This window comes from Dipodomys spectabilis, unplaced genomic scaffold, assembly GCF_019054845.1.
Source record: "Dipodomys spectabilis isolate Male_0828 unplaced genomic scaffold, ASM1905484v1 ptg000096l, whole genome shotgun sequence".
NCBI lineage: Eukaryota > Metazoa > Chordata > Mammalia > Rodentia > Heteromyidae > Dipodomys > Dipodomys spectabilis.
In genome coordinates this window covers 2778920-2850386 of record NW_024870773.1, presented here as the reverse complement: position 1 = coordinate 2850386, position 71467 = coordinate 2778920, and the positions used below count along the sequence as shown (strand labels likewise).

Here is a 71467-nt window from a genome sequence, read left to right as displayed (position 1 = left end):
CTAACCCTAACCCCTAACACTAACCCTAAAGCCCTAACCCTAACCCCAATACCCAAATCTAACCCAAAACTCTAACCCTAACCCTAAACACTAACCAAACCCAAACCACCAAACCCTAAACATGAAACCCTAATGCTAACCCTAACCTTAACCCTCTCACTCTAACACCCTAACACTCTAACCCTAAACCCTAACCCCAACACAAACCCCAACCCTAACCCAAGCAATAAACCCTAACCCCCAACCCCAATCCCTAACCCTCTAACCCTTACCCCAACTCTAACACAACCCCAACCCTTAACCCTTAAGCCTAATCCCTAACTAACTTCTAACCCTAGCCCTAACCCTAAAGCCTAACCCTAAACCCTAGCCCTACACCCTAAACCCTAACCCTAATCCTATCCCTAACCCCTAACCCCAACCCTCTAACCCTAACCCTAAACCCTTAATCCTCTAACCCTCTAACCAAAACACCTAACCCTAACCCAACCCCAACCCCTAACCTTCTAACTCCAACCCCCCAATCCTAACCCTAACCTCTTACCCTAACTAACCTCTAACTCTACTTAACCCTAAACCCTAACCCTAACCCCTAACCCCAATCCCTAACCCTAAACCCTAACCACAGCCCAACTCTAACCCTCTAACCACGACCCTAACCCTAAAACCTAAACCCTAAACCCTTAACCCTAACCTAACCCTAACCTCCTAACCCTAGCCCCTAGCCATATACTTACTATCTAACCCTAACCTTAACCCATAACCCTAAACCCTAACCCTAAAACCCTAACCCCAACCCCAACTCTAACTCTAATCCCAGCTTTAACCCTAGCCCTGACCCCTAACCCCTTAACCCTAAAACCCTAACCCTAACCCCAACCCTAACCCTAAACCCAAACCCTAACCCCAAACCCCTAAACCCTAACCCTAACCCTCTAACTCTAACCCCATAACCCTATCCCCTAAACCTAAACTTAACCATAACCCAACCCTCATCCTCACCCTAGAGCCTACCACTACCCATATCCCTACCCCTAAACCCTAGCCCTAAACCCTAACCCCAGCCCTAGCCCTAGACCTAGTCTTAACCCCTAACCCTAAACCTAAAACCCTAAACCCAAACCATAAACATAACCCCAAACACCAAATACCTAACCCTAACCCATTCCAACCCTCTACCTCTAACTCTAACCCCCTAATGCTAAACCCTAACTCTAAACCCTAACTCTAACTCTAGCCCCAAGCCTAACCCTAACCCTAACCCCTAACCCCCAACCCCAACCCCTAACCATAACTCTAACCCTCTAACTCTAACCATCTAACCCTAACCCTAACCTCTAACCCTAACCCCAACCCCTAACCCTAACCTAACCCTAACCCCAACCCCAACCCTTTACACTTTACCCTTTACCCTTAACCTTAACCCTAACTCTAACCCCTAAGCCTAGCCCTAGCCCTAACCCTAACCCCTAACCCTAAACCCTAACCCTAGACCCTAAACCCTAACCCTAATCCTAACCCCCAACCCTAATCCTAACCATAACATGTTCTCTAACACTAACCTTAACCCTAACTGTAACACATTCCCAAACCTTAACTAGTTCCCGCACCCTGACCAAAACAGATTCCCTATCCCTACCATTAACCCTAACACGTTCCCTAACCCTAACACAATCCATCACTCTAACCTTAACATAGTCCCTAGCCCTACCAGGTTCCCTAACACATATCCTAACTCCTAACCCTAACACGTACCTTAACACATGCCCACTCTAACATGTAGCCTAACCTTAACACATACCATAATCCTAACCCCTACATTCCATGTACCCTAACATATATCCTAACACATAAGATGTACTCAAACATGTACCTTAACAGTACTCTTACCCTAATCCCCTAACTCTAACATAGGCCCACAAGATATACCCTGGCATATACTCTAAACACTAACATCCTATCAAGTACCCTAAGTACTATAAACCATTCAGATATCCTTACATACACCCAAATGTGCATTAACACTGTTCCCTTAATATATATCCTAATATATGTCCTAAGTCTAATATAGCCTGCTGTGTACCATAAACCTGACTCTTACCATAACGTATACTCTAAACACATGTAAGGTAACAGTTACTCTTACATGTACTTTGAACCATACAGGTACTCTTACATGGACCCTGCCATGTACCACAAGCATACGCTAATGTATGTCCTAACCTTAAGATAAACCTTAGCAGATACCCCCAAAGTTAGGCATAGCGGGGCCCACACCATCAAGCAGGGTAGGGCAAGGACTCTGAGCAAACCAACCCCACAACTGCTGAGACCCTAGGAGTGGCCTAACATACACTGTAAACCATACAGGCTTGGAATCATGAACACTAACATGTGCCTCAAACATGCCCTAACTCTAACCCCAATTATAACCCTAAGAAATACCCTAACATGTGCTAATCCTTACACATATCTTAACCCTAACATGTATCCAAACCCTAACATGTACCTGAACATGTACTGTAAACCACACAAGTATCCCTACATGTACCTTAACATGTATTCCAAATGTACTCTAACATGTGCCCTAACACATAACTTAACCCTAACACATACTCTAACTCTAACACTAACATATATAGTAACAATTACCCTAACTCTCAGCCATACAGGCACCCTTACATACATCCAAACATCTACCTCTTTTGGGTATTAACACAAACCCTAACCTGTGCCCTTAATATATACCCTAACACATACCTTAACCCTAACACATGCCCTAAGTCTAACGCAAACCTGTAGTGTACCTTACTCTTATCAAAATACACACCATAACATATACTCTAAACACTAACATGTATGGTAACAATTACTCTTACATGCACTTTGAACCATACAGGTATTCTTACATGTACACTAGCATGTACTGCAAGCATACCATAATGTATGCCCCAACCCTAACATAAACCTTAGCAGATACCCTAACATATACTCTAATCATAGCACATATTCTAATCACTATCACATACTCTAAACATTACCTACACCCTAACAAGTACCCTACACTTATCCCAACATACATCCTAACATGTTGCCTAACCCAAACCATAAATATAACCCTAACATGTACCCTAAATCTAACACATGCCCTAACAAGTACTCTAACATGTATTTCAAATCATACATGTACTATATGTACCATAACATGTGCACCACAAATGTTTCCTAACATGTACTCAAAACCCTCATATCCTAACAAGTACCCTAGCACATACTCAAAACCATATAAGTACCTTTACATTCACTGTAACATGTACCCCAAAGTAAACTAATATACATCCTAATATGTGTCTTAACTTTAACACATCTTAACCCTAACAGATTCTCCAATAGTATTTTAACTCTAACATACTAAACATGCTCCAGACACTAACACACATGGTAACAAGTACTTTAACATGTACTCTATAACCCATACAGGTAACCCTTACATGCACCTTGAATGTGCCCCAACATACTCAAACCAAAACCCTAACCCTGACCCTAACATATACTCTAACATGTACCCTAACCACTAATACATGTTCTAACAAGCATCCTAACGTGTACTCTCATAAATACAAATGCTCATACATGTACTCTCACATGTACCTCCAACGTACCCTAATATGTTCCTTAACCCTAAGATATACCCTAATATACACCCTAATAGACCCTAACAAATATTCTAATCTACACAGGTACCCTTACATGTGTCCTACCAGGTACCTCCAGTGTACCATAACACATATCCTAACATGTGCCCTAATCCTAACAGTAACCATAACCTACTCCAATTGAGTACCCTAACTAACACATACTGTAACATATACCCCAACACATAGCCTAACATGTACCTTAACCCTAACATGTACCTTAACATGCATCCTAACATACCCTAACCAGTACTGTAAGCCACACAAGTATCCTTACATGCACCCTAACATATACCCCTAATGTTCCCTAACATGTAGCCTAACATGTGCCCTAACCCTAACATGTACCTTCACCCTAACAAATCGCTATGAAATATGTGTTAGGACCAGTTTAGCCAAAGTAACTCCATTTTGTACAGGCAGCCATTTGGTTTGTAAAGTATAAGTATGAGCTGACCTTGCCCGCACCTGTTGTTCGTGCAGTAACGGCAAGCTGACCCTCTCTGTAAGGGAACCAAAAAAAGAAAGAAAAACAATTTCCAAAAACGGCCAGTTCCCAGAAACAAAGCCCGAAAAACAAGGTCAGGACAGACCAGGTGGAGGCGTCTAATCAGTAAAAAGTACATATGTAAGCCTTCTGTTTTAACCAATAAGTAAAATTAGCTACATGTTTACAGTTAGTTTGTGGTTTGCGGTTTTGCCCTATAAAAAACTAGCCTGTGAGACTAAGTGGGGGTCGCTCTCTCCATAGAGATGGCCCTGGTCGGTCAGTTCGATTCCCCATACCTGGCGTGAAATAAAAGCTTTGCTTAACTTCCGCTTTGTATCAGCCTCATTCCTTTGATCAAGGACCTTATCAGTATGCAAACTCTAACACATACCATAATATGTACCCAAATGCACATTCTAACATGTGCCCTAACCTTATCCTAAAATATCCCCTATCAAAATAATACCCTAAATCTAACACATACCCTAACATGGACCCAAGCACATACCCTAATAAGTGCCATTACGTTAACATGTATTTTAAACCTAACAGATTTCCCAATATACTGTAACACACTAAACAAGCTCTGGACACTAACCCATATGGTAACAAGTACCCAAACACCTACTCTATAAACCGTACATGTACCCTGAATGTACCCTAAGAAACTATAACCTTACATGCACCCTAAACACAGCACATATCCTAATAAATACTCTAGCCACTAATACATTGTCTAAATCACACAGGTAACCTTACATGTAAGGTTAGGACTAGGGCCCTAGCACTGGCCCTAGTCCTAACACGTACCTTAACCCTAACATGTACCCTAAAATGTTCCCTAACATATACCCCATCATACACCCTAATTCTGGCCCATACTCACATCCTAATATTTACCCTGATGGAAATCCATACGCCAAATGTACCCTAACTCTAATACCTTATGTATCTTAAAATGTACCTTAATCTTAAAATGTATAGTAAACATTAACATGTATCCTAACAAATACCCTAACACGTACTTTAAGTGATCCTTACATGCACCCTAACATGTACCCAAAATGTACCCTAACATATTCTCTAATATGTGCCCTAACTCTAACACATACCTTAACCCTAACAATCCTGAACACCTACCATAATTGTACCATGTACCCTAATGTATACTCTAAACACTAATATGTACAGAATCAAGTACCCTCACATGTATTTTAAACCATATAAGTTTATGTGCACCCTAACATGCACCCCAAACCTACCCCAAATGCATGCTCTAACATGTACCCCAATGTACCTTAAACCCAAACACTATTTTAACATGTTCCCTAACATGTACCCTACCATACACCCTAACTCTACCCATACTCACAACTTAACACGTGCCCTAGCCCACACTCATACCCTAACACATACCCTAAGCCACTCAGCAATCTTACGCCTCACCCCAAACCAGCTGCTAAACCGAATCCATATGTAACTGCATGAGTAACACTTTCTACAATCCTAAGCCCCTCCCCAAACCTACATTAACCCTTTACTAACAGGCTCCCTAATCCTCATTTCCCTGTTCTTGCCCTTCCATTCTCGTGCTCTGTCCCCCCAGTCCTGCCCCTGGACTGCTCACTTCCTTACTCTTGTCCCACCACTCTCCTCCGTCGTCCCTCCCACAAGCCCCACCCCTGGACCACTCACTTCCTTGCTTTTGCCCACTCCTCCTGTGCTCTGCTCTTCCACAAGCCCCACCCCTGGGCCCCTCACTTCCTTGCTCTGCTCCTCCACAAAACCAGAGGGTGCAGTGAGCACTGATTCCTGCCAGAGAGGCTCTAGGCTTGTGCACCGTCATCCTCAGCACCTGGGGCGCAGTGAGGGCTGATCCCCACAGAGGGCGCTCTAGGCAGGTTAGCAACTTGCTCCTCGGGACCTGGAGTGCAGTGAGGGCTGATTCCCACAGAGGGCGCACTAGGCAGGTGCACTGTCCTCAGCAGGACTCAGGGTACAATGGGCTGTTTCCTACCAGAGGGTGCTCTAGGCATGCTCACCATCCTCCTCTCTGCAGGTCTAGGTGTGCGCACGCACAATCCTTCTCAGGTGGGGGGGGGGGGAGCTGAGGGGTTGCAGTGACCACTGATTCCCACCAGATGGTGCTCTTGGTATGCACACCAGCCTCCTCTTCTCAGGACCAGGGGGGGTGCAGTAGCCACTGATTCCCACCAGATGATGCTATTGATATGCACACCAGCCTCCTCTTCTCAGGACGAGGGGGAGGGGTGCAGTAGCCACTGATTCCCACCAGATGGTGCTCTTGGTATGCACACCAGCCTCCTCTTCTCAGGACCAGGGGGTGCAGTGACCACTGATTCCCACCAGATAGGATTCTAGGTGTGCACACCAGCCTCCTCTTCTCAGGTCCAGGGGTACAGTAACCACTGATTCCCATCACGTGGTGCTCTAGGTGTGTGCACTGTACTCCTCAGAACCTTGGGCCCTCCCTCAAGCTCCATTCCCGGATCACTCACTTCTGCTCCCTTGCCACACCGCTCCTGTGCTCTGCCCCTCCACAAGCGCACTCCTGGGCCGCTCACTTTCCTGTTCTTGCCCATCCCTCTTGTGATCTGCTCCTCCCACAACACCAGAGGGTAAAATGAGCACTGATTCCCACCAGAGGGTGTTCTAGGCTTGTGCACCGTCATCCTCAGAAGCTGGGGGGGGGGGAGGGGGGCAGTGAGGGCTGCTTTCCTGCCAGAGTGCAAAGTGAGCACCATGCTCCTCTCCTCGGGACCCAGCGTGCAGTGAGCGCCGCTTCCCGCCAGAGGGCGCTCTAGGCACGCATGCGCCGTTCCTCAGGACCAGAGGGTGCAGTGACCACTGATGCCCGCCAGAGGGTGCTCTCGGTGTGCGCACTGTCCTCAGGATCCGGGTCCTCCCACAAGCCCCGCCCCTGGGCCCTCACTTCCACTCTTGCTCCATTCCTCTTGTGCTCTGACCCCCCCCCAGGCCCCGCCCTTCTTGAGCATCAGCACCCCTTGACCTCTCACCTCCTGCCCCGGCCCCTCCCACAAGCCCACACTCCTTCCAGCCGCCTTTCCCCGAGGCTGTCCCTCCCTGGCTCCAGGCCGCTGTCCTCCGGCTCTGCCCCTTCCCAGCTGGAGAGCCAGGGCTGCGACCCGCGGGGCAAGCCCGACAGCGGGGCCATGGCCACGACGGCTTCCGGCGGCGGCTGCCTCCGCGCCTGGCCCTGGGCTCGCAGCCCGGGCACGGTCGGACCCCTGCCCACTCGGGTCCTCGTGCCCCGGGCCGCTGACCCCTCCGGGCGGCGAGCGCCTGGCGGGAGATCCGGTCGGGCGGCAGCTGCCCGGTCCGAGGTCCGGAACCCCGCGGCCGCGAAGGCCGAGCTCAGACTCGGGCCCGGCGTGGCCAGTGCATGGCCTTCGGGCCAGGGACAGTCAGGTGGGCGCCTGGTGCTCCCGTACCCGAAACTGGGGGGCAGAAGATAACCCCGGCCGTCTGGACGGAGGCGGAGGCACAGCTTGAGCCGAAGGCGAAGCAGGAGTGGCAATGGCGGGCGTGGAGGCCCCGGCCCACCACGCACAGGGCGGTGGCTAAGGGCTCTCTCCTTGGCGGGCTGTGTCTCCTCACACTTGTCTCTCCTGCCTCCCTCTTCCGACTAGGCTGAAGAGGAGCTGGGAACGCAGAGCTCAGGTTCCCGCTCAAACTGAGAACATGCAAGCAGGGCCGGCTCAGAGAGGGTGAGGCTTGGAGTAGGAGGCAGGGGCGAGGGACGGCTCATGAAGGGGGCTGGAGCAGGCAAGCAAACAGGGTATCCATGTGTGAGCAAGAGACCTCCAGGTGGGCACAGCCAGCTCGAAGTCTGGAGAGAATACACAGTAGTGGGGTGAGGAAGGGGGATGGGTAGGCATGCCAGGATGAGGGCTGCCACTCTGGGCCTTGTCCTTCCACAGACCAATCCTAGGCCCCTAGGTCCATGAGAAAGACCAGGAGCCACAGGCCAAGCAGGGCCTGATAGCCTTCAAGGCCAAGAAGACCCATACACTCCAGTCTCATTCTTGGGGCTGCATGAAATAAAGGCATAATGTTAGTACAACCTCTGCTATGTGGAGATTGGGAGTGTGAGTCAGACACCCTCCGAGTCCCTGGGTCTGGTAATGCCTTAGCCCAATTCTGTCTCAAGGTCTAGAGACCACACTGAAGGGACTCAGGAAATGCTCCCCCTCCTCCTGGTCTCTGGCATCTCCAGGATTTGACATACTGTTCTGACCACAGGCAAAGGGATGGAAGTCCTTTTCCAAAAGGCTCAGTCTGAACCTCAGCCCATGAGGATTTATTTCCTTCATGTAGACCTGCATGGCACCAACTCTCTCTCACACAACCAGGATCCAAAGCCAGCATTCCATGATGTAGTTCCCTCATCTCACATATATATGGTCATTTGAGGATTCATGTAGTCATGTACTGTGCCAGGAACATACTATGCTAGAAATGCCTGTGCAGTGAGTCTGTCAGCTAGGGTTTGTATGGTGTGCATGTGAGGCATATCTCAGACCCACTGAGATGCACACACCCAACAATGCCAGTGACAGCAATTAGTTTCTTCTCTTGACATGTCATGTAGGCCAGTGACAGCATGGAGCAAGGAGAGAGGTCCACAAAGCCTCCTAGAATGTCTCTACAGAAGTATGGAAGAATGTGGCAAGATGGAAATCCATCAATTGAGGGCTTTCAGCAGCAAACCTAAAACTCTACTTCAGTTCTCTATGAGAACATACCTATGGTTTCTGATAATAGACTATAAAAGTTAAAATACATTGAACTAAGTTTTAGCACCCTAGTTCTACTAGACAAACATATGCTACCTCACAGGGCAGGTAAGAATGAGAGAGGCTAATTATTAGTTACTTCTACTCATAATCAAAAGGTGAAAGGCACTGTAAACTATGTTAAGTCTGCACTGAGATTTCACCTTAGAACTAAGAAAATACAGAGTGGTAAGAAGAGTTTGTGGTATTAGGAAGGTGATATTTCCTTTTGTTCCTGTGGAAGCAGGTGACGGGTATGTTCAAATAATTTTGTCAGCTAGCAGTGAACTGAAATACATTATATTATAGATTGACAAAAGCATATTCCATTGTAATTATGTAATTTTAATTACATAAAATATAAACCAGTTATATATAACATATGCTTATATACAAACCATGCTATATTCTACATATTAAATATGTTTATATTACACATGCATACAACACACTTTATATACACTAAATACATGCCATAAGGTATAAAAAATTTTTGAGCACAGTTCAAGCCCAGTACTATTTAAAAAATCCTTTAATAAGGACACAAAAGGCCTCAACAAAGTATTAGAAAAGCAAATGTAAAAATTCTTATATCCCATATCAAAAGGGATTGAACCTATAAAAGCCATGTTTTCATATTTGAAAGATAATACATATTAGAAAAAGCAAGATCATCCCAAGAGATACAGAAAATCATTTAAGAAAGCTCAATACCAGTTCATGCTCTTTCATGCACTTGAAGGGAACTGTGATCTCTGAAGGCTTTAGTGAACTGTTTACATTCATAGGATCTTCTCCAGTATGTGTATGTCTTCATGGCAAATTGTGACCTATGAAGGACTTCACATATAGTTTACATTCATAGAACTTTTCTTCAGTAGGAGTTCTTTTCTGTCATTGAAAGGACTGGTAAGGACTGAAGGCTTTACCACATTGTTTACAAGTATAGAATTTATTCCAGGCATATATTTTCTTCTGTATTCAAAAAGACTTGGAAGAGCTAAGAACTTTACCACATAGTTTGCTCACATTTTTTCTTCAATGAGTTCCTTTATGTAATTCAAGGGACTAGAACTAAGAGCTTTGCCATATTATGTATATACATAGGGATTTCCTTCACTATATGTTCCTGTACTCAAAGGTAATACATTTCTGAAGGCTTTCCCATACTGTTTACAGTGATATTTGGTTTTCCTCCAGTATGAGTTCTTTCATGTGCTTGAAGGTAGTTGAGATACCGGAAGGCTTTTCCACACTGTTTACATTTGTAGGGTTTTTCTCCAGTGTGAATTCTTTCATGTACTTGAAGGGAGCTATGGTATCTGAAGGCTTTACCACAGTATTTACATTCATAAGGTTTTTCTCCAGTATGAGTTCTTTCATGTCTTCGAACAGATAGGTGATATTTGAAGACTTTAAAACACTGTTTACATTGGTAGGGTTTTTCTCCAGTATGAGTGTTTTCATGTACTCGAAGGTAGCCAAGACACATGAAGGCTTTGCCACACTGTTTACATTCATAGGGTTTTTCTCCAGTATGAGTTCTTTCGTGTACTTGAAGGTAGTTGAGATACCGGAAAGCTTTTCCACACTGTTTGCATTCATAGGGTTTTTCTCCAGTATGAACCCTTTCATGTACTTGAAGGGAGCTGTGGTCTCTGAAGGCTTTACCACACTCTTTGCATTCATATGGTTTTTCACCAGTATGAGTTCTTTCATGTCTTCGAAGGGAAAGGTGGTATTTGAAGACTTTAAAACATTGCTCACATTGGTAGGGTTTTTCTACAGTATGTGTTTTTTCATGTCTTCGGAAACAACTATGATCACTGAAGGCTTTGCCACATTGTTTACATGCATATGGTTTTTCTCCAGTATGACGTCTTTGATGTACGCGAAAGTGACCGAGATATCTGAAGTTTTTTCCACACTGTTTACATTCATAAGGTTTTTCTCCAGTATGAATCCTTTCATGCACTTGAAGGGAGCTGTGGTCTCTGAAGGCTTTATGGCATTGTTTACATTCATGGGGTCTATCCCTAGTATGAATTTTTTCATGTCTTTGGAGGGACTTGGAAGAACTAAGAATTTTACCACAATGTTTACATTCACATGGTTTTTCTCTGGTATGAGTTCTTTCATGTAATTTAAGAGAACTGGAACTACTGAGCATTTTACCACATTGTTTACATTCATAGGGTTTTCCTTCACTGTGCATTCGTTCATGTATTTGAAGGTAACTAAGATGTTTAATGGCCTTTCCACATTGTTTACATTCATAGAATTTTTCTCCAGTATGACGTCTTTGATGTGCTCGAAAGTGACCAATATATCTGAAGTTTTTTCCACACTGTTTACATTCATAGGGTTTTTCTCCACTGTGACTTCTTTCATGTACATGAAGGGAACTGTGATCTTTGAAGGCTTTTCGACACTGCTTACATTTATAGGGATTTTCCTCATTATGGGTTCTTTTATGTACTCGAAGGTAGCTGAGATGTCTGAAGGCTTTTCCACATTGTTTACATTCGTAAGATTTTTCTACAGTGTAAATTCTTCCATGTATTTGAAAAGAACTACAACAAACAAAGGTGTCTGCACTTTGCTTGCAGTCATAGGGATTTTCTATATTGTGAAGCTTCACACTGTGAGTCTGTTGATGTACTCTAAATGATTTGAGAAAATCAAAGGCTTTGAAACATACTTTACACTCATATGGTCCATTTACACTGTGAGATGCCAAGTGTCCTTGTACACTTGTAAGAGAAATGAAGGTTTTCCCACCTTGTTCACACTTATACAGCTTCTGTCCATATTCTTCATGCACATATGGTTTATATCCAGAGTGAGAGATGGTGTGGCTATTAAAGAATGAATGACATATGAAAACCTTCTCATACACATTGCATATTTTTATTCTAGTCCAAATTTTCTTGCTCACATTAATATTGGAATCTGGGTGCAGGTATCTGTACGGATTACCTTCTTTACTTTCACTGAGTCTACCATGTAATTTAAGTGAAAATAACACAAAATTAGGAATAGGTACTTTATTAATGAAAATTTATTAGTAGGTCTTGAACTTACACTACTTGACAAAAGCTGTGTATTTTCTGCCATGGATGAATAATTTGAAAACAAATGATTACTCTGCAACCCAGAGCTACTATTAAAACAACATTCATGTGTGTGTTTTGTTAGTGTTGTCTCCAAAATGAAATACTTTACAAACACTGAATAGCTCTGTGACATCAAAATACATATTTTGGGTGAAATTTCTCTAATGGTAATTAAAAAGTTGTGTGGGAGGTTTTTTTTTTGCATGTTTTTAAATTTTCATGACATGCAAGGTTCACTCAAGAGATGCTGCTTCCTCTTATACATGCAAATTACCTTAGACTTCTCCCAGGGTTTGTATGCTGATCTTTCATGTTCTGCTCTCTCCATCTGTTCCCTAAAATGCAGATCCAGAAAAAATTATGAACTATTAAGAAATTATAGAAAAAATATCTTCTAGGTTAAGCATACCTTGTAACCATCATGCCTGAATTATTCCTTAAATTCTTCCCTTTCCACATTCCAAATCATGGAACAATTTGTTCTCTATTTGCTCTCTAATTGACCAAGTGAAGGAATGTCATTCATACCTATAGAAGCGAGGTTGCTGAAGGTTTCCAGCATTACATCTCTGTAGAGATTCTTCTGAGAAGGATCCAGCAAAGCCCACTCCTCTTGGGTAAAGTTCACAGCTACATCCTCAAAGGTCACAGACTCCTAGAACATTCCATATATGTGGACAGGAAAATGGGTGAATCTGACAACTCTGTGATTCTACAAAGTGTTCTTATGTTTCTGTTGTCACCACACATGTATTCTATGACTTAGTCATGATCTACAATCTCTCCTACAGAGTTCTAATGCTATAATTAAGCTATTCCAGAAGGAAAATAGCAGAATAAGAATTCTCTCACACCAGGTGCTGGTGGCTCATGCCTGTAATCCTAGCTACTAAGGATGCTGAGATCTGAGAATCACAGTTTAAAACCCCTCTTATCTCCAATAAACCACTCAGAAAACCGGAAGTAGTACTATGGTTCAAGTGGTAGTAGTGCTCACCTTGAACTGAAGAGCTCAGGGACAGCACCCAGGCCCAGAGTTCAAGCCCCACAACCCACAAAAATAAATAAATAAATAAAAGAATTATCTCACTAGTGAGCCAAGGAAGTAAGAAGTGCTGATGGGACACCACTAAATTCTCTGTGTAGAGTGGATCTCCAGAATGATCATAACAAATTTCTGCCACTTGATATGCAGAATTCATACTAGCAGTCTTGAAACTGCTTGTCCTTAGAAACTCCAGGTGACCAACTTAAGGTTTTGAGCAATCTCACAAATAAAAAAAAACAAACACCCTTCCTTAAATTTATGCAAATAGTATGGCTTCTTCTGTTTTGTTTGTTTGTTTGTTTTTGGGTGCTGGGCCTGAGGCTTGAACTCAGAGCCTGAGCACTGTTGTAACTTTTTTCACTCAAGCCTAGCACTCTACCACTTGAGCCACAGCTCTACTTCCAGATTTTCTTGGTATTTAATTGGAGATAAGAGTCTCATGGACCTTCCTGCCCAGGCTGGCTTTAAACAGTGATCCTCAGATCTCTGTCTCCTGAGAAAGTAGAATTACAGGTGTGAGCCACTGGTACCTGGCTTCTTTTTTTTCTCTTTTGGTAGTACTAGAGATTGAACACAGGGACTCACATTCATTTGGCTTCATTAATTGGCTAGTGCTGTACCACTTAACATATGCCTCCAACCCTGCTTTTCCTGGTTATTCTGGAGACAGAATCTCACAGACATTTCTGTCCAGGCTAGCTTTGAACACTGCAATACTCCAGCTCTTAGCCTTCTGAGTACTAGGGTTAGATATGAGCAAACACCACGTGGTTCAGTATGGCATTTTCTAAACTGTTCTTCTGAAAGTCTATAGTAATTTAGCTAGAGGATCAATCTGCCTCCACCTTATTCCTAACCTTACTATAAAAAAAAAAATCAACATTACTTGACATGAATTTCCATGGAAGACATTATTTCATGCATGGGGTCACACTTATTTTTTTGTGAAATTGAGCCCACCCTATGGGAACACATTTAGAGGCCCATGAACAACTGACTGCAGGCCAGATTTAATCAATTAGTGACTATGATACATGCTCAATGTTTAATTACCCTAACAGAAAAAGATGTAAATTCCCACTGAGTATTATAAGCAGATCAGAGCAAAGTGGCTCATACTTGTTACTCCCAACTACTCAGAAGGTAAAGATCTAAAGAACTCCAGTTCAAGGACAACCCAGGCAAAAGGTTAGCAAGACCCCATCACAATAAGCTAGGCATGGTTTCACACACCAGTGATCCCAGCTACATGAAAAGCTGTGGAAAAAAACAGTCAAAGTCTGAGGACAGCCCCTGGCAAAAACATGAGACCCTGTCTGAAAAATAAAGTAGTAAAGGACTAGAAGCATGGCTCAAGTGGTAGAATGCCTACCTAGTGAGTATGAGGCCCTGAGTTCAAATCCAAGTACCACCATCACAGAAAGAAAGAAAGAAAGAAAGAAAGAAAGAAAGAAAGAAAGAAAGAAAGAAAGAAAGAAAGAAAGAAAGAAAGAAAGAAAGGAAGGAAGGAAGGAAGGAAGGAAGGAAGGAAGGAAGGAAATAAGTCACATGTCCTTAGAAAAACTAAATGTAGTCAGGTACAGTGGCAAGCTACTTAAAAGAGACTAAGGCGGAAGATTCATTTGAGCCCATGAGCACAGAGCCACCTCCCTGTGTAGAGCCCCAATCTCAAAACAAAATAGCAACAAAGAAAATTTCAGTATTGGGGCTAGGAAGATGGCTTAGTGGTAGAGCACTTGCCTTGCATGCATGAGGCCCTGGGTTTGATTCCTCAACACCACATAAGCAAAAAGAAAAAAGCCGGAAGTGACGCTGTGGCTCAAGTGGTAGAGGCTAGCCTTGAGCTGAAAAGCCGAGGGACAGCACCCAGGCCGAGTTCAGGCTCCACAACCAGACCCCCCCCCCCCAAAAAAAAAAAAAAGAAAACAAAAAATTCAGTATCACCAATATGTTACCTCTTTTGAACTGTATCCTCAAAAAAATTCCATGAATTCTCTGGTGGCTCATACCTGTAATCCTAGCCACTCAAGAGGCTGAGATTTGAGGACCCTGGTTTGAAGCCAGCCTAGGAAGGATAGTCTATAAGACTTATCTCCAATAAACTACCAAAAAGCTGAAAGCAGAGATGTGGCTGAAGTGGTAGAACACTAGCCTTGAGCAGAGAAGCTAAAGGACAGTACCCAGGCCCTGAGTTCAAGACAGGCACACAGGTGCGTGCACGTGCGCGCGCACGCGCACACACACACACACATTCCACAAATCTGCAAAACAGGCTTTTTATTAGTCAATAAGAATCACTTTTCCAGGCCTACTAGGAATAACAACTGTGTAACAAGTGAACTCTATTAGACAATAAAGCACAGAGTAATACAGCGTGACTTCATTTGAATTCAAGGATTTTCAAATTATAGTATACAGAACAATCTAGTATTAATGGAGAAATAAACACACAAAAGGAAAGGAAAATGGGGGGTGGGGAAGGAAAGAGGGAAAAAATGAGGGAGGGGGTAACAAGTTCATACATCACCTTGACAATGAAATTAATGATTTTCATTTATATGAGAAAAAGTAATAAAGAATGGAACTGGCAAATTCAAATATTAAGAGAATTAAAACAAAAAAAAGAATGGAAGAAAAGGAAAAAATGTGCAAAAGATCTACAATATAAAAGAATTTGACTAGAGAGTCAAATGAATAAACTAATCAGATGGAGTGCTAGATACTTGTAATCCCAGCATGTGGAAACAGGAAGAATAAAAAATTTAAAGGCAGCCTGAACAAAGTTAGTGAGACCTTGTCTAAAAATTAAATTTAAAGATGAATGACATTTGGTATCAGTAGCTCACGCCTGAAATCCTAGCTACTCAGGAGGCTGAGGTCAGAGAAGCCCATTTCAAAGCCAGCTGGGGCAGAAAAATCCATGAGACTATCTCCAATAAACCAACAAAAAGCTGGACATGTAGCTGTGTCTCAAGTGGCAGCACAAAAGAAAAAGAAACAGAAAGAAAGCTTATTTATTTCTTGGTGCTAGTCCTGGGGCTTGAACTCAAGGCCTATGCACTGTCCCTGAGCTTTCTTGCTCAAGACTAAGGTTCTGCCACTTAAGCCACAGCTCCACTTGCAGCTTTTTAGTCATTTAACTAGAGATGAGAGTGTCACAGAAATTTCCTGTCTGGGCTAGCTTGAACCACAGTTCTCATATCTCAGCTTCCTGAGTAGCTAAGATTACAGGCATGCACCACTTACACCCAAGTAGCACATTTTTGTTGTTGTTGTTGTTGGTCGTGGGGCCTGAGCACTGTCCTTCAGCCCTTCATCTCAAGGCTAGCGCTCTACCATTGGAACCACAGCACCACGTCCTGGTTTCTGGTGGCTTATTGGAGATAAGAGTTTCACAGCTTTTCCTGCCTGGGCCGGCTTTGAATCACAATCCTCAGATCTCAGCTTCCTGAGTAGCTAGGATTACAGGCATGAGCCACCGGAGCCCGGCTTCGCACATTTTAATGGAAGATCTACATGAAAACAGATCCATCTCGTTAATGTAGACAGAGCCTAGCATTTGTCAAGTGAATGATTTTTGACAGTGATTAGATAGGCAAAAATTAGGCCTAATTGACTTCCTAAATGGCAATGGCCATAGCAAACAAAAACCATTATGGATAAATAAATGAGTCCTGTAATAGACTTATACTCCCCTACTATTTCCCATAATTTGAACTTTAAAAGTCACCAACAGAGGCTAAGTGTGCAATCTCAGCACTTGAGAGGCAGAGGCAGAATGATTTACCAGATGGAGCCTGGCTTGGGCTAGATAGCAGGAGCCACCCTCAAACGAGAAATGCTCACAGGACTCATATTCATTTGATTTCCACAGAAGGAAAAGAAAAAACAAATTGTGACAGTTCTGGAGCTCGTGGGCACTGTCCTTGAGCTTCTTTTGTGTTCTACCACATGAGCCATAGCACCACTCTGGCTTTTGGGTTTTTTTTTTTTTTTTTTTTTAGTAGTTTATTAGAGATATGAGTCTCAGGGACTTTCTGCCCTGTTGTCTTGGAACTTTGATCTTCAGTTTTCAGCCTTCTTAAGTAGCTAGGATTACTGGTGTGAGCCACCGGTGCCCTGCCAGATTGAAATTCTGGTATCATCCCATGTGATAAAAATTGTACCTCCTGGGCCACAAACAAGTTCCAAAAGTGATTGTACTCAAATGAGTTAAAAATGTAGGTCCCAACAAAACCTAGCATGCAAGCATTATCAATATTAATGCTTAGAGTATGCATACTTTTAAAGGTTTAGAAGCATATAAGAAAGATAAAGATGTTCAGCAAGGTTAAAGGAACCAATATACAAAAATAAAGTATACTTCTTTACAATTACAATAAAATACTTGAAATACAAATTTTGTTTTTGGTGTTGGTCCTAAAGCTTGAAATCAAGGCCTAGGTACTCTCCCTGAGCATTTTTGCTCAAGGCTAGCACTCTACCACTTGAGCCATAATGCCATTTCTGGTTTTCTGGTGGTTTATCAGAGATAAGGGTCTCACAGACTTTCCTATCTGGGCTGGAAACTCAGCCTCCTAAGTAGCTAAGATTCGGGCATAAGCCACCAGCACCCCACTTAAAATACAATTTTTAAATGTTCAGCCGGGCACTGTTGACTCACACTTGTAATCCTAGATACTCAGGGGCTGAGATATGAAGATCGCAGTTCAAAGCCAGCCAGAAGAGGAGAGTCTATAAGACAATCTTGTCTCCAAGAAACCACCAGAAAACGAGAAGTGGTATTGTAGCTCAAGTGGTAGAGTGCTAGCCTTGAGCTGAAGAGCTGAGGGACAGCACTCAGGCCCAGAGTTCAAGCCCCACAACCAACAAAAAAAAAAAGTCCATATATCTCAGTATCACAAACTGTACATTTAAAGAAGCATCAAAATAAATAAACAGAGCTGGGTGCTGGTGGCTCACACCTGTAATCCTAGCTATTCAGGAGGCTGAGATCTGAGGGTTGTAATTCAAAGTCAGTCCAGGCAGAAAAGACGGTGAGAATCTTATTTTGGATAAACCACTCAGCAAAATCTAGAAATGGTACTGTGGCTCAAGTGGTAAAGTACTAGCCTTGAGCATTATGAAGGACAGTACCCAAGCCCTGAGTTCCAACCCCAGAACCCGCACAAAACAAACAAACAAACAAAAAAAAAACCCACAGGAATAAATCTGACAAAAAAAATACAAAAGTTATACTCTGAAAATAATGTAAAGCAAATAAATAGGTTTTTTTATTGTGAAAATACTGTACAGAGGGGTTACAATTACATGGGCAAGGTAATGAGTACATTTCTTATCAAACATTGTAGCCTCCTCCTTTGTTTCCCCTTCCCATCCCCCCCAATAAATAGTTTTTTTTAAAAAAACTAAAACCATGCTGAGGGCATGTCTCAACTGGTAGAGCAACTGCCTAGCAAGTGTGAGGCCCTGAGTTCAAATCCTAGTACTACCTTTTTTTCCCCAAAATGGTGAATGAAGAGAATTCAGAATGCTCCAATGCAAAAGAAATGACAAATATGTGACTTAATAGATACGCCAATTTCCCAAATCTAACAATTACACATTTCATACATGTATTAAGATAGCATCACCAAGCCAGGTGCTGGGGGCTCACACCTGTAATCCTAGCTACTCAGGAGGCTGAGATCTGAGGATCATGGTTCAAAGCCAGCCCTGGCACAAAAGTTCATGAGAATCTTATCTCAATTAACCACCAGAAAACTGGAAGTAGAATTGTGGCTCAAGTGGTAGAGCGCTCGCCTTGAGCTGAAGAGTGCGGGGACAGCTCTCAGGCCCAGAGTTCAAGCCTTACAACCAACAACAGCAACAACAAAAACACCTCCACCAGGAGTAACAGTACATACTCATGAGACTAGGTCAAAGGGATCCAGATTTCCAGGCCTGCCTGAATAAATAATAAGACCTTATGTCAAAAACAAAAAAGAAAAGCAAAACAAATAAAAAGAAATATTCTGTATTCAATAAATATGTTCAATTACTTTATATCATTTAGCATCTACATTTTAAAAAATAAATACAATTAATGACTCTTTTATATCTTCTACTATTTAAAACTGTATTAGAATTCCTGTCAATATATTATCAAGTGATAAAGACTTAACATGAAGAAAACTAAAGCAAAAAGTATAGGGCTTGAGTGGGGATAACCTACGGTGCCCTGATATTGCACTAAAGGCTTAGTTGGGGTGATCTTTTCTTGTTTACTTTTCATTTCCATCATTAAGAGTAACTGAGCTGGTAGCACAAAGAAGAAATAGCAGAGGCGGGAGCAGTAGCCATGCAGTCACCTGCAGGGCTGGAGCTGGTGTCAGAGGCAGCCCCGGCCCTGGCAGCAGTAACAGCTGGGCTAGTGACAGACTAGTAACAACAACAGCTGCAGCAGAGACAGAGCCAGGGCAAAAGCCAGGGGCAGCAGAGACTGCAGAGACAAGGGTGGGGGGTGAAAGTAGAGAGAAAAAGAGAAGGAATGGAGATCTGGAGAGAATCAGAAGGATGTTTAAAAAATTAAACTAAAATAAAAAATAGAAAGAAGAGAAGCTGTAGGCCCTGGTCACTGGATGAGCTGAACCAATTGTAGGCCAAGGCACCCAAGGCAGTACAGCAACGTAACACTTGAGGGTGCAACTCTCAAGGCTGGCTGTTGGCTTAGGATAAGAAAAACTGCCAAGGGCCTGGGATAGCTTGCAAAGTTTCTTCTCCCAACCCACAATTTGTTCCCAGGTAGAACAAAAATGATTGATAATCTAGATGACTGATAATCTAGGGACTACCACCCCCCAAACACAACACTATAATGTGTTGATTGTATTCAATAAAAGGAAGTTACCAGAAAATTCTGAAAAAAAAAAGTCTTTCCTTGATATGTCCTTGACTGCTTACCCAAGAAAGAAATCTCTGATTTTTCTCTGTCTGTCCCCGGCCCAGGGGCCTGGGCACTGGGCACTGTACCTGAGCTTTGCTCAAGAGACAGTGCTTTACCACTTTAACCATGGATCCACTTCCAACTTTAGGGGGGTAGTGGGGACAATAAAAATATTTTTTAAGTATAGGGCTCTTCAAACCTCATTACAGGAAGGAGGGAGAGGGAGGAAGGGAGGGAGGAAGGAAATGTCTTTTTTAAAAAAGGTAAAATTCATCCAAAAAGTTAAGGAATTCAGCTGGGCTATGGTAGCTCATGTCTATAATCCTAGTGATTCAAGATGCTCATATCTGATGGATCACAATTTGAAGCCAGCCCAGGCAGAAAAGCCCACAAGACTCCATCTCCAAAATAACCAGCAACAAAGCCAAGCTTGCTGAGCACTGGTGGCTAAAGTCTGTAACCCTAGCTGCTCAAGAGACTGAGATCTGAGGATAGAAGCAAGTCTGGACAGAAAAGACAGATGGAACTCTCATCTCCAATTAAGTAGCAAAAAGCCAGACGTAGAGCTATGGCTCAAGTGGTAGAGAGCTAGCCTTGGGCAAAAAAGCCAAGTGGGAGTGAGCGCCCCTCCCAAGACCGGTAAAAAATAAAAATCACCTTCTGTGCCTTTGCCCCTTCACGCTGCCCACACCCCAAGCGTCCAGGGTGCGTGCCGTGCGGCCGTCTCTGGAGAGGGGGTGATTGCCTTAGCTTTCAGCTGCAGCCTGGCGCGGTAGTTCCCAGGGTGGACTTCACGCCACTTCTTAGCTCGGCCCCTCAAGGGGTCCGCTCCCCAGATGTCAGTGCGGAGCCTAGCGCTCCCCAAAGGCAGCACGGGGCAGAGGAACTTGGGGTGCACACCCTAAGTGTGGCCTGCGCAGGGCCGGAAGGCCGCAGACGGGGAGCTTTCGGGGCCGTCAGGGCCAGCGCCCCCACCCCCGGGCCGTCAGAGCCAGCGCCCCCACCCCCGCGGGAACCCCGCCCCCGGGACATCAGAGCCAGAGCCCCATCCCCCTCCCCAGGCCTTGGGAGCCAGCGCCTCATCCTCTTCCCCGAGCCGTCAGAGCCGGCGCCCCGGACCCCCAGAACCTCCCCCCCCCCGGGCCGTCAGCAACCCATCCCCTCCCCCCGGGCCGTGGGAGCCAGCGCCCCCCTCTTCATCTCCCGGGCGTCAGAGCCAGCGCCTCGAACCCCCAGGAACCCCCGCCCCGGGCCATCGGAGCCGGACCCCCGGGCCGTGGGAGCCAGCGCCCCATCTCCCCCGGGCCGTCAGGGCCGGCGCCCCGGACCCCCCGGGCCGGACAGGGGAGAGTAGGGCCTGCTGCACCGCGGCGAGGCCTGGGCCGACCCAGGCCGGAGATGGAGAGTTCCACCCACCCCATCCTCTCCACACGGGCACCCCACACTCACCATCCCGGATTCCAGGGTCCCCCGAGTTCTCCTCACACACCTGCTGTCAGGGCGGGTCACGGTGCAACAAAGGCTGACCGCTAGGAGCCTCCCTCCCCCGGCCGCTCCCGGCCGCTCCCGCCCGCCCGAGCTCCCCGGGACCAGGAAGGAAGCGCTGCAGAGACGAGCTCCCGCCCCCTCCTTCGCGGCCGCTTATTGGCTAGAGGTGCACCCCATCTCCTGAGTGACAGGACCAGCCATGTCTCCGCCCCCACCGCCTGCTTCCGCTGATTGGCTAGCGGTGCGCGCGGTCTCCTGAGTGACGGAACCAGCCATCCTTTGGTGCGGGGAGGGGGGGCGGAGCCTCAAATCGGACCTTTCCGGCTCCTTTTTAGAGTTTACATTCAATGAACTGGGAGCCAACTTAGGAAGATGAGAATGTTTAACAAATGCCGTTAAAAATAACGTAACAAATACCACGGGCCTTTAGAGCGGGCTGGACTCAGAAATTAAAACTAAGAAGTAAACAAAATGCAAATAAATTACCCTCCTTTGTTTCATTTTAAACGCTGGTACTGGGGCTGGAGCTAAGCATCTGTCTGGCTCCTGCTTGGCAGGACTAGGAAGATGTGTCTCAGTAGTAGAATCTTTGCCTAGCCTGCATTAATTAAAACAAGTTTCCAAGTCACTCATTTGCTCACTGAATAAAGATGTTTTCTGTCTGATTAATAAATCATGTCAGTTGCAGATGCCAAAGAAATATGCTCAGAAAAGGTAAGCTTATTGAAGAAGGACTTCTTGCTAGGTAAAAATGATATTGGCATGAAACTGTCAGTTGGGGAAATAAGCCAGACTGTCCACTAGAGGGCAGAACTGTCCCATGTAACAAACATTCATATAGCTGGCTAGTCCCTGCTCTGGGAGGCTTAATCTCTAAGAAAACCCCTTTAAGGTCGGTCTTACTATGATTTTTGTCCTTTATTCTAAAACTGCAAAGGCTGATCTCAGAAGCGTCAGAAGCTTTCACAAGACCCAGATGGGAGTCGGCACCAGCCTTTTGAATCCAGGGTGGTCATTTTGTTTAAGCGACATAATAAGCTTGCCCTGTGCCAGGCATGGCCTGAGCACCTTGAAATTCCTTCACTCTAAATGTTGCTATTTCCATCCCCAGGAAACTCTCTGAAAAAAGCAAGTCTCTGAGCTGGTTTCATTGGAAGTAGTTTTCTAGCCAGGCACAATTGTACCAGCCTGAAATCTCAGAAGTAAATCTCAGCCTGTAAACTCAGAAGTCTGAGGCAGGAGGATGTGAGTTCAAGGCCAACCTGTGCTACATAATGTCAGAAAATCAAAAGCTGGAGTAGATCACCTTCTTAGTATATGCAAGGCCCTGGGCTCAGTTCTAAACAATAGAAAAATAAAAGTAACAAGACATACTTTGGAGACAAACTTGCTGTCATCTATAACTCCAGAAGAGGTCCATTCACAAGTCTCTATTATTCCCTGTTTCCAGGGCTCTGTTCTCAATGCAGACTGACCATACCCTTCCAAGAATCATCTGGCCACACAAAAGGAGAGAGAAAGTTAACACAAAATGGCAAAGCTTGCCCATAGATGTTTATATAGACTTGGAAGACAAGAAGTAGGATCAGTGACTGTCTGGAGGGCTTGGGACACGTTCTTAGGGATTCTGAAGGGCACAGGCATGAGGAGGCTCACTTTGGATGGTAGAAGAAGACCACCTTTCCAGACCACCAGGGAGGCAGAATAGTGCAGTATCTTGCTCACTGTGACATTCTGGTCCAAGAAAGCCCTCCTCCTTGTTCTGACTCTGGGTCCCTCCCAACTCCTTTCAAGTCTGACTAGATTGTGGAAAATCAACTCATATTTACACTTGCAACGTTTGTTGCTTTCTTGACCGGTTCTTGCATCCTTCTTTCCTTCTTTTCTATTTCTTTCCTTCCTATTTATTGTCTCTTTCTGCCTTCATAATGTAATCTTCATGAGAACATGGATTATGTTTCCTGTTTGTTGTTGCTCATCAATGGATTCCCAAGGATCCAGAACTGGGCCTAACAGTCATGAGTCAATGCATATGAACACCTATGACTAATTTTCTGATACTAAAGCTGAAACAGGACTTTACCCACAGGGTAAGTCTCTCCACCCTCAGGCCTCCCATAGCTTCTGAGGACATTGTCATGGCAAAACTGCTGTCTTGAGAGTGGGCAGTTTTTCTCTGTAGCAGTAAGAGATTCTTCCGAATCTTTCCACTGCGTCTTTCCTGTAAGAAGAACTGCAGATCATTGTGACCTAGCAGCCTGTGATCTGAGAAATACTTCTCCATGAAGGGAACTACGTCCTAGGCCATTTGGGCTGCAAAGCTTCCCTTTAGCCTCCTTAGGACAGGGTTCTAGTTATCTTCCTTCCAATTCAGATTGTAAAGTAGCCAGAGACAACACTCAGAATCTCAGACTCACTAATCCTGATGAATTAGCTATGCTGAGCCTGGCTGTGTGCACTGCTACCCAAAGTTATTTACAAAACACTTGGAGAAGCCAGGCGCCAGTGGCTCATGCCTATAAGCCTATCTACTCAGGAGGCTGAGATCTGGGGAACATGGTTCAAAGCCAGCCCAGGCAGGAAAGTATATGAGACTCTTATCTTCAATAAACCAGAAAACCAGAAGTAGCATTGTAGCTCAAGTGGTAGAGTGCTCACCTTGAGCTGAAGAGCTGAGGGGCAATGCCCAGGCCCAGAGTTCAAGCCCCATGACTGACAAAACAAACAAACAAACACTTGGAGATCCCAAGGTTGTTATTAACTTTGCATAATTGTCCAAATAGCTCGTTTTCTCTGGTTCTCTGGTCACCAGAACAGGCTAATGCTGGTCTTGCATATCAGCTGGATTGTCAGTTTAGCAGAGATGTCCAAAGACTTCAGCTTACCTTTTTAATTTTTCAACAGAAAGCTCAAAGGGATGTGTTAGAGGACTGAGCTGCTGCACTTTTAACAGGCTATGGGGAGACAGGGCAGGCTGTGGCTCTGAAACCAGGCTGCCACTTCAGCAGCTTCACTTCCCCTCTTCCTCCTGAGCAGCCATCGGGCTCGTTTTCTCTTCCATCCCTTCTTCCTCTCCTCCAAGCTCCTGAATGTTTGCAGCACATCTCAAAGCCACCTTCTAACTCTTGGAGTATATATTCAAGCCACCTTCTTTTTTTTTTGGTCAGTCGTGGGGCTGAACTCTGGGCCTGGGTGCTGTCCCTCAGCTCTTCAGCTCAAGGCTAGCGCTCTACCACTTGAGCCACAGCGCCACTTCTGGCTTTTTCTGCTTATGAGGAATCAAACCCAGGTCCTCATGCATGCAAGGCAAGCACTCTACCACTAAGTCACCTTCCCAGCCCCTCAAGCCAACTTCTACATCTTGATAGTTGGTTCCCCTTTAGCCCAACAGGAAATTTCAGGGTCACTCAGTTTTCTCAACCAAACTTTGCAAAAGCCTCAGAGGCAAGTACAAGATGTCACGTGTGCTCTGTAGTCCACAACACCTAAGTAACTACAAGCGAATTTGAAGGCTACAGCAATCTCTCACCTGTTCACATGAGTCCAGCAATGTTGAGTGACGTCTGTAACAAGGTATGAGTGAAGGAGACAACTATGGCAAAGCAGCCGTGATCAGGCTGAGTTTGTAGGCTCTCCCTTGAAATCTGCCAGCTGGAGTCCCACTCTGCCCCGCTGTGATTGGCTCAGATCTGCCCGTGAGTGTGCAAGCACATGATTACAGTAATATAGGCCATCTGTGCAGCTTGAGAATGAGGCTTCTGGAACCAGACATGAAGATATCCATGACAATCTTCTCTCTCTTCCTACCTCTCCTAACATGCACAAAACAAGATTGGTTTCAATTATGAGCCTGAACACACAAAATAAATTCTTAGTTCTGTTTGACTGTGTCCTTTCCCCCAAACAATATACTTAAGATGCTCACTGACAATCTAAGAGCTACATTTATTTTATTTTCTGTGACTTTTTGTTCAGACTGATTTTTTTAAATATCAATTTTTTCTTAAAGATAATTGTAAGAGGGAATATCACATAGTATTTAAGTGAGAAGGCATACTATGCTTCTTGCTTTTATCTTACAATTTAGGAGTGTTGCCCAAATTGTAGAACATGGGACTTAAATTGGTTACCTGTAAACATTGGGTTGTAAAAGGAAGTAAACTGAGTTAAGATTTAGTCTGTAACTTTAAAAGTTTACTTATTAGAGCTGTTTAGGTTCCCAGTAAAACTGAACAGAAAGTATAGAGATTTTGCATAAACCTCTCTCTACCCCTGTCATACCACATTGTTTGCTTGTGCCTCGCAATGTTTACCTCAACAACTACAAATTTTCATTGATTCCTTTCACCACTCAGAACCCAAAGCTCACACAAAGTGTCATTCTTGTGGTTAAACTTTGACAAATGCACAGTACTGTGGCGACACCATTGTGCTACCCTAGTTTTACTGGTCTCACAATCCTCTATCACCCACCTGCTTAGTCCTCCTTCCCCACGTCCTAGCGATCATTATTCTAGAATGTTACACAATTGTAATCACAATTTCTTTGACCATTCCAAATTGTTTCTTTCATTTAGTCATATAAATTTAAGGTCCTCCATGGCTTTTGGTAACTCCATAGCTTATTTTCCCTTAGCATTGAGATTATGTATCATTGTCTCTTGAATAGCGTATCCTTATGGGTTAATAATCCACGTCTTAATCCATGATCAGGATGTGCCATTTACTACCGAAGAGCATCTTTAGTTGTTTCCAAGTTTTTGCAGTATTAATAGAAATATTCGTATATTGGGGGCTGGGAAGGTGGCTCAGTGGTAGAGTGCTTGCCTTGCATGCATGAGGCCCTGGGTTCGATTCCTCAGCACTACATAAACAGAGAAAGCCAGAAGTGGTGCTGTGGCTCAAGTAGTAGAGCATTAACCTGAGCTGAAGAGCTGAGGGACAATGCCCAGACCCAGAGTTCAAACCCTATGACTAACAATAAAAGTAAAAGAAATATTTATATACAGGTGTTTGTGTGGATATACATTTTGTAGGTTATACTTTTTATTCTTGTTGTCACTATCCAAAATAGCCAAAATAGCTGTTAAAATCTGATCCAAGCAGCAGAGCTATAAATCCAGTTTCTGCTGTGTCTCCTCCCAAGGCAACAGTCCAAACTTTACTAAAGTAAATAGGAAGATTGAAGGAGCTGGCGGAAGTGTTTCACCCTATCATCCAGAATTTATTGCTCTTGACAATGATTAGACTGAGCATCCAATAAGTATGGACTAAATGTAATCACAAACTCCATTTGATTACACGAGACCTTCAGACTGCTGTGGTTGCTTTAAACCATAAATAGTTTCGATGTAATTATGACGAAACAGCAAGTAAATGGCCTGCACAGCACTCTCATAAAGGGTGGAAGAACTGGACGTCCACGGTGCCCGAGATACTTTCAACTCAGATCTCAGATGCAAGTAAGCATTGAAGCCCACAGTGACACCCACTGTGTGTTTCAATGACACATGCACATTGTTAAAATAGTCTTCCTGCCTTGATTGTTGGTAGAGGGTAAATACTGAAAACTTTAGAAAAGCTTTCATTTTTCTGTTAGCCACGTTACGTTTTTGCTCACCATGTCAGCATGGAGCCTAGATAAGCCTCAAAGTCTGGATCCTCCTGCCTTGGATTCCTGAGTGCTGGAATTACAGGTGCCCAGTGTGATCCATGTGTTATTCTTACTGCTCCCACACTTTTCCCCTTCCCCAACCCCCCCCCCCATCAAAAGCTGTCATGGAAGTCGCTGCCCTAGCACCCAAGAAAGCATGTACATGGGGACAGGCCTTTGGTTTCCTGAGTCATTGTTGTTCCCCTGACTTCAGGTTTGTGTATTTTCACTGTCTAGTCATTCTGAAATCACCAGTTTGATATGGTTCTGTTTTCTGAAGACTCCGAAAATAGTTTTTATGATGTGTATGCATGAGTCCTGATTTAATCATGTCAGAACGAAACAATTAGCCACTAGGTATTTGCATTACTATTTATGTAGCACAAAGGCTGTTGTTCAAGTTTTCCCAGGGGTGTTCCTTTAAAATATCAAGTTTTCATACTATCTCCTTAAATATAATTTGTAGAAGTCAGCTTTACACCCACCTTTCCAGGGATCCCAGTAGCATCTGTTCAGTAGATACTCCTGAACCCTGTGTAGTCTCACTTAGTTTTCATTAAAAGGGTCTGGCCTTCAGCTGTAATAGGTGCTTAAAAGCTACTCTTTCTGAAAAGCAGTGACTACTTACTTGGACACACGAATAACTAAGAGCAGTAGAAAATCTTAGCATCCCTGACAGCATTTCATCTGTATCTCTACTCTAAGTCATTCTCTCTGCAGTCCCTTTGCAACCACCCTGGAGTCCAGGAAGGACAGAACTGTTGGACAACATCTTTATGACAAAGCACCAAAACTAATGAGTAATAGAGCCACCACAGGAGGGACCTTCCTCCAGACAACTTGTTCGTTCCCCTCAAGTGAAGAGCTCCTCAGGCACAGGAACTGACATAATGATCAAGAAGTAGGTAGCAGCTGGGCGCCAGTGGCTCACACCTATCATCCTAGCCATTCAGGAGGCTGAGATCTGACGAGCACGGTTCAAAGCCAGCCCGGGCAGGAAAGTATGTGAGACTCTTATCTCCAATTAACCACCAGAAAACTGGAAGTGGTGCTGTGGCTCAAGTAGTAGAGTGCTAGCCTTGAGCTGAAGAGCTGAGGGACAGCGCCCAGGCCAAGAGTTCAAGCCCCACTACCGACAAAAAAAAAAAAAAAAGCTGGAGAGTTTAATGCTGTCACTCCCTTATCCATATAACCGATAGCTCCTATCTGTATCCTTAAAGATGGCCAAGGACTGGCTGAGTTGCTTTCATCTCACTACAGCTGCTCATGCACTACAATAAAACCATTCTTTGCCCTTTACCATGTATCTTTATTTGTTCACATATGAAACTCCTGCGATTTGGGGGGTCTGGGCTCTAAAACCCTGGTTTCAAGGTTTTTGAAATAGGGGATATTCAATAAGGTAAATCATTATTCTATGTAATGATAAATTCATGGGTTAATATATAATAATAAATTTATGGGCTAATACTATATGACTTGAAAAAGAGAAAGAATAACTGTTTGGGGCAGATGTGGTGGGGCACACCTGAAATCCCAGCTAGTTTGAGGCAGAGGTTGGGAAGACCATGGCTTGAGGCCAAGCCACACACATCCCCAAAAATTTATCAAGACTGCAGACCCTAAGAAAATACAAGTGACTAAAGGTATGGTTAATAACAATTTGAGTTTCAAAACCTAGCAGGAACATGGGAAGCAGAGCAGTGAATAGCATCCAGACTGCCCTGTCACCACAAAAGCTGACTGTCTTCCGTGGTAGACTGACCAGATAGTGAGATCCCTCCTCTGGTCTGTGTGAGACACAGTGTCAGATAGGGTCCTCACAGTGGGAGACCCTCCTCTGCGATGGGAGACTGTCCTCTGAGGTCCACCTGTTGACAGTGAGTTTCCAGGAAGCATTCTGCCTTTTGTCCTCAGGCTTCAGTTGCCGATCAGTGTGGTAAATAAAGACGGTAAGGCACACTCAAGGATGAAGACGTTGACTCTTGGTTAGATGCTGACAACGCTTCATTACTTAAAGTTAACCTTTAATTTTAAGCTAATTGACAACTGAGAAGCTTCATAAAGCTTATTTTTGAGGGTACTATTAAGTAATACTAAGATACATTTTAAAAATTATTTTTTAATATACATGAATTATATAGAGTGGGCTTCATCTGACATTTTCATACATGAGTATAACATAATTTGATCCAATTCATTTGCCGTCACTCCCTCTTGTGAGAAAGAATTTACCCTGTAGGCAAGCTCCTTTCTCCCTTAATGATTGGTAATGAATGAAATTACAGCATTAGAACTGTAGGAGTATGGAGCTGAAAGGAACATACTTTTCTACCAAAGTTCAAAGATTTGTCCTCAGTGGTTCATGATCTGCAAATTGAGTTAGGTGAGATCAAAACTCTAGATTGTACCTGAATCCGGTCTCACAATTCACAATTTGTTGCTTTTCCCATTACTCCACACCCATTTTGAACTGTTGGAGACAGGCTGTATTTCCCCCCTATGTATTTACTGTTTCACCAGGGACCTGAAGGCCGTAGTCAGCAGCTAGAGCTCAGTTCTAGAAGTAAGTAGCCTGTGCCACATGGAGACTCAAAGACCTTTGCTTCTGATCTGTTATGATTTGAATAGTGTTCTGCATGTTGTTTTGCTCAGTAATTGTATTGTTATAATTATTTTAGACTTTAGTTCCACAACATATACAGAGACAACAGGTGGAATATAACTTGGAATAAAAACAAAGATTAGGGGCTGGGAAGGTGGCTCAGTGGTAGAGTGCTTGACTTGCATGCATGAGGCCCTGGGTTCGATTCCTTAGCACCACTTAAGCAGAAAAAGCCGGAAGTGGCACTGTGGCTCATGTTGTAGGGTGCTAGCCCTGAGCTGAAGAGCTGAGGGACAGTGTCTAGGCCTAGAGTTAAGGCCCTATAACTGACAAAAATAAAACAAAAAACAAAACCAAAGATTAGCGTTAAAATTTAAGAATAGACAATAGTCAGTGAAAAACATTTCCAACTAAACTAATGGTGGTTTCTTTTAGGGTTGAAATTTGGATTGTTTTCCCTATTTACTTTTGGCACTCCTGCCTAGCCCTGTAAGGAGCTGAAATCACAGGTTTATATCATTGTGTGTCTCTCTGTTCCTTCCATTTTTAATGTCTTCTGCATCTGAGGAAGATCAGTCCTTTAACTGTGAAGATCAAAATATTTTCTCCTCGTTTGTTGGTTATGCTTTAACTTCATTTATGGTGTTTTCGGTGTTTTAATTTCGTAGCCAAGTTTTTACTAATTATTTAATTTAATGTATGCAAATTTATTGTTCTTATTCATTATTTATTGTTGCTATTTTGTTGTACTTGGATTTTGAGTCATAGTTAGAAAAAAAATTATACTAGTCTAGGACACATACTCCAAGTATCTGAACCAAGATTATTTTCTTTGATATTTGTCACCTACATCCAGGTTAAAAAGGAATTTATGAATGTTTTGTTTAGTATTTGTGTGGTTTCTTAGATTCCTGATCTATTGTGAATTTAACTCTGGGCCTGGGCACTGTCCCTGAGCTCTTCAGCTCAAGGCAAACGCTCTACCACTTGAGCCACAGTGCCACTTCCAGCCTTTTCTGCTTATGTAGTGCTGAGGAATTGAACCCAGGGCCTCATGCATACAAGCCAAGCACTCTACCACTGAGCTACCTTCCCACCCTGGGAATTTATTCTTATATATGTTTATTCTTATATATATTTTCATTTTGTTGTCTTAAAAAGCACATTTGCTGAAGTGACTGGAGACCACAACCCTCCTACATGCAGCTCCATTTTCACAGGACTGGAAGGTTCTAATCTAAGGGGATCCTAGTTTGAAAGATTGTACACTGTGCTTTACTATTTCGCAGAATGAGTCTCCCATGTAGTTTTTTAGTGTGTTTTTGACTATTGATGTTGAGTTTTCTGTATGAAGTATAGCATAACTTTGTCTAGTTTCAAAACAAGTTTTACAAACTTTGTCCTAAAAAAAACCCTTTTTAATTGAGAGGATGATTTGGGAAAAACTGCATCTCTCTGCGGTCAAGTCATCTTACCTGGGGACAAATGGTATCTTCTTACGTGTTCAAGTCCGTATTAATGCTTTTCAGAAGTTTAAAAAGAAGATTTTCTTAGAAAGCTTTTACTTGTTTCTTGGATTAACTCACTCTTGTTTTTTAATATCTTCTTTGTTGTTATTATAAATAGGGTTTCGCTATTCTTATCAGCTAATATGTCTGTGTCTATATTGTGAGAACAAATACTTACCATCTTATAGCTGTTCAATGAATTTTATTGTTTGAGTTAGTGTTATCATTGATTGCCTGGAATTTTATAAGTGCAAAAGCATATATGCAAATACAAATGGTTTACCTTCTTTCAGCTCTTATCTATGCAATTTATCATTTCATCTTCTTGCCTAATTTCATTGCTTAATGAAATGTGAGCTTGGATAATGGTCGACTGGAGCTTGTTTCTAATCCTGGAAGAGATGCTCTAATACCTTTCTATTATGGTAGTCGGGATGCTGGCTTTAGGACCTTAGGACTGAGATACATATGTATTTATTTTTAGCTAGCTAATATGATTAGTTAATTCATCCTATTATTTGTTTTTATTAACCATATTAAATATTATAAAATGTCTTACAACATCTATGGGGAAAATTGCATGATTTTTCTCTTTTATCTACTATCATGGTACATTATATTAATGAGTTTTCTAATATTAAATCAACTTCAATTTGTAGGAACAATTCCACTCATGTTGTATTACTTTTTAACATAATGTCTAATTCTGTTTACTAATATAGCTATGAGCCTCATAATAACAATGAGTCAAGAAGGTGGTGTCTATACGATGGTTGTACCCTAAGATTACATTACAGTCTAGGTGTATGGTAAGTGATACCGATAGGTTTGTGTAAGTTAACTGCAATGTTGGGCATATAGAAGATGATGGTTTTATAGATTGCAATGTTGTCTAGATGCCTATAAAGCAATTCCATCTAGCTTGTATGAGTGATTGTGTTAATAAGACAGTGATAACATTGCCTGACAATGCATTCTGCAGAATGCAGCTGTTGGTAGGTGCTTTTCATTTTGAAATTTTGCCACAAAATGCACAAATAATATTGGTTTGTAATGTTAGTTTTTACTGTGCTGTCTGTAGTGAGTCCTGGCAATTATATTGTCCTTGTTTCAAAAAAGGATTTGGATAGTTTCCTGCCTGTGGTGTGAAACAGCTTGGGTATGGCCTTATCTGTGAAGTTTTTAATTTTTTTTTTTTGGGGGGGGAGGGTCCGGTCGTGAGGCCTGAACTCTGGGCCTGGGCGCTGACCCTCAGCTCTTCAGCTCAAGGTTAGTGCTCTACTGCTTGAGCCACAGCGCCACTTCCAGCTTTTTTCTTTTTTTTTTTTTGTTGGTTGTGGGGCCTGAACTCTGGGCCTGGGCACTGTCCTTTGGCTCTTCAGCTCAAGGCTAGTGCTCTACTGCTTGAGCCACAGCGCCACTTCCGGCTTTTTCTGTTTATGTGGTGCTGAGGAATCAAACCCAGGGCCTCATGCATGCAAGGCAAGCACTCTACCACTGAGCCACCTTCCCAGCCCATCTGTGAAGTTTTGTAGAGGGCCTGCTGCATCACAAGGAGTTGTGCCTTGATGACTCTTTCCATGCACTCTATAGGTATCAGTCTGTTTAAGCTTTGTACATCTCAGAACCTCAGTTGGGACTAACATGGTTTGAAGACGGAAAAGTCTGTAAGGTTCCATCTCCAAATAACCAGAAAAAAAAAAAGATGAGCTGGAGGTATGGTTCAAGAAGTAGAGCCAGTAAGCAAGCCGAGTGAGCTTGAGGTCCCTAAGTTCAAGCCTGATCCTGGCCAAAAAAAAATAGTAAATAGATAAAAAAGTAAAAAGAGATAGATTCCACAAGACCAATTCTTAAGGATTGTTTCTCTGGTTAAGTTAGAAATTCCAGTGAGTATCTGGGGTAAAAAAAGAAATGTTACCCTGAGTGTCCCACCGTGTGTTTAGGGCTCAACTGTGACTTTGTCTTCTAAATGCAGCAAGTACAAGACCTTCAAATAATTGAAGGATCTAAGAGAATACTTTTTTCCTGAGGCAGAAACAAAATATTTTGATACTTTTGGGAAGGGAATTTGACTACAGTTTCATTACTGATCAGAGCCAAGAACTCCCAACAGTGCGCGGTCCCTTCTATTCTGCCTCCCTTCTAGAAAGCTTGACGTACATAGGCCATGTTAGATAGAGCTAGCTCCCATAAGTCTTTCTAGTGGCTCAGCCTGGTCAGTGTTCAGGTTCCGTGAATACGTGGACAAAAAACAAAAAAAAAACGAGTTCTTGGCTCTGGCTGTGTGCTTACCCAGGACTGCCCACATTTGTGTTTCTACTGCTATCTCTAAGTCCAGCCTAGTACCAGGAACCTGTGAGGCAGTGGACGGGAAGATACACAGAGCTGTTCACATAGTCACGCAGCGCTACTTGGCAGCTCTGTTCTAAAGCCTCGGAGTTCATGCAGACTCCACCTCACCATTAGCAGACCTATGTCAAGGCATCTTTCTTTATTTCCTGTGTGGCTTCTCTTTCCTAGTTCAAGAGGCCATGTGGTCAGACACCACCAGCAGTTCTTGCCCTTGATGTGCATCTTGACAGATACTCCTTCCTAGACATACCACACTTACTTATTCCCTTACTCATTCCATGTATTTGCCCAAATGTGGCCAGTGTGACGCCTTCCTTGCCCCAACTCGGTGTTTTCCTTCTCCATGACATTCATCATTAAAGTAGGTTATGATTTACTTGGGTCAAGTGTTGCTGAAACCCCGGCCCACAAAGGAATGACTGTGTCCGTGTGCTTGCAGAAGTATCCATACTGCTGCAGTGGTGCCTGACAGATGCTTGCTGGGAGGGGGAATTAGCACAGTGTCTCCTGCATAATGGACAAATCCCACTGCCTGAAAGGACAGGTAAATCCATGGGACTTGGAAAAGTTCTCCACTAGCTTTATTAAGGTGTGATTGACAGGATGGGAGGGAAAAACTGGGAGAGAATGAGGGAAGAGTGGACCTTGTCCATAAATGAATGTAGTCTTTACCTGACTTAACATAACTGTAAAGCTTTCTGTACACCACTTTTATACTAACAAGTAAAAAGGTTTTCTTTAAAGAAAGAAAAAGATGTGATTGACAAATTGAAACCTTTATGTATTTGCATGTGTGTGCATACAAAATAACTACCACACCTATGCAAAACTAACATACATAACTGCCTCCCCCTTGGAAAAAAATGTATTACAAATGTATTATAGCAGCCATGCTATAGAGTAGATGGCTGGAACTCACTCCTGCCAGCCAAGGCATGGTATCCTAGAAACTGTGTCTAGCAAGTGCTGACTGGAAGGTTTCCTCCCAGAGTGAGACAAATGCACATTCACCACATCATTCTCCGCCCTCCCTTTGAGACATTATACACACTTATTAGCCCGAGGCACTCACTGGTCTAGGCCAAAGCATTTCATACAATGCTGGTTCCAAGGTTCGGTTTCCTCTCACTCAAAGCTGGCTCTCACATAGTATGCATCTCATAATACATTCATGACTCCAGTTGCTACTTGGTTCTAGTCTGTGTCCGTGCTGTGAAAGGCTTAAGAAAGTATTGCTGTTGAAACAACTGTGTCATTCTAGCATCTGTGTAGGTTGAAGTAGTTGCAGAACATGGTGAGACTCTGTCCCTGGGATCAAGTCCTGACCCTGTCACTTCACCGGGCAATCTCAGGAAACTCAAATTTCCCCAGGTACCATCTTTGAATGTGTGAAATAACAGTGCATGTTTAGATTTCTGTGAGGATGAGATCTAGAAAATGTTCATGATGTAATGGCCTTGGTCATTTTGTGGCTGTAAAATGCTAGATTTGTGATTACCTATCTCTGTCTGGAGCACATCATCCAGGATTTCTCACTTCATCTGGCTTTATTATGCATCTCATTCCCTTGACCCTCTCCAGGCTTTTTAGCACCCGTTCTCTATGGCCTCTTCTTTCCTCGTAGAAGCTAGAACTCTTAAAAACCAAGGACTACTCTAAGTGTATTTGTGCTCACTGTCCTGCTCACGTGTCCTAAGCTCACAATTTGGGGCCTTTCTAATCGATAATGCAGCTGGAGACATCTCTGCTGGTCTAAAAGCAGATCCTTTCCATGATGTCAGGGAAAAGAGGATTGCCTTCTAATGCATCCTTCCAAGACTTGTAAAAAAGCCAAAGCAGGCTCCTGGCATGGCAGAATTGCTTCCCTCTTAAAGGCAAACCCAGATGGCACTTTGGTCAGCATACATTCTTTCTCATTCCTGTGCTGTGCCTGAATATTCAGCTTGAATTCTGGGAACCACTGAGATGCCATTCGAGAGAGACACCCCTTCTCCTTCCAGTGTAAGAAGATGGTATGTCCATGCTCCACTAAGGAATGCTGGGAAAGAAGGCTACAGCTCTGAGAGTGGCTGGACCACCTAGCCTTTAGAACTGTTGGCCAGCAATTAGGGCTGCTGGGAAATGCTGATAGTGTCTGTTCTTATCTCCAGGGTGGCTGCAAAATTAGGGAGGTCAAGGTTTTGCAACAGCTAAGGGGAGTTTCTAAAGAGTTCTTATCACGCACAGGGACTTGGCAGCTGAGAAGTGTTTGCCTGGGAGTTTCTATGGTGCCTTTGGGAGAGGAGTTGGACATGTACCCACCCCAGGAAGGTCTGGGAGAGAGGCTTTTCTGCGTAGGAGTCAGATAGCTGGGCAGCCCTCCGGACAGGCGCTGTACAGCTCTGAGGAGATGGAACAGGCTTTTCCCATCAAGTTGCAACAACTGGGAATATCCAGAACACGGATTTTAAAGAGGAAAACAAATCAAGACTGAAGAAGGGAAGGTGCTGTGCTAGTGGCTTGGCTTGCTTCGTGCAGCTGACTTTTCATAGGAGCAGCAAGCTGAGCCTTCATCCTCCACGCCACTGCTTTATACTCCAAGCCATCGCTCCCTCTTCCACGTCATGGCTTCATCCTCCACACCATTGCTTTATCCTCCACGCCATGGCTTGGTCCTCCACACCACCGCTTCATCCTCCATGTCATTGTACCCACTGTGCCTCCAAGTCCTCCTTGGTGCTTTCACCCTTCCCCCAGAAGTCATATATAAAACTTGCCACTTCATTCCTTTGTAATAATTGACAGAACTAGTTCAGTTGGTTAAAAATATTAAAATACCTACAAATAGGTAAGTAAGTCTGGGTAGAGATTTTGTTTGGGTTTAAGGGAACATAGAGCCAGGAAGAGGGAGGTAAAGGAGGTGTCAAGAAAGCTCTTCCATGAAGGTGGGCTGAAAGCCCGGGCTCTGTACCCACCTTCTTCTTCTCCCCTGGCCCTGCTGGGATGTATAATATTCATGCTTCATGCTTCTCCTTTCTACTTGTAGACTGCTAGCCACAAAGGTTCTGAAACAGAGTCCAGGGCCTGACCACCTTCTGTGGATATCTTTTTTTTGGGGGGGGGTCTGATTGTGGGGCCTGAACTCTAGGCCTGGGCACTGTCCCTCAGCTCTTCAGCTCAAGGCTAGCGCTCTACCACTTGAGCCACAACGCCACTTCCGGCTTTTTTCTTTTTGCTTATGTGGTGCTAAGGAATCGAACCCAGGGCCTCAGGCTTGTAAGACAAACCCTCTACCACTGAGCCACCTTCCCAGCCCCTTCTGTGGATATCTTGTGGCACCCACCTGAACACCAAAGTCCTCAGCACTTGACAGTCCAGCAGCAAAGCGTTTCTGAGTTTTAAATGGATGGAAGTAGGAGCTCATCTATAGCAATTCTTCCAACATAAAATACATGGTGCTCTCCGCTATACCTAGTCAAAGCAGAAGTTCTTTCTGGGCAGAAACAGAATCTGAATGGAGCAGATATAATTAAAAATGCACCATGCCACGCTATAAAGCTGACGTAAATTCCTGTATTTTGTAGGGCAGCAAATCTGTAGCAGTCTCAGAAAGTGACCAAGTTCATCTGTATCTTTCTGTGCTTTCTATAAGAAATATATTGCAAAATGAAGTAACCCAAAAGTGACTGGCTAAAACTTACAGGAAAAGGAGTACTATAAAGTTGTGCCATGCTGTTTATCAAAATACTATATTATCTTGCAACTTTTTTTAAATTTATGGTCCTTGTTGCTGAAAGATGAATGGGAGCAGCGGAGGCTGGGACTATGAGAAGTCCCCCAAGATCACATGGTCCCAAACTGCATGATCTTTCTCCCTAATTATTGTAGTCTCTTCCCACAAGCTCTGTGAGACTAGAAATTGATTTTGTTGATCTCTACAGACTGCGTTCAGCAGGTGCTTCATAAGTGCTATGGAAGGCAAGAGTAAAGATTACCTTCTGGAGGCAGCTCAGCAGTAGCCTGAACTGCATATTGTACAGTCCCGAATTACACAAACTCTTATCATAAAAATTGACCTAAATCCTATGGATTTAACACCTATCTCAAAGTACTACTGTGCATTATTTACATCTCTAATATTTATTTTCAGTATGAGCATCATCTTCCAAGACTACCATTTGTAGACTGCCATTGTTCTGATTCATCGTGTATAGAAGAAAGCATCTTTGTTTCTATTTTGGGTATGACTAGGTCCCGTTCTTGCTCTTCAGGATCTGCTTTATGGACTTTCAATTCCCCAGGCTCTCAAGGTTATTTGAGATCAGGTCCTAGGGTTCTGTACCCATATCCTGAAAGCAGTTTGGATTGCCATTTAATGGCCTTATACTGACAAGGCCTTATAAGGTGCTCATTGCCAGCCTGGACTCAGTCTCATCTCTTGACCACCCCACCCCCACCCTGGGTTTCCACAACCACAACACCCTTGCAGGTCTGGCTGGCCATTGCTGATGGTTTGTATGCAGGATGCTCTTTAGAACCCAGCCAACCTGATTTGGATCCTGGAAGTGTCACTTTCCATGTGAAATTCAAACACTTTACTTAACATCTGCATGCCTCAGCTTTTCCCAGATACACAATGGGCACTAGCAATGCTAAAATCAGAGGGATTCATTTAGGCAGAGTGCTCAAGACAGTGTCTGGCGCATGATAAAATAACAACTTTTTTAGCTCTGGTCTTTATTATTAGTAAAGTCAAATCCATATCGCAGCTCTTCTCTCATCACATCCAAGCCAGGCGCCCTGTGCTCCTGACCAGAACCAGACAGGGTGGCCCTGTTGTAGGAGGGTAAATTCTCAGCTTACATTTAAGTAAGTGAAGGAATCGGAACCATAAAGCAATTTGTGAGACCAGGAGTGGATAACCATGCAGATGAAGTCAAAGAGCACCAACAACGCAGAGAGTCTTTCTGCACCAAAATGACAGGCACAATGACTTTAGAAGGAAAATCCCCAAACTGACTGTGTGTTACAACCTGGCTGTTACTCAATCTCATCCAGGACATGCCACCAGCTCCCTCCATTTCATCCAGAGGACCAGCACACCGCCATAACCCAGACAACATGAGACCATCTCCCTCCATCCCATCCAGACAGACGACGTGGGACCAGCACCCTCCATCCCATGGGACCAGGAGTGAGAGGAAAGGAAGAGGAACTGCAGGAGGAGGGGAGGAGGAGGGACAAACTGCAGAAAGAGGGAAGGAGGATGAAGGACAAGAAGCAGGAGGAGGGGAGGGAGTGGGAGTAACTGCAGAGAGAGGAAAGAGAAACGGTGGTAGGGGGGAAGCAGGGGGAGCAGAGGGCAGGGAGAGAGAAGGGGACAGGGGGCCCGGAGGGCAGGATTGTGGGCAGGATTGTGGGGGGGGAAGGGAGCTGGGGAGAGGCATGGGGACCTAGGGAGCAGGGGAGAGAAGCATGGGGAGCAGGGGCAGGGGGGCGGGGAGCAGAGGGCGGGGGCAGGAGGAGGGGGACGGGGGCAGAGGGGGCAGAAGGAGCAGGGGGCGGAGAGCGGGAAGCAGGGGCCGGAGGCCGGGCAGGGGAGCGGGGCGCGGGGTCCCCAGGCCCTCAGCGCGGCCGGCCCACCGCACGCCAGCCTGGGAGCGGCGCGGCGGCGCAGGGGCGGCTCCGGCCGCGCGGGGGCGCTGTGGCCGCGCCGCGGCTCCGCGGCTCCTCCGGGCGCCGCCTCTTTCCCCGCCCGCCCGAGTCGCCGCGGAGCCGGGCGGCGCGGGCTCGGCCACCTCGCGGCCGCGCGGGCAGAGCCGCCCCTCGCCGCGGCGACCTCGCGCCGCCTTTGTCCGCCCGGGCCCGCCGCCCGCGATGGCCCCGCAGCAGGGGCGGCCCGCGCCGCCCGCGCGCGGCGAGCCGCCGCCCGCGCCGCCGGTGCCCCCGCGCCGGGCGCGCGGGGGGCGCGGGGCGGCCGGGGGCCGGGGGCGCGCGGGCGGGGCGGAGGCGCGCGGCGTCAAGTGCGTGCTGGTGGGCGACGGCGCGGTGGGCAAGACCAGCCTGGTGGTCAGCTACACCACCAACGGCTACCCGACCGAGTACATCCCCACCGCCTTCGACAACTTCTCGGGTGAGCGTGGGCAGCCGGGGGAGGCCGCGGGGAGGCCGCGGGGGCCCGGGGCCTCGGGCTCGGCGGGCGGGCGGGCGGCGCGGGCTCGGGCCCGGCGGGCGGGCGGGCGGGCGGGCAGCGCGGACCACCCCGCGCCGCCGACGCGCAGGTGTCCTCCTGGTGGCCGGCTCCGGCCCGCGCGCCCGGCCCGCGCCCTGGTGCTCTTCCCCAGTGCCGGCGCGGGGCTCGCGCCGCGCCCCGCCCCGCCCCGCCCGTGGGGTCGCCTCCCCTTTATCTGACTGTCCCTGGGCTTCCATTCACTCACCAGTCGGTGTAAAACGCTGTCCTGCTCCTGAAAAACAGCCCGACCTCGTCCACGATCCCGAGACCCAGGGACCCCCCCCCTCCCCACTGTCCCGCCGACGCGGGTACACACACCAGACATACACACTCCCGACTCACACACACTCCCGATTCACACACACACCACACACACACACCACACACACCAGATGCACACACACACACACCAGCCTCGCACACACACACACCAAACACACACACAGACACACACACACAGACACAGAGACACACACAACACACCAGATGCACACACACACAAGACACACACCAGACTCACACACACACACCAGACACATACACACCAGACAACACTGAGTGGGGGGGAGTGCATTGCTAGCTGCGGGTTACACAGCCCTCCAGGAAAGATGGGTGGCCCTCCCCTTTCTCTCCCGAGCCCTGGGAGGGGACAGACAGGGCAGTGCGCACCCAGGCCACTAAGCGCCTGTGTCTGCACACGTTCTCCAAGCAGCCGGGGTTGTGATAAACCCTGGGGTCAGGGGACTTTTCCCGAGGTACGAAGTAATTATCTTTCCTGTTTCCCACTGCTGTACACCAGCAGGGTTGGTTCCCCACCCTGGCTCCACCCCCCCTCTCCCCTCCCCCCTTCCTCTCTCCCCCTCCACCCTCCCACCTTCCCCCCTCTCACCTCCCACCTCCTGCCTCCCCTCCCCTGCCTCCCCCTCCCCTGCCTCCACCCCGTGCCTTCCACCCCCTGCCTCCTACCCCTGCGCTGCTCTCAGGGCTCTGAAGGGAGTGTGGCAGGAAGATAAATCTCCCAGGGTGAGAGAAGGGTACCGGGGCACCCTTGGGGGGAAGGGGAGGTAACGTCCCAGGGCCCCGGGCTGGGAGGCCTGTGGGGTGGCCTCATGAACTGAGCCAGACTTTTAGTTCATTGGAGGGCTGGAGCCGGAGCCCAGGTTTGGAGCAAGGGTGGCCGAGCAGACTGCCCACGGCCCGGCCACCTCACAGTCGTCTTGCTCTTGTCTTCCAGCTGTGGTGTCGGTGGATGGGCGGCCCGTGCGACTCCAGCTCTGCGACACCGCCGGACAGGTCAGGATCACGTTTCCCTCGCTGCTGGGAAGGAAACAGCCTTTTAAAGGGTTCCAACAACCTTTGACGTGTTCCCCTTAGAAACTGGGTCACTCCAGAGAGGCAGACTGGCCCAGCTGTGGCCCCTCTGAGGACAGGGAGGAGGCAGGGGAGGGCAGCCAAGCCTGCCCTGAAACAGCCTTTGTCTTAACTTGTTTCTGATATCTTTCACTTTCTGGTTTTTACTGGAAGAAAATGTAACAGTATTTTTAATTGTTTCTCAAAGTAGTATCTTCTTACCATTTTACTTAATGCCAACAAGCCAGATGTTTAAGAAAGTTGCTCCAGGGAAAGCTGGAGCTTTGCTCATTGATTGCCTCCCTTGCCAGGATCAGCCCCCAGCTCTGCAGCAGAGATAAAGAGGTCAGCACAGCCCTAAGCCGGAGGAGGAATGAACCGGGATACTCCCGCCAGTTGTGGAGTGCTTGATCTCTGAGGCTCAGGCCCTGGAGTAAATAGCCAGGGAGTAGGGCAGGAGGCATGGGTGTGGAACCCCTCAAAGGCCCCCTGAAAAGCTCTAGGGCTGCACACCAACTCCCTCCCCAGCAGGTACAGTAGCCATCAGTATCCTGTGGTGTTGTCATAGAGTGTGTTCAAGTGACAAATCAGTGGACTGGAAATTCTCCAGCCTTTTGACCTATGAGGTACTGGGGAAATCTTTCCACTAAAGTAATAATAATAGAAGTGCTCATTAATCTGAGTGTAGGGATGCTACAGTTTGGTCTCCAGTCTCTGCTAGTATTGCCCTGATGGAATTCTTTGTGGCATTTACACTGCAGGCCCCGTGTGCATGTGGTAGCTTGGCCTTGGGACCCCTCCTCAAGGGTGTGTTCCAGGTGGCCCTGTGCCTGAGCATGCGTCGCCTTATTGCAGTGCTCATCTAAGGCTCTGGCCACAGGTTTCTGTGCAGGTAGGCTCAGTTTCTGTTTTATTCCCTAATCCCCCTGGCCAGAATCTCAGGAGTTTTGAGGAGCAGCTTTCCACACCAAGCTACCAGGTCCCAGGGCCACTGACGGTTCCAGGGTTTAGCCAAGTGACAGCCTCCCCTGGAGGAGCTGCTCCCCAGGCCCCCTGAGCAATCTGAGGCCTCCTTCCCAAGGCTGGAGGCAGAGGAACGACTCACAGAAAGGGCAGCCACCTGGCTGAGCTTCTGCACTTGTTCTTTCAGCACAAAGTTCACTTTAAAAAACAACAAAAACAAAAACAAAATGGATTTTACTTACAGGAGCCTCACAAGTGGCAGGGACTACCAGGCTCAACCTTGGTGTAGTTAGTGGTTTGTTGATCTACCGCGGAAACAGGGAACTTAAAGAAAAGACATTCATGTAAGACTGATACAGGTCCCCTCAGACCCCTGGAAACAGTCATGAACAGAGATTAATGTGCCTGTAAATAGGACTCCACAGATCACCACAGCACACTGCTTGAGTAATGGAAAACATAATATTTAACTTTTTCTTGCTGATAAGGAGAGTCATCAACAAAGTTTGAGGACAAGGGTACCTTCAGATTATTTGTGTGTTTGTGTATTTATTGTGGTACTGGGGTTTGAACTTGCTAGGCTAGTGTTCTGCCTCTTGAGCCACACTTCCAGCCCTTTTGCTTTGCTTATTTTTGAGATAAGGTCTCAGGTTTTGCCTGGGTCAGTGGACTGTGCTCCTCCTGTTCCTGCTTCCTGCTACACCCATATTTTCTCTTGAGATGAAGGTCTTGTAAACTTTTTGCCCAGGCTAGCCTACCCACAATCCTGACCTCATTCTCCCCAAGTACCTAGGGTTACAGGTATGAGCCACTGCACCCAGCTTGTTTATGTGTTTATTTTGTAGACACATTGTCGCTAGGTAACCCCGGCTGGCTTCAGACTCCTGGTCCTCCTGCTTCAGTGCTTCTGTGCCAATATACTGGGCTTACACACACATTTATCCAGAATTAGACGATGCGAGCACTTTTCACAGAGTTGGATAGAAGTCAATTACGGTGCTGCAGGGCACTACCTGATGTTCCAAAGGAGGACATGTGTGTGTGTGTGTGTGTGTGTGTGTGTGTGTGTGTGTAAATATATAATATATATATTGAAGAGGACATATATATCGAAGACTGATATTTGTCCTTCCTCAACCAAAACACTCTATGTGCATGTACCTGGCTTTGGATGGTGCTTAGTTTGTCAGTAGTAGCAAGGCTGCTTAGTTTACTTATAATCCACTCTCCCTTATTTGTCTAGTTTGCTGTAAACTACAGGGAAAGTATGTCCATTCTGTGGTCTACTGTCAATCCACAGCACAGTTTGTTAAAGCCTTGGACGTTTGCAGAGATGAAGCAAGAAACAAGAGAAAATAGAGTGTGAAAGAGAAGACAGAATAAGAACGTATCCATTGGTACCTGTGGATACAGTGAAAGGCATAAGTTCTCTGAGTTGCCAGTGACTGTAGCCTGGCAGGGTCCCCAACTCCTCTCCTGGATTGCTGAATGCTTGTGTCTGATGAACGTCATTCTCTACTGTCTGGGCTCAGGGCTTTGGGAGGGACCAGCACCATTCATTGTGCTCATGGGGAAGAGCAGAGCTGGGGTTGTAAGAGCTGTGCTAGTATATGTGGTTTGCTACGGTAGAAGTGGAGTTCTGGACCAGCGTGGGAAAGCACTCTGAGTTTCGAAAGAGTAACCCAAGTCCCCGAAATTAAGAACGATTCTGGGCTAAGGTCCAGATCAAGCGAACTGTCTTCAGACTCCATGTACTTCAAGAGCCTTTGTGCTGCATGCAGCATGTCAGTCATGAGCACCAAATGGATTCAAATTATTTTTGGTGTTAGGGCCATGCTGGATTTGGGAGCAGATGGCAGTTGTAACTATATCCTCTGAGCCGACAGTTGAGTCTGAGACCGTGACTCTTCCCCACAGAACGATGGGCTTCCTGTGACTAGGCTGGCCTTGGACACATGTTAAGACGGTATTTTGATGGTGAGAGGTGATTTGAGAGTAATTGTGTGTGCTTGGTTTGCAGGATGAGTTTGACAGGCTAAGGCCCCTCTGCTACACCAATGCAGACATCTTTCTGCTTTGCTTCAGTGTGGTGAGCCCTGCATCTTTCCAGAACGTCAGTGAGAAGTGGGTGCCTGAGATTCGGTGCCACTGCCCCAAGGCCCCCATCATCCTGGTTGGGACACAGTCAGATCTCAGAGAAGATGTCAAAGTACTTATCGAACTGGACAAATGCAAAGAGAAGCCAGTGCCTGAAGAGGCAGCAAAGCTGTGTGCTGAAGAAATCAAAGCTGCCTCCTACATCGAGTGCTCAGCCTTGACTCAAAAAAACCTCAAAGAGGTCTTTGACGCCGCCATTGTTGCTGGCATCCAGCACTCAGACTCCCAGCAACAGCCAAAGAAGTGTAAAAGCCGGACCCCCGACAAAGTACGGGACCTGTCCAAGTCCTGGTGGAGAAAGTACTGCTGCCTGGCGTGACTCTCGGGGAGCTGCTGTCAGAAGTGTAAGAGCCGGACCCCGAGACAAAGTACGGGACCTGTCCAAGCCCTGGTGGAGAAAGTACTGCTGCCTGGCGTGACTCTGGGGAGCTCCTGTCAGAAGCCTTGTGAGCTCCAATGACTCTCGTGTAGCATGTGCGCGTGGTCATTGGAAGAGCCCTAAACACATGACTCTGTCATCCTTTAGTTTCCTTGTTTGTGTGAGCTTAGGGATGAGATTTTTATGCAAGATGAGCTAAAGAAGCTTTGAAATTAAGTTAAAATGTTTTCAATAATTCTAGAAATTTATGCTGTAGATTTCTGGGTTCATTTATATCTAATGTGAAAAGGGCTCCTTAAAGCTGGATGTCCAGATGGAAGTTCTGCTGCATTAGAATGTACAGAAGGGCCAGGAGGACAATTGTGACTAACAACCTCTCTTGTATAAGCGTTGCTGGATGCCTATGCATTACGTGCACAGACCAGTCATGGTGAGAACAACTCCCCTGCTTAGAAACCACACAAACCAGGCCTGTCTTCTCCAGGAGCATATGTCTGAGAAAACGAGAGTTCATCCTGCAAACCTCATGCCTGTCCCTTTCATCATTTACTGATATACTAGGTTGCTGAAGACTTTAAAACAAAAACCATCTCACTACTGGCACTGTATAGACCAAAGAGCAAACTTGTTCATTGGGGTTTTCCATCCTTAGACCAGTTGTGTTGATACCACTAGAAATTACTAGGAATGCCCTGCAGGAGGCAGGCACTGATGATCTGTTTTCTTTAGGGAACAACATGAGCAACTCAGAGATCAAGAGTGTGGTCTGTGTGCCAGACTGCCTTTCTCCTGGTGAGTGGAGCACAGGGAGCCTCCTGGACAGGCACTTTTAGCTTCCACACTCACAACATGCCATCTGCAGGGAGAACCAAGCCACAGCCACACTTGTGAGGCTCACACACCTGTTCTCCTGAGTCAGCCAAAAACAGGCACATGGCACATGCACATACAGATGCATGTGTAGGTGGCTGGTTTACTGCTGCTTAGGCTTTAGACAGCAGAGAAAGCAGAACATATAGAAACAGCACAGTTGATTTCTTTGAAAGTACCCAATAAGTGGTTTTTAACACATCTTCAACCACATGTTTTAGAAAGTAAGAAGAACGTCTCTTGAGACCTGTTAAAGCCACCAGTTAGTCCCCAGTGCCACGAGTCCTAGTGGTTCTGCATTACTGTCCCTGTAGCAGAGACAGCATGTCAGAGCCAGGGGGCTGGGTATCTATAGGGGTAATGGCTCAGCAGTACCTTTCTTGCCATGGGATAGTCAAAAGAACTATACTCAAACAAGACCAAAAAGGAACTACACTGGTGGCGCATGTCCTTTAAGGTAGGGGTCTTCAGGATGACTGTTTTGAGGACAGTCTTGTGTCAGCAGAGTCCATTCATACTTTGTTGGGCATTTTCAGGATGACACAGGTGACCAGACACTGAATCATAGTGTCTGTATTGCCAGTTACATCCAGCAGGCAACAGTCTTGCCACTCAGTGTATTTCATATTATCTTTCTCATATTTAAAAAGACAGTTTTTTGTTTTTCTATAGAAAAAAGTAAAATATCAGGCCATAGTTCAGGTTAGGAGCTGCTTTTCTTCCTATTTGTAAAAAGGGCTAAAGATTCCTTTAACAAAGGTTAATCATCAAACCACTAAAATCCATGTATTGTTTGCCGTTGATTTCTTAGCACATCGAAACTAATCAGTTTTAGTTTCCTGAGGTGTTCAGTTGCAACCTGAGCAAATAGCATTACTTCATTTGGGGAAATGATTTTAACAGATCACATTCCTACAGGCAGCCTCCTAGTTGGGGTTCTGCCTGCCCTGTGTGCAAAAGCATGGGAAGGGGCAGAGTATGTCCCTGGTAAACAATTTTAAATGTATTAAGGCAGAGCTAATGGAGGACAAGCAAGTTAGTTTTTAAGACAGAACAAAACCTTTTTAAGGCTGCACTCCCTGCCTCTGGGCCTCTGAGGAAGTGGTATGAAGGATACTATGTGGCCCAACTCTGGAAGCTCCGATCCAGGGTTCAATATGCCTGGACCATTTGTGCCACAAATCTAGTGGCGGCAATTTATAATATGCATTTTATAAGGTACGGTGTACTTAGAAGTTTTCCACATTCTTATTTATTTATGAAGGTAGGAACTTGGGCTGGTAAATCATTCCAAGTATGTGTTTGAGTTCAGTGTAAAGGTGCTTTGCTTCTGAGCTGAAAAGTGGCTAAATATGCAGCTTGGTGTCTCAGAAAGGGTCCTAGAAGATGTGTAGAGAATGCCTCCTGAGCCTAATCCTCACAGTCTAAGTAAGCCAACATGATAGCAACACACTGCGCTGGGCTTCAAAACTGTCATCTCTTTTTACCACTTGTATACAAGTGAGCCTTTTATAACCTTGTTCTTTGCTTGACAAATTTTCAAGCAGCTACCCAGGAGTCTCACAAGCCAAAAAGGACCCGGGCCTCCTCTGTAGACTGTCGTAACCTGGTGCCTTACCAAGTTGTGCTTTTCTGTTCTCATATGTCAATGACATCAAGCAAAATCTTGTACTTGAAAATGCTATAAATGAGATAGTATGAAATAAATTCTGACCTGTGGACACAATTGTTTTTGCCTGTTTTAACAAGAGCAGAAGCTCTCGGCATGTGCCTTGGCATGGGTTGGGAAGCATTGTCACATTTCAGGCATACATCCCACTGATGGGACACTCATTCAACACAGGAACTTGTGAGGCTGATAAACACCTCTGCACCTTCAGTCCTGGCAGGTAAGAGCTGGTCTCCCCACGTATTGGACTCCAGCCTCCAGGGATATTTAGTGTTGAAAGGACCAGAGAGCCCCAGGGCCTCTAGTGAATGCCCTGCTTTTCTCTACAGGCGGAGTCCTGAGGATGCCAGGTTAAGTATCCAGAGTCCACAGGCACAGTGGAGGGAGACAGAAGCTGAAGGCCTGGGACACTCAGTGGCATAGCTGAAGCCCAAGATTCCTGAGTTTCCTGGCTGTTCCCAGGCTCCCCATCAGGCCTAGGCTCATAAAACCCCGACTTCCTACTGGGCTCCTAATCCTGTTCTTTTTCAAGATAACTGCCACTTAAGTATTTTCAGATACCCTTAGGTATGTCATTTCTTTTCTGGTAGGAAGCTAGTTGATAGAAGCCTTGCTACACCTCCTATGGTTGCTGTTTACACACCCATAAAATCTGATGGGAAAAAGTCTGAGAAAGGAAAAAGCAGAAACAAGCACTGGGTGCAGCCGAGGAAAGTATAACTGTGGTGATCTACATACTGATATCATCCAAAGAGAAAAGAGACGCACACCAAGAGAACTGCTTATGTGCTGAGCTACCTGATAGTCCTGCAACAGTGTTTCGTTGGCCCACACAATGACTACTGTGTGAAGTATAAAGAAGACCTAAAGCAGTGGACAAGGGCTGTGAGGAGAGGATAGATTTGGGACGAGTGGCTTCTTGTTCCAGTGGCCCAGAGAGCAGAGGAGACTTATTGAGAAGAGGACTATGCTTCGAGTGAGGAAACGTTGTAAGAATGTGAGGTCTAGGAAGAACATTTTGGTGACAGTCATTGAAAGGAAAAACAAAATAATCTCAGACTAATTAGCTGCATTTCACTGAGTTGAGAATGCTTTGCTGAACCCAGCCCTTAAAACCAGAAGCTATCCCTACAACTAGTCACCTCCTTGTCAGGAAGCATTTCAGGCCAGAAATTGGATGTTAAGTACAAGGACTGTCTAGTAGGTTTCAACCTGGGGTTTGCCTGTGTGAGTCCAAGGCCCTGTGGACTTTATCAAGGCTTAGCTGCAGTGTGCGAGATCAACGGACCCTAAATCAGTCCTCCTGTGAGTAAACCTGCCAACCACTCCACACTGAGACACCAGCAACTTGAGAGGAAACCCTAGGCCCCTAGGGTTGTGAGGGGTCACATCCTCATGTACCTATCCACCTGCCCTCCTTGGTATACTGAGTGTTGCTTAAGGACATTGTTCTTTCATTTTACCAAAAGTTCAGGCAACAACTTACGTTTTCATACAAAACAGGTGGAAGGGGAAAGGAAATGAGAAGGGAGTGAGGAAAAGATGAAGCATAAAACATGATGAGAATGTGTTTTTAAAAATTCATAAATTTATTTTCTCTTTTATTGTGGTAGAGGTAACAGAGGCCTTGCACTTGCTAAACAGGCACCTTACCACTTAACTATGCCCCTGCCTTGAAGTACACATTTTGTTAGTGACTCAGAATGTGAATATGGGGCCTTTTAAAGCAGTAAGAAATGAAATTAGGTCATATAGGTAGATGAAAATCTAATCACACTGGTGTCCTATAGGAAGAGGAGATTATGCCACATACATGGAATGACCAGCTGAGGGCCCAGCAAGAAGACCATCCTGCTTGCTTCTTGCTCTTGAACTTCCACTTCAAGGACTGTGAGAAATAGTGTTTAAACCACTCAGATATTTTCCATGGTAACTTCAGCAAGTTACTAAGAAAATAAAGGTGATCCTTGAGTCAGACATTCAATGATGAATATGATTTTCTAAGTTGGACAAAAAGCGGTAATGATTATTCTTCCTGGAAGGGAAAAAGAATTAGATTTCATTAAAGAGATGACATTTGAACTGAACCTGGCAGAGCTGTCCAAATTCACCACAAGGAGGAGAAAAGCAGGTGAGGCAAAGAGACTGCCTCTTACAGAGAACTGTGAGAAGGTGGAAAGCAGAACCATCAGGTGCATCTCGGGTGACTTATAGCCCTCACCTCCCATGCCTTCCCTCCAGGAAACTTCAGCCTTGGCTTGGCTACGGTGCTGTAACAAGCACTTTAAGGGCTCCACAGCTCAGTTCATCAAAGATGTGCTTCTTGTTCACATTACGTACCCATTGCAGGTCAGCTGAACCTGTCACCATTGCCTCTCTTGGGGTTCAGTTCATGGAGCTTCCATTAGCAGTCACCACAGCCTTGGGAAGCAGTACATGGAGAAGCTTCTGTGCCCTGGAAGTCCATCCCAGAGGGCACAAGGAAGAAGACATCGGTACAGAAGGGTGCCACACAAGGCAGGTGAAGGAGGAGCCAATCTCTTGGTCCCTGGACTCCAGTGCCCTCTTTTCCTGCAGTAGAGAGGAGCCTCTTGGGGGAGAGCTCTGCAAACACCACAAAGCAGCCTCCAGGCCAGCCTTAGACACCAGTCACTGGTAGCAGTTACTCAGTGTGACAAGATGAGCATACTCTTGCCTCTGCAGCCTCCCTCCAAGCTTGATCATGAGAAAAGCATCAGGCAAGGACTCCTCAAAACTCGCAAAGCCATGCAAGCCTAGCTACCCAGGAGGCTGAGATCTGAGGAGCGCAGTTCAAAGCCAGCCCGGGCAGGAACATGTGTGAGACTCTTATCTCCAGTGAACCAACAGAAAACCATAAATGGTGCTGTGACTCAAGTGGTAGAGTGCTCACCTAGAGCTGAAGAGCTGAGGGACCGCGCCCAGCCCAGAGTTTAAGCCCCAAGACCACCACCAACAACAACTACAACAAAAAAAATTCAGTATGAATTCTCTACTCACCATAATACCTAGGAAGGAATGCTTAATACATGTTAAAGATGAAGCAAATGCCTCAGCTAAAGAAATGCTGTTGTCCTTAGGCTAAGAATCTCTCCCGAACTGGAGAGAGTGAGGGAAGGGGTGACATTGTCTAAAAAGAAATGTACTCTTTACCTGACATATAACTATAACTCCTCTGTACATCACCTTTATCATCATAATAAAAAATGTTAAAAATCTCCCCTAGAATAAATAAATGACAATTACAGTTTACATATTAAAAAACCAACCAACTCTTACGGCCATAAAAAATAAGGAAAATCTGTGGAGTGCTCATGGGCCAGAGAAGGCTACTGAGAGGTGATTACCAAACGTGCCAGGGATTCAGGATAGCCCCGGAATGTCAGAATGTAGGGGACCTGGCAGTGACTACCCAGCTGGCAGACAAGCTATCAGATATTAGCAGAGAGAGAACTGGGGTTTGTGTGTGGAAGCTGTGTGCCTCCTTGCTAGTTTTCTGTGAAACATAGAGTAAAACGTTATTTAAACAGAAAGAGGAGTGTGCCGTTTTCCCGTGTCATTCTCTTTAGAGATTACAGAAACAAAGTCTGATTCTCACATGTAAACAGATGGGGCTAAGAGGCACCAAACCCATTGAATTTCATCAGCTATAGTTGGAGGGAGAAAGGAAATAGTGTGACATGATGCAGGCCAATGTTTAAAAATACAAAACAAGGCAATACAGAAAAAAAAATACTTGTTATTCAGAATCAGAGCTATACCCTCATGTCATTGGCCAGCACTGGTCCCATGTGTACCTGATCCAGATGGAGATGGTCTAAGGCCCACCAGATGGGAAGACATCTGTCAGCCTGCCCTCGGCTACTTCCCAACTCTTTGAACCAAAGCTTAGAACCTCATTCAGGGCTCTGAGACTTGGTGCTAGTCCTGGGCTTGGATGTGAACTTTTTCTCACGTATTCTGGATAGGCACCACTTCAATCTGGTCCCTAGAACACCCCAAAATGCAATGTCTCTTGTTGTGCATGGCACCTCTGCCAAATCCACACTGGACAAAGATACTATCTGGAATACAATGCAAATGCCACTAGGATTCAGTAGAACTGAGAGGGGTTGGGGACAGCAGAGCTGTAGAAACTTAGGTAGGCCTGTCTTCACAATCAACAAGGGGGGCTACAGGGGGACTGAGATTTGTCCTGGGGCCAAAGAAAGGCTTGGTGTTGGCCCAGGAAGCAAGGAGCTTGCCTTCACCAAGTGAAAAGCTCCACCGCAGTGGTTACTGGGAGGGCCTGCCTTGTTCCAGAAGCAAGGTGATGGCATTCTGCCAATGGTATTCTCAGATGTGAGGAATCAAAATCTGAAAGTTATGGCCATTTCCATTGCTTCCTGGGATGGAAATGAGAGAAAACTCAAAGACATATGATTTGGGGATGACCACTACTCATCCTTGGCTGTGGTCCATCCTGAGGCCACGAATAAGCACAGCAGTACGTAATCAGCTGCATCTTTCTTCTTCCAAGATTCTTTCCAGAGGACTTTTCTGTTGCCATGCGCAAGGAGTCTCTTGACTTTGCAGTGTGCACCTTTGAGTAGCTCACAGTCACCTCTGCCTTTGAGGAAGCTCGCTTGGAGCCATTACTGTTGCAAGGTGGTATGTTGATCTGTAATCAGAGCCTTGTTCTCCTTTTCCTCAAATCTACTTCAACTGGGAATCTTGTTTCATGAAGAAAATGAGTTAGGTTCTTGGCTACAAGGGTGCATTAGCTTCTAGGGCAAACACAATAAAATGCAGCCAGCTACTGGTAATCAATGACAAGTAGTGACAAGTACTGGAGGCGGGGAGGGCATCCTCCCTTGGTCCTCTCTGCTGCTGGACACAGCAGCTGCCCTAACAAACTGTTGTGTACCCTCCTCTCCATGAAGAAGGTTTTCACATATGCCACCTGACAGTAGCCCCACCACTGTTACAGGTGCTTGACCTTAATAAAAGTCTCTCCTCTCTCTCTCTTTCTCCCCTCCCCATTCACGCATGCACTCAAACACACATGCATGTAAGAGTTTATTAGAGAATGTGACAGTGCCCAGTAGACACATGCAGCACATGAGAGGGATTGCAAGGATTCACTGGTGGCTTGCCCACAAGTTGCAAGGATCTCAGTGCTTTTTGCAGCAGTTTGATTTTGCTTTGTTTCAGAAAACATGAGCATATAAAATTCAATTTGGCGTTCCTCTTCCCTAGATTAGAAGTTAATGAATTCTGTTGCTATTTGATCTGTCACAGGCTATTTCATTAGCTAAGTACAAGTTTCATTAATTTTAGTGGCCTCATAATTATACTGGCTGCAGATGCTGGCAGGTATGACACTCGGTGTTTCCCTAGAGAGACAGAACACCCTGTTCCTTCACAGACCTTGTCCTAGACAGCATGGTGACGGGACACAGCCCATGGCTCTCCCTCTGCTGTACAGTGACCAGGGTTGCTGTCCTGTGTGAGGCTCTGCCCCCAGCCAGCGGCCTCCTGGACTTGAGAGAGTAGACTGGAGCAGGCTTCAGGCAAAGTCCATCACGCCTCTGCAGACCCTGATGAGCTGCGACGAATGGGAGTCCAAGCCTCTGACCATTTGTTTCACATAAAAGAAAACTTTCATATCCATTATGTTACATGCATTTAAAAGACTTCAGCCAGGTGCTGGTGGCTCATGCCTGTAATCCTGGCTACTCAGGAGGCTGAAATCTGAGGAGCATGGTTCAAAGCCAGCCCAGGCAGGAAAGTCCATGAGACTCTTATCTCCAATAAACCACTAGAAAACCAGAAGTGGCTCTGTGGCTCAAGCGGTAGAGTGCTTGCTTTGAGCTGAAGAGCACAGGGACAGTGCCCAGGCCCAGAGTTCAAGCTCCAACACTGACCAAAAAAAAGAAAGAAAGAAAGATGAGCTAGGGCTGAGAAGTTGGCTCAGTGGTGGAGTACTTGCCTCGCATGCCCTGGGTTTGGTTCCTCAGCACCACATAAGCAGAAAAAAGCTGGAAGTGTCACTGTGGCTCAAGGGGTAGAGCGCTAGCCTTGAGCTGAAGAGCTGAGGGACAGCGCCCAGGCCCAGAGTTCAAGCCTGACAACCAATAACAAAAAAAAAAAAAAAAAAAGACTTGAGCCATGGCTAAGTGGTGGAACAGTAGCCTTGAGCACAAAGAGGCTCAGGGATGGCACCCAGGTCCTGAGTGCAAGCCCCACAACCAAAAAAAAAAACCAAAAAGACAGAAAGCAAGCACAAGGAAGCATGTCTTTTTCCACATGTGTGAGAGTGCTAGATCACATGAGCGCCAAGCAGAGTAAGTAGTTCAATAAATGACGCTGGGGCGCAGTGGGGATGGCCAGGCTGCGAGCCAGGGCTCTGGGTCAAGGTCAAATGGGAGGGAAGAGGGAAGTCATGCTAGCACACGATCCCCGATCAGGGCTGAGCCTGATGTGAGCTTACAACCATCTAGGAATGCAGAACTTGCATGTGGAGCCCCACAACAGTTTAGTCTTGCAATCTCTGTAGGTGGCAGCCAGGCAGGCAAGAATGTGATTAACAAGATGAACTCAGCAAACATCAGTCCTCAGAGACTGCAAAATGAAAGGAAATTAACCCAATCCAGAGTCAAATTACAAAAACAAAAAGCCCCCTGTCATCCTGCCTCCTCTGTCCAGGTGACCTGCACAGATTACTGTCACTACTTGTCATCTCCAGCTCTCCCAGGACAGTGGTGCAAGGTGGGGCCTTGTATGACAGCCGTAATCTCAGAATCTCACCACGTCCGGGTGTGGGAGTAAGTGCGGTGAGTGCAGCGGGTGTGATATGTGCGGTGGTGTATCTGTGTGCTATCTGTGTGTGTGCGCTCGGGTGTGGCACCAGTGAAGTCCATGCTGTAATTGTACAGAATGCTGCACCTTGGACTCTGTCCTCAGAGTGCCATGAATCACCCAGGACGAAGTCTCGGTCACCATGTCTATGTTTCTGCCTCTTAAGGGTCTCTCGTTCCTAGAGGTGAGGGGACTCACTCATTTTATCCTACAGATAAAAGACAGGGGTGGGGACATGGGGGAATCCCAAGAGCTCTATTTTCTCTCTCTCCCTCTACTCCACTTGCAGAGGGGTCCTGCCAAGGTCTGGTCTGGAGCAGAGTAGGTTTTTCCTGTACCTCCTAGGATCTACCCTGCCCACACTCCACACCTCTGCTACGCACTCAGCAGACCCCCAACCCAGGACATTATAACCTCCTGATGGCACTTGTCCTGACCCCTTGTTCCTCCAGTACCTCCACTGGCTCCACATGTGGCCTCCGACTACCCCCGCCCCTGCGTTCCCACTTTCCGCACTACAGAAAATCAGCCTCTCGCAAGGCTCCCCTGTTGCATTGCCTCCTACTGGTCTGATCTGGGAAGGACCAGTGCTCTGCGGGGGGCCGGGGAGGGGGGTGAGGGGGGCTGTGATGTGCTTTTCAAGCACCTGCCCACCAGCCCTCAGGGCCAAACACAGTCACCACCTAATCAACACCCTCCAGGGACCTGGATTCGAGGAGGCTTTCCCCTCACACTCCACTCCCCACGTCCTTCTCCAGTTCCAGGCCTTAGTCTGCCCTAAGCCCATTTCCCATCTAGGCCTTGGCCCTCTCATTCTATGGACCAGGATCATGAGGTCTCTCCTGGATCGTATGGCTGGGGGCTCAAGACATTCTTCCATGCTGAGTCTGGTGGCCTATGCTATGCCCAATAACCCTGCCCACCCTGCCCTTTGGCATGTGGCCGGGGAAACCCTACACTGGAGTGAGAGCCCTGCTCTCTCACCTCTCTAGCCTCCTATTCTCCTAATCTTGTCTCTGAGGAGTTCTTTCACTGCCACTGATACTCTCAAACAATACTGATGGGTTCTCAACAATCTAGCTCCATACCAGGTGTGAGATTCTGGGACCAGAAGTTACCTCTCTCTCTAGCCTTCTCCATCTCCAGTGCCTCCCCTGGCCTGAGCTCCTCACTACAAAAAGTGAAATGTCTCCACCTGGAACAGCAGGAAAACAAAACCATACCCCAAGAATTTGGGGGTCTTAAGCAGAGCAATTTCAGTGGGCTTTGGTCTCTTCTTAGGAACCTTAATGCTACCCTAAACAGCAAACAGCTCATTCCTCACCCAGTCCAGAAGCAGAGATTCCATCAGTAGCTAAAGATACTGGATTGAATCATAAGAAATACTAATTTTGAGCCCGGCACCAGTGGCTCACATCTGTAATCCTAGCTACTCACCAGGCTAAGATCTGAGAATCACAGTTCAAAAACCAGCCTGAATAGGACAGTCCATGAGACTCTTATTCTAATAAACTATTCAGAAAAAGACAAATGGATGTGGCTCAAGTGGTAGAGCTCTAGCCTTGAGCAAAAGAAGCTCAGGGACAGTGCCAATGCCTAGAGTTCAAGCCCCAGGACTAAGAAAAAAATACTTATTTTGTAAGTCAGAAATGGCCAAAAAGCAATAATTTTATGCCACTTGACTATGTAAGATACAACTTAATAGATTAATTTGAGTCATTCTTGGGAATTAATTTTACTCCTATAACTAATCCCAAAGAATTGTAGTAAAAAGACCACTTGTTTTTTATTGCCAGAAGAAAAAGGAACAGTTACTTACCCAGAAATGTCATAATGGAAAAGTCATGGGGCCTAATTATGAAGAAGCATTTCAGTTCTAGGGAAACGGGCCTAGGGAATCAAACGGGAGTGGAGGTCTGCTGTCAGGTCTCCACCCCAGCCGGGCTTCCTGGTGTAAGGGACAAAGTCACATGGGACTGAGCCTATCTTCAGACTCACCACTGTTTGAGAGAATCATGCCACTGCTTCTGTGCCCCACTGGCTTCCTTTGGAGCCCTTTGCCTATATTAATGCCTTGGGCATGTCTTCAGGTTCCAAATCTGCAGAATCAACCATCCACATATCAGAATACTCAAAAAAAATGTTTCTGCACTGACTTGTTCCTGGTTGTTTTATCATAAGCAAGACATTGTACCAATGACTCACATAATGTTGTCCTAGGTATACAAGTCATCCAAAGATGGTTAAAGTAGCCAAGAGGATGTTCATAGGCTACTAGCAAATTACAAGGGACTTAAACATCCACAGATTTTGGTATCCACAAGCAAGATGAAGTTTCTGGAACTGACCTTCATGGATACAGGGGAACAGCATTTTAAGTGGCGGAACTAAGCCTTGCTCATTGGCTGTAAGTTAGGGGTGGTGACAGCTAGAATATCTGCCTGGACATTATGAAATATGCCCCGAGACTCTCAAGACAAGTAAAGAACTCCTCTGCCTGAGAGCAGACTGGTCATGTGCCACTGCGAAGCCTCAAGCTATGGGACTGTCTTATGCTAATACACTTCCTTCCTTTCCAGTCTTTGTTGCCATCTTTGTTTGCATCCTATTAGCTTAGAGGTAGAGTATCTGCCTGCCAAGTGTAAGGCCTTGAGTTCAAAACACACACACACACACACACACACACACACACACACAGTATTCAGATTCCACTCTAGAAGCAATTGCTACCAGCAATTTTAATGGCATCTGGGCTTTGGTAGTGGAGTTGGACATTGTCTATGTAACTGATGTGCACAGGGACCTCCTCACAGAAGTCATCAGAAATCCTTCCAACAGAACACACTGGCTGGGTAGATTAAAGGAAGGCAGGACCAGGAATGAGCTCGGTCTTCTGATTTAGAAAGACCCTGGAGTACTCGTTTCTGCAGGATATTTTCCTGCACTGCCTCCTTTGGAGGCCCCTCACTGCTGGCCTTCCTGGGCGTGGTTGCGTCTGGGGTCTGGCTTCTGTACCTCTGCTGAGTTCTCTGGAGTGAAGCCTCATTGGAAATTCTCCATGGAGGGACACCTCGCTGAGAGCCCTCCAGCTCTTGCCAACCCCACCTGACTTCATCCTGTCTGGCTCTGACTTCCAGAATTCTGCGCGGAGCTCTGCTGTCCTGATTAACAAGGAAATTAACAGACAGGAAATAGGAAAAAGAAAATGCTTTTGACATGTTGGACTTGAAGTGTCTGTGGAACATCTGTGTGGACATTTCCAGTGTGCATGTGTACAGAGTGGGAACTATGCCTGTAGACCCATAGCATAAAGGAGTGAGTGCTTGTGGGAAAGAAAAGAAGGTTGAAAATTGACCTCTCAGCATACAAGCACTAAGGTAATGAGACATAAGAAGCCAGGAGATGGAAGGTGAGGGAAGACAAGCATTGGAAGGAGCAGTCTGGGTGTGAGGAAGGAAGAAAGGACATTTCTGCATGGAAACTAGTCACTTGCTAGCCTTCCTCTGTGTGTTAGGCAAAGGTGTTACAGGTATTTTCAGAAGTCAGTAAGGGTCAGTCAGCCCTGACCTGTAAGGACCTTCCAGTCCAGCAACAGAGATGGGCACAAACAGGCAAGGATCTCAGGGCCGGAAGCATTAAGTAGGTAGAGTGTACTGTAGCTTTCAGGGGTGGTAACAAGGCCAGGCAGGAACCATGGCAGAGGGTGAACAACACTGAATCCAGGCAGACGTGCCCGCTGAGCCCTCAGCACTGGCAGTAAGTGAGGCTAAGGGTCAAAGCCACAGTGAAGACAAAGGAAGATATGCGTCTGAAAATACGCAGAGAATAGACCACAGACTGCAACTCAGAAAGTAGAGTTTGGGTAAGTGTGTGAGTTCCCTTTGCCAAACCATAAATTGGGCAGCTCAGAGTGAAAAAGCTAAGGGAGAGCATTCTGGCCTTGAGGTCAAGCCCAGGTACCAGCACATAAACAATAACTGCCAAGTGTCAGGGCCACTGATCATTAAAGCCCAGAGCACTAAGCCTCCAGCCTGGGTGCCTGGCATTTAGAACACTGGGCCCCTAACCCTCATGGATTGTTGTTGGAAGGCTCTGTGTCCACCAGTCTAGCCCCAAGGCCTAGGACACTCAAGGTCTTGTGACTGCCTACACTACACTCTCTTCATCTATTCACAGTATCTATCTTGGTGACTAGAAGGCCCCCAAGCAGCTGACTGGCAACAGCAGAAGCCTGAGTCAGTAAGTCAGCTGTCACCAGCAGAGCCTCATTCACAGAAACAGATCTCTGGTTTGGAGCACAATTGCTGCCCTGGGCAGTCTACAGGGGCCCACCACATGGGCCACACCACGACAGAGCACCAACGAGAATGGAATGATAAAAGAATGATACTTCCCTTTAGAGTAACTATCTTTAGGATGTAAGTACTATTTTCTGAGATTCTATTTGTGTGTGTGCACATACACACATGTGCACATATACTCATGTGCTTAAAACAATAGCTGCTAGACACTGGTGGCTCATTACTATGATCCTAGCTACTCAGGAGGCTGAGATCTGAGGATTGTAGTTCAAAGCCAGCCCAGGCAGGAGAGTCCATGAGACTAATCTCCAATTAACTACCATAAAAGTTGGAAGTGCAGGTGTTGGCTCAAGTGGTAGAGCAGCAGCTTTGAGCACAAAAGCTCAAGGAGAGTGCCCAGCCTTGAGTTCAAGCTCCAGGACTGGCACCAAAATTTAAAAAAAAAAAACAGCTGAAGACACAACTCTTGGGTCAGCAATGGCTTCTTACCCATTGTCTCAGGAAGCAGGGGACATCTGACTTCATACTTGGTTTTGTGCCCAACTCCTCCAGCCCATGTCCTTCTTGATTATCAGCTTCTCTCAAGAAATATGGAGGAATATGCTTAGACAAGCTCCCATTTCTGGATTGACAAAGTTCTTCCTTAAAGGGCTGCATTTCAATTATTAATCCTTATGTATTTATTTTTCTATTCTGGAGATTTACCCTCAGCCTTTCTTGTGCATGCTAAGTATGTCCTACCCCAATGAGTCATACACCCAGCCTGAAAACGTAAAAAACATTCGTTGTCAAAGAGTGGGACAGAAAAATAGCTCAGCATATTTGGCCTGTTCACCATGATTCTCCACCCTCTGCTTTATCTTATCACAGTGCAAGAATCACAGGGGAAAGAGCCTCTCTGCTGCTGGCCAAGCACATTCGGGTCCATGTCAAAGCCATATGCCTTAGCTTTGCAGGCAGATGCACATACTCTTGTCAAGATTCTTATTCTTTCCTTTTCCTCCTCTCTCTTCTCCTTTCCCTTTCCCTTAGTATTTCCAATTGTGTCCACTTCCTTGGAGTCCTCTTTCTTCTTCTGTCCCGCAGACATTCAGCAAGGTCTGTTTCCCAGGACACTGAACCAGTTTGGGGATGGGGGTTCATCTTGGCCATCTCATTCCACCGTCTTCTGCACATTGCTGTTATACGCTGCCATCTCAGTACTGAGCTCCAGACTCGGTACAAAAGTCTATTTCCAAAGCCCCCATTCTAAGGATATCATCTTCGGCCCTTTTGAATTGAAAGAACTCAGTTGGGGAACTCACAGGTGGAAAGTATGAGGAAATAATGATATGAGGTACTGAACTAAATAGTCACTTTTTTGGTGGTACTAGGATTTGAACTCAGGGCCTCACTCCCACATAGTAGGTAGATAGTCTACCACTGAATCAGGCCTCCATTCCATTGAGTACTCTTTTGATTTACTTGATCAAGGTAGTATCACAGGACGGAATGGGATTTGTCCAGCCATAAAGTTGTTCACAATCCCAAAGCAAGGCTTTCTAGAAGAAGATGGAAATTCCAGGATTTTATCATCTGCCTAACATTGTCTTCCTCCTACGAATCCTGGGTCAGCAAAAGACATCACCATGTGGCCAGTTGTTCACCCTAAAAACCCCACTGAAATGTTCAATTGATTTTTATTATTCATAGCAGTTACATTCTGTAAGATTGCTCAAAATAGTGAATTAGTGAATATCTTATAATTATTCAAAAGGGAACTGCACGGTTAGGTTCCAGTGAGCAGCTAGTCACAACATTTTTTATCAACCAATTAACGCATTTTGGTTGTGTGTTGGTTTCTGTCCAGTGCACATTGTTTATCCACTGGCCTCAGGCTCTCTGCACTGCAACGAACCCCTAAAGGGAGCAGATGCGGCATACATGGTTCCTCGTGTGTTTGGGGGCCCGCATGGCTCCCGGCTCCATGTGGGCCATTTTAGACAGCAAAACCACCCCCATAAAGGCATAAAACGGGAGGGAAAAGCTTCACTAAGGGACCCTCAAGAAGGACAGTGGTAGAGCTCAAAAGCTGAGGCAAGGTGGGGAAATTACCTGCTCTGGCTCAGCTCAGAGCACATGCATCAAGTGATACATTGCTTGTTGCTGATTTCCATGAATGACTGCAAAAGCCAATGAGTATTGATTCGGGGTACAAAGTCAGTGCTTGTATGAATTACAGACATGGAATCCATAAATAACTATTTATTCCCTCTCAATATTCCCTCTCATATTCCCTCCCCCCACCTCCCCACCTCCCCCCTCTCTTCCTCTCTCTCTTTCTCCCTCCTCCTCCCCCCGAGTCCTGGGGCTTGAACTCAGGGCCTGGGCATTGTCCCTGAACATGTTTATGCTCAAGACTAGCACTCCACCACTGGAGCCACAGTGCCAGACTTTTTTCTGAGTAGTTTATTGGAGATAGAGTCCCACACACTTTCCCACCCAAGCTGGCTTCAAACTGCAATCCTCAGATCTCTGTCTCCTGAGTCGCTAGGATCACAGACAAGAGACACTGGCTCCTGGCTTGTCCCCTTCTTTTTTTAATCTACACTTTCTCTACCATAGCCTCACCCCAAATTGACCTTCTAGGTTGATGGGACAAGTCCGTCCACATCATCTGTCATACCTCTTTGGTGTGCTTTATGCTGCAGGGAAAGGGGGAGATTGAAAGAGAAAGCTGTAGACAGAGATGAGAGGATGGTTGAAAGAGTAAAACTTGGGGTTCAAAGATGGTTGCAGCCAGGTGCAAGGCTGCAGGTGGCATGCCTCCTTCTTTCCTTCTTGCTTTAATTCCTACTCCACACTAATATATCATGTGTGCCCTACACTAACATCAGAGCTCATGTGTGCCCCCACCCCACACTCCCAGCTCATGTATGACCATACTCCACACCCCTACTGGGCAGTCAGGTCTCCTGCATTCCCAGGCTGGACCTAGGGTCACTTTCAGCATTAGGTGAACTAGGCCCACCACAGATTATTTTCTATTTATTTGATCAACGTAAATCAGCTTCCATGACCAGCTTTGTGACCTTCAAGAAGATGTTCCTCAGACTTATCCTCCTTCTTCTTTTGCTGTCCAGAGGGTCAAGGGCCTGGCCATACTGTATCAACTGCAGGAGGTCTCTGCATTGCCCCTCCTCTGCCTCTTTCTCTGTCAGCAAGAGGAAAGACCTGTTAGTTTGACCTGGTGATAGGTCACACACCCACATTGCTCTGGGCTCATTAATGTGTTTTACTGGAACACGAAGTTTTCCCTGAAACAATAAAATGATAATTTACTCAGCATGCTTGGTCTCTGTCTTCACTGTTTTTTCATTATTCCATACATTCCCAGAACTTTGAGAGCCTTTTCCCTTGTGTAGTTTATGGTCTCTTGGCTCACTGCCTCTCTCTTACTTGCTGTTTCCTTTTGCTTTTTTGATGGTAGAATTTTAGCATCATTTTGGAGTCAGTAACTAAGTTAGCAAACCTTCTGCTTTCATTCAAATTTGCCTGAAGCACAAATGTGCTGTATTGTGCATTGGACAGACTGGTGTCCAAGCCCAGTTGCACGCTAGGTTTTGTCTGTGCCCCTGTTTATGTTGCCTATCTGCATGGTCATGTGCTGGGTGAAGAATAAACAAACTCAGCTAAGAACCATCCTAGCTAGAGGACCCGCATAGGAAGGGCCAGTGTCTGTGGCCTTGGGCAAGTTGCCTCACTTATATAGACCTGTGTCCTCAGCTATAAAATGAAAATGTTACCTGTTTACTGAAGATGCCTATTGTGCTGGTGGGAAATTAAACAATGACTCACATAAAGTTTCAACTTGGCACATGGTAAGTTTTACTGGTCCAAATAATCTGTGTGGTTCAGTCTAGAGGCAGACTCTTTTAATATACTCTCATGCACCCAGCCAAGACTTGCCAACACTTCGTTGTTCCATTTCTTTTTTTTTTTGGGGGGGGGGGGTCATGGGGCCTGAACTCTGGGCCTGGGCACTGTTCCTCAGCTCTTCAGCTCAAGGCTAGCGCTCTACCACTTGAGCCACGGAGCCACTTCTGGCTTTTTTTCTTTTTGCTTATGTGGTGCTGAGGAATCGAACCCAGGGCCTCATGCATGCAAGGCAAGCACTCTACCACTGAGCTACCTTCCCAGCCCCGTCGTTGTTCTATTTCAAACATGGGACAGAACATATGCCTGGTTTGGAGTTACTCAAAGGAATGGAGCTGGGAGTTGGTGGCTTTGGAGTTACTCAAAGGAATGGAGCTGGGAGTTGGTGGCTCACCCCTGTAATCCTAGCTAGTCAGGAGGCTGAGATCTGAGAGCATTATGGTTTGAATCAACCTGGACAGGAACGTGTGTGAGACTCTTACCACCAATTAATCAGCAAAAAGTCAAAAAATGGAGCTTTGGCTCCTTTCAGTCGCAATGAACTGACAAGGCCACGCTTAGGAATGTATTGGACATAGGTGAGGTGGCCATGTTGGGTTCAAGCTCAGTTACAGCAGGCTGGCTTCTGAGTTAAGTTCTCTGCATTTTTCCAGTGACTAAAGGTGGCCCCCAGTTGGCCAAAAAGACAAAGGATTAGGAACAAGTATTGAAAGGGCCACAGCTCCTAGAGGCTGTGATGCCTCTGGTATATTCAGCAGCCTCAGCCAGCACAGTGTCTGTGGTGAGGGTGGGGAAAGCCACTGGGGATGAGCAGGTCCAGGGTCTGTGTGGCCAGAATGATGGGCTCTCACACATACAGGAAGTCCCTCAGGATAAAGGCAGGAATGGGGGTGAACTATATCAAGTGCCTTTGGAAGAGATGGCAACAGGCAACAGAAACAGGGTCTAGAGGGTAGGGAGAGTGCAAAGACCCTGATATAAGGGCTGCAGGAGAGCAGAACTGAAGCATCTGAGACTCCTGTGTACAGGGCACCAGGCCATGCTCACCAGGGCCGACTGGGCAGGAAGGGGAGACAGCCAGGCAGGACTTGGAAAGAAGGAGCAGGCTTGTTAGAGTGAGTGTAGGTGCTGAATGGTTGAGAAGCTCCCTGAGGTCTTTCCTAGGGTATGAATCCCATTCCTGCAGTGCATCTCTCATGACCTCTCTCCCCTCAAAGGCTCTACCCAGCTCCATCATCTCGGGGTGACGATTCCACACATCACACATTGTGAACACAGAAGCTGGTCCCTCTATCTGCCTATAGGAAAAAGTGGCTCTTCCTTTTCTCCTTGTCCCTAGTCCTCACTGCTCTGCCTCCTGCTGATGGAGGTGGCCGAAAGCCCTTCTTCTCACCTCTTCTCTGATCCTTCTCAGCACCTTGCTTGGGGGGGGGGGGGGGGGGGGGGAAGGAGAGCAGCCAGACTGAGCCGCCAGCTGAAAGTGAAGAAGCCACTTCTTCCTTTCCTGCTTTGCTTTGAGCCTTTTGACCTGAACCTCACAGCTTTCTCTAGAAATGACCAAGTTGTTGTTGGAGCCCTAGAAGAAAAATGCTAGCTTACAGATCACTGTTCATGCCAGAGAGGCGCTGCACCGCCCACACTGCCTGCCCTGGGAAGTCCTTCTCCCCTCAGCCCTGGGCAGCTGGAGAAGCCTGGGGGGGGGGGAGAGGGTGACTGGGGATTCCACAGCAGGGTAGAAGGGAGGTAGCAGTTGCAGGAATGATGCAGCATCAGTGACCAGACTAGGGTGGGGTGGCAGGGATGAAGCCGCCTCCCTCAGGGCACCTCGAGATGAAAGCTAGGGTCATCTCAACAGAGCTAGCTGGGTCCTGGCTCGGTGCGATGGAAGAGTTTCAGGACCCAGCAATCTGACATGAGCTCAGATCACGTACCAGGCCGAGGTTTCCTCCGAGGGGGAAGCCCAGGAGCTGATTCAGTCAGGGAGGGCGGTGAGAGTTGAGTGCTGGGAGCCAACCCAGATGGATGGCTCCCATCCAAGGCCTCAAAGTCCTACTTTCAGAAGGCTTTGGCCCAAGTTGGGAAGGCCAGTGTTAGGCAAGGGTAGGATATCATGTATTACAACAAAAAAGTGGAAAAAATAGCATGCCAAGATATGGAAAACTGGAACCCTTGTGCTCTGCTGAAGGGTAGAATGGTGCATATGTGGGTAGATGGGGAAAACTGACCAGCAGCCCCATAGGATGTTAGAAGTCGAAGCATAAGAAGCTCTGGTAGCTCCACTTCTATGGGTGTATCCAAAACGATTCAAAGCAAAGATGCAAAGAAGTATCTGTATGCCAGTTATAACATTATCCTCAACAAGTAATCCAGAATCCATCGATGGATGACTAGGTCAGCCATGCGACACAGCCACATATAAGAATATCACTCAGCCTTCAAAGGCAATGAACTTCTGACACACATTACATTGCAGCATGGATGCAACTCGAGGACATTCAGCTTTGTAAAGTAAGCCAGTCACAAAACAGACAACTACTGTGTGATTCTTCCTACACGAGACGCTCAGAGCAGTCTCATTCCTAGAGACAAAAAGTGTAATCACTGTGGCCGGTGAGAAGGGGAGGAAAAGGAAGTCAGTGTTCAATGAGGACTGAGTCTGGGTTTGGGAAGATGATGTTGTGGAGGCGATGGCTGCACAACAATGTGAGCATACTCAATGCCGCTGGACTGCACACTTAGAGAGAAGCATATATATATATATAATATTACATATAAATATAGAAACATATAAAATGAAAACCATAAAAATGAGTGGGAGCATCTTTAAATAATTCAGCTTCAAAGATGCACAAAGATGGACAAAGATGCATAATTTGAAAAAAAAGAAAGCAATTATATATACCTACATGATTATTTTAATTTGTTTTGTTTGGGTTTTTGTTTGCCTGTTTGCTTTTTGGCTCAAAGTCTCACTTTGTAGCCCAAGCAGGTCTCAAACTCATAACTTCTTACCTCAGCTTCCTGAGTGCTGGGACTGCAGGAACATACCATTCTGCCCAGTCTCGTGAGTTCATTTTAACAACTAAAATTTATCATATTCATGAGACCGCTGATCACAAAATACATACATCCCATTCAGTTCACTAGGAGCTGTTACCAATTGCTCACACCTTTATTGCTTCTCCCTGCATAGCTGCTCAGCCTCTCTTACCTTAGTGACACTCTGAGACCATGGGAGATTTTTTTTTAATTTTGTATCAACTTTTAAGGTTTGTCAGGAACATTAGACTTCCCCTAAGTACGCAATCTTATTGACAGGGAAGCCTCCTTCTCAGAGTTCATATGACTTAATGGTAGGTCAGTGGCCTTACGTCAAGAGCCCCTTCTCCCTGTAAACCATTTCCAAGTAGTAGAGGAGAAAAGGGATTAGATGCAGAGGTCAGAAGCAGAGGAACTGATTCAGCTATTTATTTATTTATTGTTTAGACTTCTAAATGTTGGGGGTTTTTTTTACCTGAAAATGAAGAATGTCAGCATGTTCATTTTAAGGTATTGTAAGAATAAAGTAAGGCAGAGCAGCTGGATAACATGGTTCCCAATCCATGATATGTATAGGCAAGGTTATAAACAAGTACTTTGCACAAATGTTGAAAAAAAAGTTTATATCCGGTCGACAAGTTTACTTAACTCACAAAAGTAGATGAACTGTTTACTTATTTGAGACTCACATTTCTGATTTTACAGATGCCAACAGGCCCCCTCTCCTCACTCTGGAACTAGAAGAGAGTCCATTTTTTTAATAATATATTTTTTTATTGTAAAGATACTGTATAGAGTGGTTACAGTTACATGAGTAAGGTAATGAGTACATTTCCTATCACGCATTGTTACCCCCTCCTTTGTTTTTCCCCTACCATCCCTTCCCTTCCCACCTCCCCAACTCCTCCCTCCTCCCTGCCAAAATTGTAAAGTTCATTTTCAACATAATATCTTGTACATCTCATTGTTACAATGGGTCAGCCTGTATCCCTATTTAACCATTTTGTTATTTACCTTCCACTCTCCAAATTAGAAAAATGTATATACAAGAAGCAGGGCACTGGAATCAAATACAGTGAAAACAGGTTATACCATGGGGGAATAACATATAAAAGAAATAAAAAATCATATAGTACATTATAAATACATTATACACAACAGCAACAAAGATAAAACCTCTTGTGCCTCTATCTTGGGGTTCATTTCACTTAACATCATCTTACATGGTTGTATGTACATAGCTTTTGACCTTTTCTGCTTGTCCTAGTCATATACTAGTTATTGCAGATAAGGGAAACCATGGGAACTATGCCTCTTTGGGCCTGGCTTACTTCACTTAATATAATTTTTTGCAAGTCTTTCCATTTCCTAACAAATGGGGTGGTGTCATTCTTTCTGATGGAGGCATAGAATTTCATTGTGTGTATGTATGTATATACATATATATATATATATATGTATATATAACATTTTCATCTACTGAGGGGCATCTGGGTTGGTTCCATATCTTAGCTATGGTGAATAATGCTGCAGTAAACATGGTTGGGCTGGTAGCTTTGGTATGATCTTGTTTGTGATCATTTGGGTAAATGATTAAAAGTGGGATTGCTAGGTCATAGGGGAGCTCTATGTATAGTCTTTTAAGGAACCGCCATACTGCTTTCCAAAGTGGTTGAACCAATTTACACTCCCTCCAACAATGCAGTAGGGTTTCCTTTTGGCCACATCCCCTCCAGCATCTGTTGTTTTTAGAGTTCTTGATTATAGCCATTCTGACTGGGGTGAGGTGGTATCTCAATGTTGTCTTGATTTGCATTTCTTTTATGGCTAGAGAGCTTGAGCATTTCTTCATGTGTCCTTTGGCCTTCTTATTTCCTCTTCAGAGAAGTCAGCAGAGTCCATCCTATACTCACCTTCTTGTCAGTGATAGAGGCAAGGATGAAGTGAAATAGACATATTTTTGGCTGTTATTATATAAATCAAATAGTGAGCTGTACAAAAATGGTAGCCACTTTGAAAGAAATTAAACAGAACCAGGAAGAGAGGAGGAATTTTGTGGACTGGGAAATCCACAAAGTCCTTGGCATAACTGCAGTGGAGAATACCTGGAAGAGAGGAAAAGAATGTGCATTTCACTGAGAGTTCTTTTCTTTTCTCTGCATTTGAGGTGTTTATGGCTCTATTCACAGAAAAGAGAAAAACAAGAAACAGGTAGGACAATGCTGGGGTGGGAAACAGAGAGCGCTGGTTCTGTGTTTGGCTTCTCTTTTCCTTGTCCAGGAGTTGAAAATAGAAGAGCAGATGAAGAGCAAGCAAATCAATTTCAGGATTGGCAACCACCTGTGTCTGCCCAGATGTCTGTGGCAGCACCAAAAGGGACCATGCTTCCAAAGCTGAAAAAACCTCAAGGGACATTAGGGTGTGGGGGTGAGATGGCCTCTTGTCCTTTCCAGCTCTGCCTCTTACTAGTTATGTGAAAATAAATAAGGAACCTGTCTTTCCACTTTGTGCCTCTATAAATTCATGAGCGAGAGAGACAGAGACAGAGAGACAGAGAAAGAGAGAGCAAATGATCAATCAGCATTATTTGGAGGTCATTGAAGTGCATTTTACACTTTACATTTAAAATTTTGAGGTAGCCAGGAAATCTTCAATTGATAAAGGAAAGTTTTACAGAAGAATATTAGCTAATTAATGCAGAGGGAGCAAGCTGGAAAAGGTCATTCATTTGATATTTCTAAGGTAATTATTAAATATGGTTAACAGGGGAAATTAGAGTGGAATCACACAATGAATTGACATTAATCCTCTTTCCATTCCAAGCTGCTCCCTAACAACAGGGCTCTTGATCTTAGAGGATATTGATAAATGAAAGCATCTAGGTGAACAATGTGGCGGAAGAAGCAAGTTAAAACAGGAAGCTGCAGGTGTAAACATCTTATAAGGGACCTTCACTGGCCCTGAAATACATTCATACTTCTGCTCTTTATTCTGGCAGAATAGTAGAGACAAGAGTCCTCACGGAGTCAGAAAGAAAGAGCCTGGTTAGAATTAGGAAGCGGGAACTAAACTGGAGTACACATACAGAGACCATGTCCTCAAGTGGTGTGGGCCTGACCACTTGACTCTTGGGCTAGCTGCTGCACCATGGCGGGTATATGAGAACCAGCAGCCCTGTAAGTCCCCACATGGTGTATCCTGCACTCTTGCTCTGTCTCTGATGGCCCAAATCCTGTGTAGCAGCTGGGCACCCGGGAAACCTCCCAACTAGATCCAGAACACACTTCAGTCAGAGAGCCCAGCACTCCACGGTGGCTCTGATGACCTGCAGGAAGACAAACCATGAGGAGCTGCCCAGCGGTACAACTGCACATGTGAGCATATCAGCAGGACTGATTTCAGTGAGCCCCAGAGGCTATTAGCTCAGCACAGGAAAGCCCTGCTGCACGAGGTTCTTCCTAAATAAACACAATAGGTCAAGGGCTGGAAAGGAGCATGCTTCACTTCCTGTGTCACGAACTCCCCTTAGCTCCACAGATCTTCATTTCCACCATCCCACATGAGAGGAGGCTTGCAGCAATGGGCCTTTCTAGTTAGCGGTTAAGCAAAAGAGATTGGAGGTAAACTGAGTCCAGACTGTTGCTTTGATCCCAGCTGCCCAGAAGAAGGTTTGAGGTCTGCAGGAGGGTTCCAGCATCTCCCAGAAAATCAGAGCAGCTTTGGGACTGATATCTCTGGATGCAATGGGAGCCCGACCCTCCTCCCACACTGTGCTCTGCCTCCCAGAACAACCAGAGGCTGTGGTTAACGATGCAACAGGGAGCCTTGGCTGAAGTTCAGGAGCGTCCTCAAGGCCCTCTGGCCAGACTGGCTACCCTGCTGGGAGAGCTAGGGAACGATCGATCGATCGTGGCCACTTCACTGACCTTTGATGTCCTCAGCACACAATTCCTAACTAATCTTCCTGTGCCAAAAAGAGCTTTTATCTCGTTCGGTTTAATAAACTGTGGCACTTGCTTGCGTTCCCAACACCCAAGAAATTGAGGCAAAGGGAACATAATTCGAGGCCAGCATATGCTACCTAGTGAGACCCTGTCTCAAAACACACAGACACACACAGACACACACAGACACAGACACACACACACACACACACACACACACACACACACCACAACGGAGAAAGAGCAGAGCTATAGAGTTAAAAGGTGAAGTCTCTACATGTAGCCCACAGTTTCATTACTAACTTTCAGGCCACATAGGTAGTTTGCCTCTATAAAGGACCTTTGCTCAGCCCTTACCCTTCATCTCAGCTGTGTCCAGTGGTACTGAAATTATGACTCTGAGCTCTCACTCTCCTCGGGCTCTTTGCACAGAGAACTTCTTGGACTTTGTTTTTCCCTTCTCTCTCTCTCTCTCTTTCTCTCTCTCTTTCTCTCTGCTTCTTCTCCTCCTCCTCTTTCTCTTCTTCCCCTTTTCCTCCCCTTCCCTCCTTCCCTTCTCTCTCTTCCTCCCTCCCTCCCTCTCCTCCCTCTCTCTCTTCCTTCTAACCACATCTTTCAAATAGTTTTAAGCCTGATGCTAAAGTAGTTACAATATATTGCCAGCCCCAATAAACTTAGGAGCTCCTGGCGGGTGGAGTCCTCCCCTCTCATGCTGGGACTCCTCAAGTTCTTCACTAGAATTTCTGAGAGCCAAAACCTGCCCCAGAGTAAAGTAAAAGAGGAGCAGGCCCTTGTAGCCCTACAAGTTACTTTGTCAAGACACCTGGTTTAGGGGCTGGGAAGGTGGCTCAGTGGTAGAGCGCTTGCCTTGCATGCTCGAGGCCCTGGGTTCGATTCCTCAGCCCCACATAAGAAAAAAGCCGGAAGCAGTGCTGTGGCTCAGGTGGTAGAGCGCTAGCCTTGAGCTGAAGAGCTGAGGGACAGCGCCCAGGCCCAGAGTTCAGGCCCCATGACCGGACCAAAAAAAAAAAAAAAAAAAGACACCTGGTTTATTCTTTTCTGGTCCATATCTCATCTCGCTTGAGGTAATCCTGAATGGATCTGCAGCAGTGGGGTCCTGGCACTTAAGATTTCTACAGTACTCTGTAAAGCAGCTGGCATCACATTGTTCTATGTGATATGACTCAATAGTGCAAGATGTTTCACACTGCTAGGCAGCTCCTGAGCAGATGAGAGATCCGGGATCCTTATTTCTTTACATTCTTCTCAGTAGTTTCATTATTTTGCCAATAAGGCATACAGGAAGAAAGATAGAGAGATGTTACTGCCATCTCCTCTGACTGCTGGCACTGAGAAGAGCATTTGTCCACAGTTTTCCAGGACTGGAGACGAGGGAGGTAAGAGAGATGTTCCACTTCCATGAAAAATTTGAGGCATACCAAAAACTTATTATCCAGATAAACTGTATTTTTAATATAAGATTCTAAAATGATATTCTTTGTGTGTGTGTGTGTGTATGTGTGTGTGTGTGTGTGTGTGTGTGTGTGTGTACTAGTCCTAGGGCTTGAATTCAGATCCTGGCATGATCCCTGACCTTTTTTGCTTAACGTGAGCGCTCTACCACGTTAGCCACAGTTCTACTTTTCCACTTTTTGTGGTTAATTGGAGACGTGTCTCATGGACTTTCCTGCTAGGGCTGGCTTTGACCTATAATCCCCAGATGTCAGCCTCCTAAGGATCTATGATTACAGGTATGACCCATTGGCAACCTGTAATCATTTACTTTTTAAGTCAGAACAGTCCTTGAGGAACAGAATGTCAAGATTTTAAGAAAAGACGAGGTGCTGTTTCTGACACAGTGTAACTGAGCGATACAGTCATTTCCAGTCAGACCAGGCTCAGGTCTTTGTTCACCCCTCTAGAGATGACAATGGCAGACAGAGCAGCACGAGTGGCTTTAGATGGATTGTGTTCTCCGATTATCCAGATTCCATGGACTTTTCGCTCTCATTTCTGTGGATGTGTCTAGCTCTTCATTGGTTCCTGAGAGTCTTCTTGGCACTTGGCTTTATATGTACCATTTCCTGTAGTCCTCAAACAAATGAACAACAGAA

The 71467-nt window shown here is 45.7% G+C and overlaps 3 protein-coding genes across 4 annotated transcripts; 1 reads left to right on the top strand and 2 right to left on the bottom strand.

Annotated features, from left to right (window-relative positions):
- Positions 1–9317: 9317 nt before the first annotated feature.
- LOC122113265 (zinc finger protein 844-like) lies at positions 9318–10821 on the bottom strand. The gene has a single exon (XM_042686248.1). It carries the CDS (start codon positions 10719–10721, stop codon positions 10176–10178), a length of 546 nt encoding a protein of 181 aa, XP_042542182.1. The 5' UTR covers positions 10722–10821; the 3' UTR covers positions 9318–10175.
- A 724-nt stretch (positions 10822–11545) lies between these two features.
- LOC122113266 (zinc finger protein 124-like) lies at positions 11546–21671 on the bottom strand. The gene is made up of 5 exons (XM_042686250.1): positions 21541–21671; positions 12647–12773; positions 12393–12453; positions 11784–11860; positions 11546–11665 (listed from the first exon to the last, which is right to left on the bottom strand). The coding sequence occupies exons 1-5, from the start codon at positions 21541–21543 to the stop codon at positions 11640–11642; spliced, it is 294 nt and encodes a 97-aa protein (XP_042542184.1). The 5' UTR covers positions 21544–21671; the 3' UTR covers positions 11546–11639.
- A 17882-nt stretch (positions 21672–39553) lies between these two features.
- Rhou (ras homolog family member U) lies at positions 39554–47353 on the top strand. Of its 2 annotated transcripts, XM_042686037.1 has the most exons (4): positions 39554–39809; positions 41143–41201; positions 44242–44717; positions 44826–47353. In XM_042686037.1, exons 1-3 carry the CDS (start codon positions 39554–39556, stop codon positions 44695–44697), a joined length of 771 nt encoding a protein of 256 aa, XP_042541971.1. In that variant the 3' UTR covers positions 44698–44717; positions 44826–47353. The 2 variants fall into 2 exon arrangements, with proteins under 2 accessions (XP_042541971.1, XP_042541970.1); XM_042686036.1 differs by having other exon boundaries at positions 44242–47353.
- Positions 47354–71467: the final 24114 nt, after the last annotated feature.

Coding starts and splice junctions, on each gene's coding strand:
- LOC122113265 (XM_042686248.1), bottom strand. CDS start 10,721: ATGAAAGAACTCATACTGGTGAAAAACCATATGAATGCAAAGAGTGTG.
- LOC122113266 (XM_042686250.1), bottom strand. Junction 11,861..12,392: donor AACCCTGGGAGAAGTCTAAG/GTAATTTGCATG, acceptor ATTCTTTAATAG/CCACACCATCTCTCACTCTG. Junction 11,666..11,783: donor GCTGTATAAGTGTGAACAAG/GTGGGAAAACCT, acceptor CAAATCATTTAG/AGTACATCAACAGACTCACA.
- Rhou (XM_042686037.1), top strand. CDS start 39,554: ATGGCCCCGCAGCAGGGGCGGCCCGCGCCGCCCGCGCGCGGCGAGCCG. Junction 39,810..41,142: donor CGCCTTCGACAACTTCTCGG/GTGAGCGTGGGC, acceptor CTTGTCTTCCAG/CTGTGGTGTCGGTGGATGGG. Junction 41,202..44,241: donor TCTGCGACACCGCCGGACAG/GTCAGGATCACG, acceptor CTTGGTTTGCAG/GATGAGTTTGACAGGCTAAG.